Genomic DNA, 52,213 nt, shown 5'->3' on the forward strand with positions numbered 1-52,213 from the left:
ATTAAACAGATGGGTGGAGGTTCAAGATGAAAAAGAGTGAAATGTTTTTGTATATGATATTTTTAACACATGACATAAAAGGACCCCAACGAAAAACAACTTTTGTGGATAGGGTGTTCCATCCCACCAGTGGTGAATAAATTGATTTTAATACATCAATGATTAATTCAAAAGGGTGGACAATAAACGGGAGTAAAAGGGTGGCAAGATAAATCGTCTAAGGAATGACCATACAGCTATTACATACAGTGATAGCTCTATGGAATGACGGTAAGCCCGATGGCGCACGAGAAGCCACACAGTTTGTCATTTGTGCTAGTCTTAATAAAATTATTGGTCCGAATCAGCATGTTATCATCATGCATTAAGAAAAAAGATATTGCCAGTCGGGTTAGATTTAAGAGAGAAGTTGTATACACAGAGGCGTCGATCCGGGGGGGGGGGCGATCACCCCACCAATGAAAATATTTGGGGGGAACATATCGTTTTGCCCCCTCCCAATAATTCCGCATGTGCAACTAAAAAATAAGATTGTAATGCTACACTGGAACCAGCAGCAAGCGAGATTGAGATTCCAACTCGATTTTGATTTAAAATCGTACTCAAAATGTCTGCTTTTCAGATTGGAATATAAAAATTTTCAGCTCGCGCTTCGCGCTCGCATCATTTCTGTACCAAAACCCCATAGAGTGTCCCGTTTTCAGTTCTATACCTCAAAAGAACTCCCGCTTCGATTTGCAATAATTTTTTGTTGGATATATATCTTGTTCTTTATCAAAAGCGTCCATTAAACTGTCTTTTTTTCCAGATCGAAATATCAAAATTTTCAGCTGGCGCTTTGCGCTCGCATCTATTATACCCATCTTAATCATTGGTACCAAAAATGCTTAGAATATCAAGCTTTCACGTCAGAATATAAAGAAATTTTAGCTCGCTCTCTAGTGAGATACATGTATTTATGCTCCTCATGAGTTACTACAAACAAACCTACACAGGTACATTTTTCCTGTTTTCATGTCATACTAAAAAATTTCAGCTCGCGCTTCGCGCTCGCATTGTTGGTGAGGGTGGGGGGGGGGGGGTGTAGGGGTGTGTGGGTGAGTTTGTTCGTTTTGTATGATCGAGCGCCTTTGGAACGTTGATTCATGATTTTGCCCCCCCCCCCAATCTGAAAAATGGATCGACGCCCCTGTGTATACATCATGCTCAATAAACAGATCACTATGCACATGGTCCAGACAATTTTTGTCATTTTTTCTTTCGTATGAGTTTAGAATAGGCGTACTTGTAACACAAATTGAATTTTCAAAAAAAAATTATATAAGTACAGTACACTACAACAATGAAGGAATTTCCAAGAACACCATGCATATCAATTACTCCAAAATGTCCTAACTTGTGATTTTAGTGGGGGTAATGTTGAAAGATCCCCATCCACAAGAACTTTTGTGTCAATCATCCCCCCCAACCAAGAATACCGATCGACACCCATGCATATAACTATTTTGTGAAATTAAGCGAAACTTTAAAATCTCATAACTTTTTTGTTTTACATCCGATTTTGATGAAATTTTCAGTGTTATGTTTGTCGGATTTTTCTCTTTTTATTCAAATCAACTTTTTATTGGGGTGGACTTGTCCTTTAAAGGTGAGATGAGAATTAACACTTAGTTCAATTAGACCAAATGGCATATGGAATAAATGGCAATTGGACCAACTTGGTTATTAGACGAAATGGCAGTTAGACCACGTGGATAGTGGACGAACTGATGGTAGACCAAATGATAGTAGACGAGTTGGCATTAGACCAATTGAAAATAAACCATTGAAACGACAGAACGATGTCCACTGCTATCCATATGCATAGGCGGATCCAGGGGTGTGGGAGGAAGGGGTCGATGGGCCCCCCCCCCCCCCCTATTGGCGAAGCAAAAAAAAGGGGGAAAAGGGAAAAAAGAAATTAAAAAAGGACGGAAAAGAGAGGAGAAAAAAAAGAGTCAATTTCAGCTCTATATTTCAAGCACTTTGTAAAAAAATTGTAAGGTGGGTAAGGATCGCACGTACAGAGCTGATTTTTTTCATTATAATTACTTTGAGTTTTGACATAGGACCGGTACATCCTTAGGACATGTAGGACATGTCATCATATGAAAATGATGACTGTATTCCTATTCCTCTTGCTAAGCGCGAGATGAAACTAAAGGGACAATTCAATTATTAAATTAATATCTTATTCATTAATGCCTAATGAGGGAGCGAAGTTTGATGATATTATGGCCTGAAAACTGGACATTTCAAGCACTTTTGTAACTATAAATAGGATGCATCAGTTAATATATTTTTAACAATTAATGCGAGCGCAAATTGCGAGCCTAAATCTTTGTATACATTGTCATGAAAAGGGGATTGTATAATCAATATTGAGACATACAATCAAAATGTGAGCGTGTAGCGCTAGCTGATACGTTTTGACAATCAGACCTGAAAAGGGATATTTTTTGAAAACTTCATGGAATACACGAAAATAATAGGTACCTGATAAATCGAAATTTGCGAACGCGCAGCGCGAGCGGAAAATGTTAATATTCAGACCATAAAACTGTCATATTTACAGAGCACTTTTTAAAAATCAATTTGTAAATCACGCAAAATAATGAAAGTTTGATTTTCGAGATGAAATATGTTTTGTATATTGACTTCCAAACTTGATATTTAAACTCCATATTGAACAAGATCTGAAAATCACCTAACAGACAATGTGAGCGCGAAGCGCGAGCGAAAATTTTATATAGCGACATAAAAGATTAGTTTTATTTCCATGTCTTCCCCTCATCTTACTTTATTCACTCGTCTCCTCTTCTTTTTTTTTCTACTCTCTTTTCCCTCCTTTTTTTCTTTCTTTCCTTTTTTTTCTCGGCCAATAGGGGGGGGGGCGGGCCCCTCGTTTCAATGGTTTATTTCCAATTGGTCTAATGCCAACACGTCTGCTATCATTTGGTCTACCATCAGTTCGTCCACTATCCACATGGTCTAATTGCCATTTCGTCTAATAACCAAGTTGGTCCAATTGCCATTTATTCCATATGCCATTTGGTCTAATTGAACTAAGTGTTAATTGGGCGAAATTAAGGAAAATAAAATTGATATTAGACCAACTAGTTATGAGACGAAATGGTCATAGACGAACTGGTGATTAGACGAAGTGATGACTGGACCAAATGATTATTGGACCACAATTCTGTCCATTAACTTTTCGCCTAACAACCATATTATGGTTGTTAGGCGAAAAGTTAATGGACAGAATTGCATTAGACTAAATGAATGTAGACCCTGTTGTGAGTGGAGGAATTAGCAGCAGACGAATTGGTTTCAACCCGCATACCGCCCAGGCAAGCAAAACAAATTCACGACGAAATTGGCGACGAAATTCCCGACGTCGTGAATTTCGTCGTATATAATTCGCGACGAAATTCATGATGTCGTGAATTTCGTCGTCAATATTCAAATTGGCGACGAAATTGGCGACGTCGTGAATTTCGTCGTGAATAATTCGCGACGAAATTGGCGACGAAATTCACGACGAAATTGGCGACGTCGTGAATTTCGTCGCCAATTTCGTCGTGAATATTCGCGATTTGGTCTATTTGCGATGTCCCTTCAGGGCCACCATATAAAGAAGGCGTTTACAAAACAACAAGAAGAAGTATACATTGACACATTTCAAAAGTGCATGGAAGGGTTTATTTTCATTTGGTCCAATGTCATTTTGTCCAATTGCTAACTCGTCGACTATCATTTAGTCTACCATCAGTTCGTCTAATATCCACATGGTCTATATATAATTGCCATTTCGTCCACTCACCATTTCGTCTAATAACGAGTTGTTCCAATAGCCATTTGGTCCATATACCATTTGGTCTAATTAGACTAAGTGTTAATTGGGCAAAATGAATGAAAATATACGAATATTATAGACCAATTGGTTATGAGACGAAACGGTCATAGACGAATTGGTGATAAGACAAAGTGATGATTGGACCAAATGGTTGTTAGACGAAATGTTGATTGACGGAATGGCATTAGACTAAATGAAGGTATACCATGTGGTGAGTGGACGAGTTAGCAATTTAATGATGGAAGTGGGCACTGGCGCAAATCCGGTCCGAGTATTGGGAATGAAAGCAATATATTGACCTGAAAATTAAAATTTGGGGGACAACCCTACACTTGTGGGGGTACGGGTTATATAACCCTGTACATAATCTTTCAGTTAAAGGCCTTTTATTTCATTGGCTATAATTGTGGCTATAATTGTAATGAAATAGTTGCGTTATCTAGGCTGACCTACAGTTGATATCCAAATGCGAGCGAGCAAATCTTCAGTAATTGGAAGACATGATGATCAACGTATTCCATGAGGTATGATTACTGGATGCGGCGAGTGAGCATAGCGAGAAATTACCGCATCGCGGGCTATATGTACAAGGGTTTATAACTGCGTGCATCTTTCACTTCAAGGACTCTTACGATGTTTTCGATGGCTATATTGCAATGGATTGTTCTGACGCAAACTACTGGATAACAGTTATTGCGAGCGAGCAAAATTTCCATTGTTGGAAGACAAAATCATTACCGAATCGTCTTTCATGGGAGTGTTATTGTGAATTGAGACGGTGAGCGTAGTAGCGAGTCTTATAAAGGTTCCTCCAATCGTTTGAAATTATGGATTAATTACAGAGGATAGTAATGGTATGTTATCAATAACGTAAACTTTAGAAGACTGTTTACAAGTAGTATATAAAAAGAGCAAATATTGATTAAATAGGAAAATGCTGACTTGATTAAAAAGGAAAATGCTGACTTGAATAAATAGAGAAAAATCAAACTAGCATAGTGCTGAAAATTTCATTAAAATCGGATATAAAATAAGATAGTTATGACATTTTTAAGTTTCGCTTATTTTTCACAAAACAGTGATATGCACAACTAGGTGAGTCAGTCGATGATGTCAATCACTCACTATTTCTTTTGTTTTTTATTGTTTGAATTATACAATTTTTCATTTTTAATAGATTTGACAATAAGGACCAACTTGATTGAACCATATAGTATTAAACAATGCTCATTCCACATGTTCAGAGAGGAATTAATCGTTGTTTCACTTGACAATGGGGAGAAAATTAGAATATTTCATATTTCATATAATAAAATACACAAGAAATAGTGAGTGGATGACGTCATAGTCTCCTCCTTTGCATACCAGCCAGGATGTGCATATAATTACTGTTTTGTGAAATTAAGCGGAACTTTAAAATGTCATAACTTTCTTATTTTACATCCGATTTTGATGAAATTTTCAGTGTTATGTTTGTTGGATTTTTCTCTTTTTATTCAAATCAACTTTTTGTTGGGGGTGGACTTGTCCATTAAAGGTGAGATGAGAATGAAAACAAAAATCGGATCATAATTTATCGGGAATAAGGGTGTGATATAAATTGATTATAGGCCATCGCAGTCCACAATATAGATTTTCAAAAACGTGGTAATAACACAACGATGTATACATATTATGAAAAGGAAAGATTTCGAATAATTCTAAGATTATATTGGGAGATGATGCAACATTCAATTTTTTTAGCAAAATTCATTTTTTAGATATATTTATTACATTGTTGTGTTAATTAATGTAATTTAGATGGATAAATAGTATAAAGATGACTGTTTCATTAACGGAATTGATGTCATCAGTAACTACGTTAGGCCAGATGACCCCCCCCCCCCCCCCATTCCTGAAAGTATATATTTAAAGGATGTTTTGATTCGTTTATGACAAAAGTCATAATCATTGTAAAAGTCATTGCCGGAATCACATATAAGTAGAATCCCAAGATGCAGTGGATATAACCTTTGCTACTAGCTAAACGTAGGGGTTTGTCATGGCCTAATTCTTGTAGGAATCGATTGAGTGCGGGAGCGGAGCGACCGCCCGATAAATTTTGCATTTTTAGAATGCAAAATCAGGTAATTTTAAGCACTTTGATAGCATTTAAAGATGAATCCACACAGTCATTAACAGTAGTATTAATCATTTGATGAGAAAAAAACAATTTCCATCTTGAAATGTGGGGGATGATTGTACGTGCCATCCCCCCTCTCCGAAAAGTGGGGGGGGGGGATGTATTCCCCATCCCCCCGGGATTTACGCCCGTGGAAGGGGATTATATGCCATAGATGTCTTTATGGTATATGCCCACTCATAGTACTGACGTCTCGCAAATAAAAGCGATTTAGATACCAGCTATAAAGGCAAACCAATTTTTGTACACTGATTTGGTAAAGTGCCAAGTTATGACTGTCATCAGCTAAAAAAGGAAAACAATCATATTTTAATTGCGGAAGATGGTACCAAGGACACAAGTATCATATTCTTTTATTCTTCATTGTATTTAATGATGCAGGTGTGTATCTAGACCGTTTCCTGTACAGCTCATAAATAGTAAAACTCTTTTTTCCTACTGGTATTTTTCTGTGTTTTTTAAATGATGTTTACAAAGTAATAGCTGATGAAAATATAAACTTTTCGAAAGGTAAAACACATTCCGAGACTTTTGAGCCATATGAACAGAAGGGAAGATATGGTTTTATAATAAAACTTTTTTTTTAATGTTTGTAATTGATTTTTAGGTGGGGTATCTAAAAAAAAGGTTAGATTTTAAAAGGAGATAGCCTATAATGGGCGGACCCAATACCCCCCGGGACCCAATAACTTAAGTCGTTCATTCCGTTATTTTGTTATCTGAGTATGGAAAGGGTTAAGTCAACTAGTAAAAGGCATTTAAAAAAAAGGAAAAGAAAAGAAAATCGTACCAGGGTTACTCTCTTCACAAACGTTGAAATGGATTGTGCCAGCCACGAGACCCACTTGAGCCTGACACGTCCCGCCGACAGATCGGGCGCGTGTACCGACCTGCCCTGGTAGGTCACGGTGGGGACAAACCTATACACGTCAACTCAAAATCAAAACAAATAACTTCACTTCTCATTTTTCTTAGCCCCCCCCCCCCTTCCCTCTCTCTCTCCCCCTCTCTCTCTATTTCTCCCTTTTACTTCCCTCTAGATTTTAGACCTCCTTTTTTTGCTTGTGGTGGGCAAGGGCGTAGGAGTTTCTAGTCGATCAAAGTCCATGGAGCATGGAGTAGGTCCATGCTTGGAGGCAGATATTGGCTTTGGTGTAAAAGAGTAATTTGATTGTTGCTAGTATTCTGTTTTTCTCATTTTCATCAACTTGCCTCATTTTGTCATAAATAGAAGTGATTTGAAGAGTTAGGACATTGACAGACACGCATATGGTGAAATACGTAACTTGTTTACAATCATAAAACTTGTTTACCGAGGATCCATCGGCCTTCCTCCATGCATTATTTCTTTTTGGGGGCCTAATTTTATTCAAACATTGTTGACATAATGATAAAAGAAACACCGAAAGAGGGAGGAAGAGAGAGGCGGGGGGGGGGGGGGGTCTGTAAGCGACACAGACTGTGATAGACCTAATGATTAAAATGGACCTATTATGAATCAATTAATTGATCTTAATACCAAATAGACAAATAAAGTAATAAATGTTTGAAAACCTAACATAATTTTGAATAACACTGAAATCAGAAATGATAATAGGCTTATTGAATAGGACCAATAAAAAGTAAGGTTCTAATAAACAAATTAAAAAAATGAATGACTGGTTTTTTTTTAGTATAAAATTCTGAAGCTTTACATAAAATATCGTAACAAACATCAGTTTCTCGCCCTTATAGCCTTTGACTTTTCAATCTACTTCGATCCTCGCCCCTCCCTCACTATACCATCTTCACCATGTTTGGCATATCGGCCTTATAGCGCTTCGATCCTGTGTAGACAGCTCGACCCTCTCCCCAGGTCGATTCGATGTGTAAGATTAAAACAAAAACGGTAGAAGGGTGTCTTCCTGTTTACCAGCAAGTCGTTGTCGCCGATTTGTGTTTTTAAAATGTCTAATGATTTGATACCTATCTTTACGGGGTCGAAGGATGAATGCCCACTAAAACCAAGACACAACAAAACTTCTACCTTGAAAGCCAGACAATGATGTTTTATTTACATTACGCAAATAACTTTCTCGTGTTACTACATTATCCAGTACGTGTTGGTATATACGTGTTTATGTTCACCTAGGCATATACACCTGCCGGGAACACGAACAAATAAACATTATTACGTCACACAAATCGACCGGTATCAGTGATCTCAATCACTGACATGAACTGGTGTCGATGTTATATAATTATGTTTTTCCTCCTTATTTTTTTAAATATGAATTATTTTTATGGGGAGGTAGGGTTCTTTTATTGTGTTCAGTAACAATTGCTCATCATTGGAAAAGGAATTGGGGTAATTTTTGAGCCAGTTTGAATAAGCCCAAGGTATTTTCTATTGTTTATTTAAAATCTGGTTTCAAAATTTTCTGAGCGCGTCATATTAAAAAACTTAACCTTAAATGGTTATGTAACCCATTCCCCCATCGACCATCACTTGTGATATCAAATTGTTTATGAAACTTTAATTGTTAAGATTACGATTATTCAAATAACCTTTGACTCAGCAGTAGGTTTCTTTTTCTTCATTATAAATAATGATTAATGGATTTGATCTGCTGATCAACTCTTGTATTGGTATTTTGTTTAATTATTTCTATTTAATTATAGAATCAAAATAAAACCAATTATACACTAAATACCTGACACCCCTTTCCGAAAATTGAATGACGTATTGAACTATATAGTACTACAGATATATATAACACCGATTGATTGATTGGTGGTGATTTTTTACCTGATGGCTAAGAAAGTATAAATGATTGTAAGCAAGCAACCAGATGCAGATGACCGACGGCTTAATCCTCTCCGACGGACCTGGTACTGAGGATTAATGCCTTACCAAATGGCACTAGCGCACCGAGTGGGAATCGAACCCGGGTCGCCGGAATACGAATATCCCGCTCTACCGACTGAGCCATCGCGCCTCCCATTCTTTCTTCAAACTAGTAATGAACGTTCCAATTCCGTTCAAATCGTGAATTCGGCAGTAATCCTCCTTAGTGGATCGTGTTTTCCCCGTCCATAAGGTCGCGGGTTTAAGGTCGAAATTCGGTCCTTTAATGGTGGTAAATATTGTGTAATAGCTCTAGCACAATATCCCTTTACTGCAAATTTTTTTAACTCGCGTCTTGTTTACTGATTACAAATCAGAAAAGTGATCGAAATTAATGTAACATAGAGGATTAGGTTGTCTCATTATATGTCGTGTCCTTCTACATTTCAAACACAAATGCACATTAAACTAGGAAGGCGTGACCCCCGGTGGCAGACTAGGGGAGACAATCATCGTCTGGGGCAATAAGGACGAAGTTGAGACAGGTAATATGGATCATGATGATACATATTAAATACAAAGTGACGGACTGGAATGATTTAAATAACTTTCAGACAAATACTCCAGATGTAAGTCTCAAAGAAAGCGATTACAGGCAGCAATTTTCAAGTCGGAGCAATAGGCCTATATACAGTGGATGATTGTGATGAATTAATTGAGCAGAAGGCATGATGGTATAATGAAATAATGAACAATGTTCGCTTTTTCTTAAAAAAAAGACCGATGCACTTAAGAAAAACTCACACAAGACAATCTAAACCAGAAACAAAATTGTGATATTGACCCCCCCCATGCAATGCTATCTTCCACGTGGATGTCAAGACTCCCCTGCCCCCCCCCCCCCCACGCCCACTCAGCAGCATGAAAGTACCAATACCTTTTAATATTATCGATTTTAAAACATGCATCTTAATGGCCCCTATAATGATTCCGTAGTGATTACTCATAAATTTATGAAACTATCACTATCAACGTGACGTGATGGCGCTTTAGGTTGAGATGTGGATGCGGGGCATATTATTTACAAGCGATCGAAGCGAGCCAACCAGAAAATATTCGCATTTCAAAAGAATGATTGTTTTGTAGACTCGGCATGACAACTTGTTCAAATCGGTCAGATACTTTACAATGTACGGTTTGCTTTCTTTCCGAATAAAAAGGGAATAAAATACAACATATATCAGTCTATTGACTCTGATCACATCCATGGATGTACCAATATAACTGTTCCCTACCCTAAAACGGTGGACGGATTATGTTCCTAGCGATCAACATGGTGGAGGTGGGAGATGTTATGCAGGTATTGAGCGCGGACTTTTTGTTCAATAGAATGAAAAAAACCGCATTTATGCCCTATAGAAGAGGCGTTACCGTTGGGATTCCACAGTGACGTAATGAGCCAAAATTTGTGAAGGGGTGAGGTATGGCGTATCGGGCAAACTTTGGAGATCTTTTATTACCAATATCCAATGTCTTGATAGATTTTGATATAATATTCTGAAAAGAATATAACATGTCACCCTTCTCTATTTCATTTTTCTTGGTCGTGAAAAATTTGGGGGTGCAAGTGCCCCCAAGCCCACCCCTCCTCCCATTTGTACGCCTCTGTGACTCTGTGGTATCACGTCATCAGGGAGAGAAGGGGCGGGTCAAGGGAGGGGGTAGGACAGAATAATAACTTTCTGCATTTAATGTCATTCCATTTATGTCAAAAATATATCTTCCCCTAAAACCACTGCACTTTTCACAAAAATGAGATAAAATATGTTGTTATTGGTTAATTAATCGTTGTCATTGTTGTTGCCGGTGTCTTCGTCGTCTTTTCAATCATCGTCCAGCACCCCAAATACAGGCATGCCCTTCAAAAAAAATAAATAAACGAAATCGACCCGTTTTTCATTAAAATCCATTCAAGCTATAATTTAGGTCGATTGGATTTTATTGAAATTGTTCGGGTAATCGTGCTATGTCGATGTGAAAGTCATCTTCACCTTCTCATCCTGTGTTTTATTTCAGATTATATATAGAGAGATAGGCAGACAGAGTCAGTGAAAGAGACGGAGGGAGAGAGAGAGAGAGAGGGGGGGGGGTATATTTTTGTATTTATTATATTGATAGCAACAGCAGTGTTTATCGACAATCGTAGGACGTAATTCGACTCCTGCACGCGACAAGTCTTGACGTACAGTCCTACCCTGGGCCAAATTTGGCGATTAGCCAATCCCGAAACTTCAATCAAAACTTTTGTTACGCCTCTTTATCTTCTTTTTTTTTCTGCTTGCATTGTTTATGTATATATAGGTTGTTTTCAAACTTGGAGTAAGGCCATTGTTCTGACGCCCTGCGCCAGAGATGTTTTTCAGGAGGGCAAAATAATGTTCTGACAGACTTGAGGGTCAAATCTGAAAGGGGATTGGATTAACCTTTATAAGATTTAGATAACAATGCACTAAAACGATTTGAATTACTATTATCTGCTCTTTTCCAATTCTGTATGTATTCATTATGATAAGTCGATAGGGAGGATGACTGCACTCCCATGGTGAAATAATTTATCATCGTTAGTCCCGTTAGTCCAACCATGGACCTATATGGTCCAACATTGCCGAAAATATGCCTAATATCATGATGAAAGACTGTCCACTTAACACGAAAGGTCAGAAGCAACATGTTGTAGCTATCGATAAGTTTCTAGTCGTAGTTTCTTTATCTCGACAAAATATCCCATCTGATTGGTTTCATAATTAGTTTATTTGATGGAATCTTTGAATCGAAATATATTGACAAAAGCGGTGGTGATGAAGCTCTGATGATGATAACGACGGTGATCTCAATGATGATGATGATGATAATGGTGATGATATTGAGAAAGGTGATTATTAAGATAATGGTAATGATGGTGATACATTAGTGACGATGTTGGTGGTGTTGATGATGATGATGATGATGATCATGATAACTATGATGATTGTGGTATTGAAGATGGTGATTATTGAGATAATGGTGATGTTGGTGGTGGTGGTGTTGTTGTTGTTGGTGGTGATGATGGTTATAAAAGAGATAATGTTGTCATACCCTTGAAACCGACTCCATATCGACCAATGGTTTGACATCCAAAATAGCATTGACCTGATCGCCCGAGGTGTGAGTCGGTTTCCTAGGTGTGATTATGTTGAGGTTTCAACACGTTCATGGTCGCATGTGTTCTGATACGTGACATTTTCCATGTTACTAAATAAATCTACATTTACCTATTTAACAAACGATAGAAAAATCCCCCACGCAAAGGTGATTGCAAATAACGGGACACCGTTACCCCCTTGTCATTGTTCGCAATAACAATAGAGAACCCAATCTTCAGAACCTGTAGATCAAATCTTCTTTGGATGAGATTGATAATCAAATGTTTACAGTACATTGCAACACACGATGAGAACTGATTGATACACCTTTATTTCATCATGGTGGGCCAGGGGGTATAGAAAAGATTCTTGTTATTGACAAATACATCTCTTATTAATGATTCCCATAAATCGAACGTGCACCCCTTTCCCCGTTTAGAATACAATTCTCGATTCAGGAGAGCCTTCGATGACATGGTTAACTGCCCTTGCATGAAGGGCGTTTCCAACTCATGCAATATTATGATAAAAATACTTTATTTATAAGAAAACATGTTTGCCTCCCCTAATATTTCAGAGGAGAAAAAAGAAATCTATATCCCTTCCTTTAGAAGTGTTTTGATCATGTTTTGACGAACATTGTACATGTTGTATTTTGAGTGCAATATTATATCGTCATTTGCCATGTTGACAATGCTGAGATTGTGAATTGCGCAATGGCGAATATTCGTAGGGAAATTGTCATGACCGTTGATACCTCAACGACTTAACCAGGGCCCTGGAAACGATTTTGAAGTGGGGGTGCTGATGTAAATTTGAAAAGAAAAAAACAAACAAAAAATTGAGGTTAATTTGGTCCCTAGAAATTTAAAAAGGAAAAAAAAGAAGGGGTTTCACTGCAAAATGAATGTCATTTTGGTTACATTTTTCCATATCTTCCAGAATACCTGGGGTGCTGTTTATGGAGAATACTACACGCAGCACCCCCATGGAATTTTTGGGAGAAAGAAGTATTAAAAGTTAGGTTTGGTGTCATACAAGTATATCAATTAATTTGGGTAAAATGTCCTCTTGCTCTGCCCCCCATCGAAATCCCCCAGGCCCTGGCGACTCTCCCGTTGACCTACAGTAGGTCTAAATAAAGAAAATTGTTTATATATAGTTATTACAACAAGCAAATCAATATTTAATGATACAATAAGAAATCCAAGGTGACATACTGATACAAGAGTTCAAATTCGGATCATGAACGCCCCCGTGGCAACCTTTATCGTGTTAATTGGCAAGTATCCAAACAAATGATGCAATCAGTGGTATAGATTTATATCGCATTAAAGCATTACCATATTCAGATTAATATCGGGACTTTATTACTAATATTCATGAAAATTACATGATTCGTTTCTACTTAGTTGGATATAAATTTTATACAATTACCATATCTCATTTCCCATTTGTACATTGCCCCTCTGTTGATGCGTCGCTTCTAATTGTTCTGTGGGGTTGCTCTCGTGCTCGTGTGACGCTCGTGCCAAAAAAAAAACGATACCAAGAAACAGCTACACAGGAGGTATATGATCTGCGCAGGAGATCACTGCGATATCTCCTTTCTGAGATCAAATTCCACATTAAAGATTTAAAAAACAAAACAGTTTTAATCCGATATACCTTTTACAGAGGTATGATCTGCGCAGGAGATCACTGCGATATCTCTTTTCTGAGATCAAATTTCACATTAAAGATTTCAAAAACAAACAGTTTTAATCCGATATACCTTCTACAGAAGGGCTACGAAATAATTTCGATTGGCAAATTATTGGTCAGGTTTGTTCTATCAATCCTTGATTCAATAAAATGAATTAAAATGGTGAAATATAAAGAGACAAAAAAGAAACATGTATACAATCATATAGAAGACGATTTTTGTGTTGCTACAATGAAGGAGAAATGATTCAAGTCAATATACAAGAATTCTGAATCGTATAGGGTGGCGAAATAAATGTGTTTGGAATGTGTCCAGGAGAGGAAATTATGAAATAACGAAACGAAATCGATACGGTGACAATGTCAATGCGTGGGCAATCACATCAACATGAAGCCGTTTAACTTCCAATTGTTCTAGTCAGGTAAAATAGATTACGTTTCAACAAAGTAAAAATAGAAATTCTATCTCTTAAACTTTTCGATGACATATAAACACGGATGATATATAAAACAAATAAAAAGAAAACGAGTGTAAACTACCAAAAACATAATGATAATGATTTCACGTCAATGAACTTTATCAATATCAACTGCTTGGTTCTGAAAAAATTATTCAGCTAACGTTAATGGCGGAATCACTCAATGACATAAATTAACACATTTATAACATTCTCGTCATCGATCGTGTCCATAGGAACATAATCATCATCAGACATCGGGACATCGCCACCCCAAGCCATGATAAATGGAACGATCCTCTGAATAAGCTTACTTAATTCATCATTCAGGCTAAAACTAAAATATATAAAAACATTCAAACTAAAAGTCTTTACCATAAACAAATATATATACAGTATATATAAATCTTTGTAAAAGGCAGTATCCGGGTCAGAGCCTACTCTAATTTCAACGAAAGTGACAAGATGGGAAACACCCTAGAACCTACCCATCAAACGGAGAGACACGCATCCAGGTGATTCCTAAATTACTTCTCATTAGTGTGATGGGAAAACGAGCTGTACAGCTTTATATAATAATGGATTTGATTCGCGCAATCAAGTTGAATTATCTAGCTCTTTGAAGCCCCCCACACTCTGTCACCGAATCATGTCCGCCTTAACAAGTTTTTTTTTCAAAAGGATCGGGTTGATTTTCCGACTAAATCGAATTTAAAGCCATTTTCTAAAAAAGGCTTTGTGTTTTATTATAATGCTATCAAGTTTTGGTGATCAGATGATAGAAAATGCAGGATTTTTAAAATATTGGTGATGTATAAGGCAATAAGTTAAAATTTTGTCGCTGAAAACATAATGGACCAGCAAGCAGTTGCTCACAATGAAATGTAAAGTGTAATAAATATTACTCAAATAATGAGCCTTGGTTTGAACTCGACCCAATTTAGGTCAAAGTACATTATAATGAATCAGTCTGTTTTCACAACTACAAACAGTCAACAAGAGACGGAAAAAATAAAATCTCCCTGCCATTATGAGACGACAGTGACTCGAAATGGATCACCAAATATAGTTAACGATGCTCACAATAGGGGAATTTAAGTTTTGGAAATGTTATAATAAATAAAGTGAATATTGAGATCTAATTTTGTCAAATCGCTTGTCAAAAAGCTCAGGGAGTGTAAAAAAAAAATTATGGTTGTTGGAAAAATATGAGACATTTATCATTAAGAATTTTTTTATTAGACAATGTTGTTAAAACTCGGTCCCCGGGTATGTAGTTCTAAAAAGAAGGGGAAAGTTTCGGCAACAAATAATACAGTTTTCTGTAGGTCCCTCCATGGAAAATCAGGGGCCGCAGAATCGTTTTGAAATTATGGAGGGGGGGGGGGCTGACCATGTAATAAAAAACAACAACACAATCAGATGATAATTTGTATATGTTGTAATTGTTTCATTAAAAATATGTTTGTGAGTGTGTGTGTGTGTGGGAGGGGGGGGGGGTAATCTCCCCCCTCAGTTTCGCGACTCCTTAATAATATAATTATTACAAGAACAATAATAATGTTACGATTGTATGATAAAATATATGTATTCTTTAAAAATTCTTGTTGATATTAATGACTGATTTTAACTCCATTTTTTGATATATTCGCAATGCAAACATGCACGTTCAAAGAGAAACATCGTAACAACATAATAGACATGTTCTTAAATCAGTTATTGTGCTTTTACTATCTATACAATTTACTCTTAAACATGTGTGTTCTTATGTATAGTCAGTTTATTATTCATTAGTGCATAAGGTTTTTGTTGTTGTTATAACATGTATGTAGGCAGTTCTGTAAACATGTTGTGTTTGTATATTAACTTGTAAATATGTTAATAAATATATAAAGAAAAAAAAAACATAATAGAATTGTGATTGTTATTAGGAATTAATGATTTATATGATTATGATTATTTTCCAGTGAATGTACAATATTTGTTTACTTTTGTTTGGATTTCTACCGAAGGAAAATCGTGTGGGTTCATACTTATTTAGATTATAAAAACACAGTTTGACACCAATCTTTCATCAGGGGATGAAGTGCAGCTGACCTCTAAAATCTCGATGCAAATGACAACCTCCTTTCTCCCTAGGAGCGAAAATAATATAAAATGAATCAATTTTGGAAAGCCTATATAGATGATATTTTCCACACATGTCAGAGGCAGGACCATCAGACACAATCAGACGGTCACAGATGTTGTTTTCGTTCCATGATGAACCTTGATGACTGATTTCGCGCGCTTTTTCACTTAGTCATTCCCGCCAAAACTAGCCTACTGATCCAGACCTGACGAACTTTTTAATTACACGATCACATTGATTACGAGTATAATCATTTATACCCATAACGTTCTTTCGCGACCATATTAAATTTTGATAAAAGAAACGAAAAAATGCAACAGCTTCCCTCTCTCCCCCCCCCCAAATGAAATCAGGGTCCACAAAATTGTTGATGAGAGATTGTAATGTGTGTCAATATTTTGAAGTTACAGAAACACCCAGACTATAAATCTCAATTAGTTGGTTGCCATAAAAGGATGCTGCTATCTCTTAACATCTCGCAACTCACAAAATTTGTATAATAAAGAAGGCGCGATAACTATGACAGTTTTAAAGGGATGGTCCGGGCTGAAAATATTTATATCTAAATAGATAGAGTAAAATTCACGGAGCAAAATGCTGAAAATGAAATCGGATAACAAATAACGAAGTTAATGAATCTTTAAGTTTATGGATATTTTGTGAAAACAGTTATATGCACATCGTCATGAATATTCATTAGGTGGGCTGATGATGTCACATCCCCACTTTCCTTTTTCTTATGTTATTTCATGAAATCATGTTTCATTTTTTTTATACATTGTGTAAATGATGTGTCCCCATTATGATTAAATAAGTTGTGGCAATAGATAACTAATGCACTTAATCAGTTGTCAATCCAATTGTTTTAGTTCTTGGAAGACAATTTTTGAATAAACCTAATAATGAAATACAAAAGAACAAGTGGGGATATGACATCATCAGCCCACCTAATGAATATTCAAAAGACATGCCTAGAACTGTTTCACCGGAATAATGCAAATCTTTAAAATTCAATAACTTTGTTATTTTTTATCCGATTTTGCTGTGTGAAATTTACTCTATTTATTGAAATATAAATATTTTCAGCCTAGACCATCCCTGATTTGTTGTTGTTTTTTAATATAGGAATAGAGTAGAATCGAAGGGGCACCCCAAATAATATCATTTTAATGGAGGAGCCCACCCCCAAAAGAAATGGGAAAAATGAATAAAGAAACATGTTAAAAATTCATTGAAATCGGATGCAAAATATGCAAGATATTTTTTAATTTTGCTTATTTTTTCACGTAACCGGCAGCATATCGATTTATACAAATGGGAGAGTGGATGTCACTTACTTTTTCTCTTATATTCTATAATTTTGATGATACACTATTTCATCTTTTGCAGATTTTACAATGAAACTTCTCATCAAATCACAATTAATTACAATGGCAGGGAGGAATCAAAGTTTGTTTCGCAGTATGAGAAAAGTAATCAGTTCATACTGAAATAGAAAGTGCTATTGGTCCCCACATTTGCTTATAATAGATCAGAATATGAACATAATTGTTTTGTAAAACTACGCAAAACTGAAAATGCCATATTTTTGTTGGTTTTATTCTATATCTGATTTTGATGACATTTTAAGTTATTCTTGTCTTTTTATTCGAATCAACTTTTTGTTGAGGTATACTTCCCCTTTAATTTTTGTCATGAAATTAAATTCATATAATTTCAGCATGAAATATTCCTTTGAAATATCCTAAAAATCAATCAATCACTCAACACTTCACCCACAATAACCCTTCTTTATGTAACATGTCACATGGGAGTATAATTATGTCACAAGCTTATTTTTAAAAAGACAATCTTAAATATCAAATATTTCACCGCTCTCGCAATAAGGACATAACTACGTTTGAATCTCTTATGGACATATACAATCATCATCACTATAATTTGGTAGAGCTAGTTTGTCATAAAATTTTGTTTTTAATTTTCAATATTTGATATTTCATAAGATAAAAGATGTCGTTGAATGTGTGACATCATGGACTCCTCATTTGCATACTACCCGGATGTGAATATAAATGTTTGTTGAAAATAAGCGGATTTTCAATGCCATATCTTTAGATCTGTCTTTGCTGAAGTCTTCACTAATAGGTTTATTTGTTTTATTTCAATATCTACTAACTGTTGGGGTGCACCGGGTCTTTAATGTAAAAAAAGAATGAAAATCAATTCACACATCATCCATTCATATATCATTTCATATCATTCAGTCATTCAATAATGAACTACTAACTTACACTTCTTTATAATGATAAAAATAGAACAAACTGAAGACCATTAAATATAGTTTTAAATTTGATGATTTTTATTATTTCGTGTCATTTTCACAAAAGCTTCATTTTTGTATTTTTTCCTCAAAATTTTTCAGTATTTATTTCATTATTTACAAAGACGTAACACGTAAGCATATTTTAATATCTACAAACATTCTTCTCCGAGTAATAAATCAAATAGTGAATACCACCAAGTATCCTGTCAGAATAAGATAATCCATTGTTTTTACTAAAGCATATTATAAGGTTTCGTTTCATTCAACCTGCGTCACTTTTACGAAGAAAAGAGAAAGTTACACTACGAATGACATTAGGAATTATCTAAAGCAACATACCTTGATAATACACTATGATGATGTAATACTGGGGCACCTATCTGATCCTGATCCTTACAATCTAGTGGGTGTGACCCCCTAATAAATAACATTGCACTTTAGTCAATTGTGTCTTACACTAAGGTAAGTCCTTGCACCATTTACGACTCAAAATCATCCACCTGTTAGAGTTTTCGTCTTAAAGTTTAAATACTTTATATCCAAACAAGCACATCTTGCATTTGAATAAGAAACATAAGAGCTATCCCTGAAAGCCATCTCATACAGGTGTCTGCACATTAATGCCCCCTTTCAGAATTAACATCAGAAGAAAACATTTTATGCTATATTATTTACAGTGTCAATGTAGTTTCTTAACATGTTCCACTTACATAAATTATTATTATTCCATACTTCTATTATGGGACCAAAAGTATACTTTATAAATACTAGTGTAGGACAAATGATTATAGAAATAAACATAACAGACATTTACAACTAAGGGAAGAAATAAAATTGAAAATAACATATATGAAGCAACTCCATTCTAAGTTATAGCAAGAAAGACAATGGTGCAAAAATAAAAATAAATGAAAATATCTGAATTTGAAATTGTACTTCATTTGCAGATTTTCAAAATTTATAATGATTGTACACATATGACTAACACACATTGCAGCATACAATGGGAAAGTGTTCAGTAATAAAAATGTGTGAATTATTGTACGGTAGCAAAATAACTTCTGCAGGCTCTGTGCAGATCATAAACAGAATTGGAAATTGATAATATGTGTGTTTGATTTCATCAAGCAAGTATAAAATTATTCAAAAAGTTTTTTTTATGTGAAGTTGCAAATACTGCAGCATCTGTCACAATGTAAAATGGATGACATTTTCATAATACTCTGAATAAGTGATTTACAGCATTTTCCTCACAACACCAAAGAGTGACATAGACAGAAGTGGAATTGTCATCTTGTAAAGATAAATATTTGCAGCAAAATATGGTATATCATAGCTTTTACATGTATAATGCATGGATAAGAAGAGCAATAACAATCCCCAAATATTCTGATCTTTAGGCCTTGTTCCATTAGTCCCACAAATCAAATTTATACATGTATATGGATTTAGAAAATTCGAAAAAAAACCTACAAAATCATTATGAGAGTAGTGACTGTCCCTGAACACCTGGTTAGCATCAAAAGAATGTTGCAGTTAACGGTACTCCATTACATAGATTGCTCCTTCCTTCTTCTAAATACCAATGTATTCCACAACCAAGAGGTACAAAGTAAGGAGATAGCTTTGTTGTGATGAATACAATGTTATCTATAATTTTTTTCACACAGAACCAATCAACCATGGCCTACATTTCAGGTACCTTACAATATGGCAAAAGGTGATGATCTTTCTTTAAGAAGAAAATTCAAGGATAAATCACTAGTACTTGCTTAATTTTTTTCTGAATGATTTTGTGTTAAATACACTAGTACTAGCGTTCTGGAAATAAATTAAATTGTAGAAAATAGATAGTACCAAGGACTAAAGCTGGAACTATACTCCAGTTTCACAGCCAGAATTCATTTTTTTTATCTTGTAAATTTAAAAGTCTCATACAAGATCTTGTTTCCAATGACCACACTGAAAATGAGAGCCACTACTAACAAAATTGAGATTGATAACTCGATTGATGTAACCTGTTCCCTCATTGTAAAAACATTTCCTTAAACATATCCACTGGTCAGTATATGCATGAAAATAATGATTTTCCTTTCATTCAACTTAATTGAATTTCAACTGAAATAGACTTTTATCTCAAGAAAATAAAAGAAACCCATCCATTCATCCGAACCTTTGAGGTTCTGACACAATATAATTTATATACACCTTTCAATTTGTATTATTTTTTCTGTTGCTCAATTTCTTTAAAATAGTTTAATTATATTTCAAAATAAAGAAAATTTCTCTGTTAAATATTTTCTTTTCCATTGATATATTAAACAACAAATGCAATTATGTATCAACCATTGAGTTTCCTTTGTTTTCATTATGTATGGATACCAAAAGAATACCTATTACATTTTAGCGTAAAGTGTATGAGACAAATCAAGTTAAAAGTATATGACAACATCATCATTTAGATACATTCATCTCAAAGTATTGATGAGAAAAATTGAAAAATGATTGTAAACCAAGATTTTTGCAGATTATTTTCCATTTTTCTTTAAAAAAGAGAAAACCAAGGCAGCATTATTCGGAACATAAAAGAATCCCAAAGGACACTTGAAAAAATAATTAAAAAAAACCTCAAATATGTCTTAAAACTTTGTAGAAAAAAGAAAGAGAAATCCAAACAAAACACTTTTTGCCTTCAACTGCTATACTTTGGTTCTTCAACAATAATTGAAGGAAAAACAAAACAAAACACTTTGGTTTATCGTTTAACATGCGCTTTACTTCAGTATGATTCATCTTGCTTCTTGCACCGGACATATATTTTTGGTTGCTCAGAAAGCTTTCTGTGAGGCACGAAAAGTACACAACGATATAAATGATCTATGGGTGAAGTATTAAGACAGAAAAAAAAGTTAATTACGGGAAGGGGGGGGGCACTTTAGTCTAAAAAATTGACAGAAAAAAATGTTAATTACGGGAAGGGGGGGGGGGGCACTTTAGTCTACAAAAATTGACAGAAAAAAATGTTAATTAGGGGAAGGGGGGGGGGGCACTTTAGTCTACAAAAATTGAATCGTCCATCAAGGTAATAGTAGTAAGTACTCCAATCTAGACATAAATCATTATTCTAGTCTTCAATCCATACAAGAAATCATACAGATTTCAAGTGCAGTAACCATTTAGAAATTAAAAAATGGAATTGCCAGATTAGCTACATAATATCAGGGAACAGCATGCTATAAGGGTATTATGATATAAAAAATCCTATATTTAATTTCTACATTCCCCCTTGAAGACTCTCATAGTAATGTCTAGGCCTATATGATTAAGTATGTGTAATTAAGCAGCACCATCAGTTTAACTGATTTTCAATGGAATGTAATTTATATTTGATGGCAGAAAAAAAGAATACAGGAAATTAACTATGCTGGTCTAAGGGAAACAATCCTTTTCGTATACAGTTACTATGGCAACCTTACAAACATTTTATTTCTCCTCGAAACACGAGAACACACACTTTTAGCACCATCTTCTTTCTCCTCAATCAAAATTGCAAGATATCATGGCATTTGCACAAAATGTTGAGACAAACTCTCTAAAGATTTCAAAAAAATTAGTGAGTATTAGTGAACTGAGGACCATTGCCTCAAAACGGCAACCCAGATATAATGGAAAGATGTACTTATCTGTGCAGTATCTAACATTAACATGTATTTCACACATTCAAGCTTATTTATTGCAAAATTGGAATTAAGTATCCTTTATGGCAAGTATCTGTTAAAAATGAAAGTAACCTTCAGTATTATTGTCAAAAAGTCACTGATATCATAATTGAAATAAAACAAAATGCAGAGCAGCATTTACTTGTAACAAATAAAATAAAGAGATTTGGATTAAAAAAAGTTTTTAAGGAATTTACTGAAACCAAATGGTCATTCATTTCAGAACTACAATCTACCAAAATGGATGGATTTCATTATGAAGTAGAGTATGCAAACAATTAATCTCAAAATTTAAGAATAAAACATATTATTGACTGTTATTCAGCAAAAATAATAGTCTATTCTATATCGTCATTTGATATCAATAATTCTGAAGTTGATTTTTTTTAAATATATCAACATTGGAATAGATAAGCTACCTATAATATCCTACTTCAAGTAAAGTATTGTCATACGTTCTCTGCACAGGAATAGCTAAGAGTTGTGTGATGAATAACATTAAATAAAACTGTTGCAAATATTTAATCAAAACTTTGCTATTAAGGAGTCAAAGAACTTGTGTCTAAGAAATTCTATGTGAGGTGACTCTTTTCTTCTAATGTATCAAACAATCATCTGATCATGAATGTTAGGTCCCGTCAAACCTGATAACACTTGGCAATAATGGTAATAAAATCTGCTTTCAGTTTAACACTCTTCTCTTCATCGGGTTCAATAAATAATGGAAGACTTAAAAACTTCATTGGTTCATTTTTCTCTCTTGGTAATACGTCATGCCCTATCTGATTCTTTCTTTCCCTCAAATAAACTGATACATTATTCTAATTCAGTCCATGCATCTACATGTATACTTGCCACTTCAAGTGTGCAAAGTTTTGATGAAAAAGGTACTTAAATGTATACATGTAGTAGCAATTATTCAATGCTTCCTTTGTATTGTTCTCTTTTTGGAATCCATAAATAATGGCTCTATCCCATAGCAACCACACTGACCAGGCACAGTCTTCTTCTAGCCATGAGATAAATCTCTATCCACATCACAGTTTAAATGTTTTATCCATCTCAGCTCTGATACATACTTCTCCATGATAGGGTTAGTTCTACAAAAATTTGCGACATTGAGTCAAGAAAAAAACATAAACAAAAACAAGAGGAACCTCCAACTCTGTTCTTTGTCAAAAGTCCTGATACATCAATTGCAAATATATTTTTCACAGCGTGACTCGGCAGTTGTTTTCGCGATAAAAAAAGTTTGACGAAATCAAATGAGCGAGTTCACAATCACACTTCAAGACGGCATTGCCTCGCACACACTGACCCACAGGAATGACGGTTTTCTTGTGTCGAACAAAAAAAGGAGAAGGGGCAAAGTTGGGGCTTTTCCCTCAAGATCAAAATGGCACAAATGCTGAGTATGTTTTAATCTCCCCTCCTTGATTTTCTCCTTTTCTTTCCATTTTCTGTCTCTTCAACAAATGAAAAAAAGTCTGGCACTTTGGTTTAAACCGAACTTCCATCCCTGATGACTGAGGTACGGGCAGGGGATGATTCTGAAATGGGCGATTTGGACGACCAGCTTTCAAAAAGACGTCGTATGAATGATCTTCGATGTGGGTCATTTCTTTTGAGACTCTAAAAGAGAAAAGAAAAGGAAAAAAATTAAAGTGAATTTCAATGTATCTTTTGACAGAGGTTATCCTTTGGTAACATTACTGTTCATTCCACAGATCTAAATGACACCCTCAGGCTATATCATGGTAATATATTTCAATAAGTGTGAAACATATAAATTCAAATGATTGATAAGTTTCAATGATTTTAGATTTACCAGAATCAATCAGATTTCTCATTGCAGATTAACCTGGTTTTGATCAATACTCCAAAAGAATTACATGATTACCATAGAAACAGACAAAGCCTTGATAATAAACAGAACCCAGGTTTTCAATTAAACAACCTTGTTACCACCCTTCAACCATCATTTAACACATTATCATTGCAGTCTATTCAAATTGCCTTTTCATTTCATGGGCAAGGGCAGTCAATCTTACACAATAGAATCAAATACAATATATTCAACGGACCAAAACAAGTTTGAGTAGGAACAAATCTTTTGGTTTCATAACATGATTTGTGCCAGATCAATTTAAGCGTGAATTCTTTGTTTGCAGTTTTATCTCTTTTTTTTAACAGGTACATATAAGTGCTATACATAGAACATAACTGTCTCTTTCTCCTTGAAATGATATTTTTAAAGTTTTTGTTGTGTTTCATTTCACTATAACCCCCTAGAAACTAACTGATAACAAACATAAACTACATGTATAAGATACACTGGAATATATTTTGAAATTTGAATAAATTTGTTTGCTTTATGTACACAATAGAACCCCAGGTGTAATTAAAATAAAACTAACGGTATAAATCAAGTTGAGGATGATTGATCCATGAAAAAGTGCTATGAACATAATTACATCCGTTTCTTTCTAGAATCTGACCTTTCTGACATGTACTATGGATTCATATACTGTTTGATTGACAATTGATACAGGTTTGGATTTGCATGATACAAAGAATAAACAGTGATTTATCTTTTGTTTGTTCTTCTCTCAATGTAATATGTTTGTATTTACTCAGAAGTGTTACAAAGACAGGAAAGATATACCGAAAATACATGTAATGTTCAAGTATCATTCACAATAAACTATCAGACAATTATGTGCTTTGTTCTTTTTTATCTTTTACAGTGCACATGATAAAATTCAATACATTTCAGTTTCATGAAAAGAACAAGTGGATAAACGATCTGCTTATTAATTGTAAAACCATACAGCATGATGATGATCAGTTACAGTTAAGTACATATATATGCTTTTCACACTGCACTTTTTTCCCTTAACCCCGGGAAATTGGTGGGGCTAAGGGGGGGCCTTAGCCCCACCAATAGCAAAGTGGGCTAGCACGGTAAATAGTACGGTACTATCTGGCCCTGCAAAAAAGCAGGGTTAGCCGGCCTATTGTGGTGCTAGCACCACAATTACGGTGCTAATATGCTTTTCACACTGCATTTCCTTAACCCCATACTATCCTTAACTCCGGACTATACTTAACCCCATACTATCTTTTTTTCGATTCACACTGTGTTTCTTAACCCCATACTATTTGCTTAGCCAGGGTTAATGCCTTAACCTCGGGCAATCACACAGTTCATTAATGTTGATGATTTTACCATACAGAGCGCGATTAACGTGCAATTTCGACTTCTGTGATTGGCTAATGCTTAGCCCCACTTTTCCTTAGCCCTGTTTCGTTTCACACTCTTCGCACCGCAATTGTGGTGCTAGCACCACAATAAGCCGGCTAACCCTGCTTTTTTGCAGGGCCAGATAGTACCGTACTATTTACCGTGCTAGCCCACTTTGCTGAAACGTAGTGTGAAAACGAAGTGGGCTAAGCTTAAAGGGGAATCCAGCCTTGGCCATAAAATGTTGTGTTGGGAAGGAGAAAAATAAATTAAACAGAATGGTGAAAGTTTGAAAGAAATCGGACGAGCAATAAGAAAGTTATAGCTGCTTTAAAATTGAGATCACTAATATTATGTAGATTTCAAATTGGCAACTGAGTAAGTAAATTATGACAAGGGGCAAGGACAACTTTCCCATAGGCCATGTACTTTATTATCAGGGATTTGTGGTTTTCTCCTAAGTACCCATTCCCCTGGGGCAGTAATCTAAATATAACCCAGGTAGTATATCGTTTTATGTCCTCATGAAAGAAAAATATAATTTGAAATAAAACTTTTGGGAAAAAATGACATTTTAGCCATAATATGTATTGGAGTACATGGAAGAGAAGTCCTTGCCTTACATCACTATGACATCCCATATGCGGCCGATTTGAAGTCTCCATGGGTATAGTGATTACCAATATTTACAACTTTTTAAAATTCATAACTTTCTATTTGTTTGTCCAATATTGTTCAAACTTTCACCTATCAACTTGTCTGATTTTTCTTTTCCTTATAAAAACAAGTTTTTATTTGGGTTGGATTCCCCTTTAACCCCGAGAAATTGGTGGGGCTAAGACCCCCCCTTAGCCCCACCAATTTCCTGGGGTTAAGGGGAAAAAGTGCAGTGTGAAAAGCATATAAGAGATGCAGTGTGAAACGAAACAGGGCTAAGGAAAAGTGGGGCTAAGCATTAGCCAATCACAGAAGTCAAAATTGCACGTTAATCGCGCTCTGTATGGTAAAATCATCAATATTCATGAGCTGTGTGATAGTCCGGGGTTAAGGCGTTAACCCTGGCTAAGCAAATAGTATGGGGAAAGAAAGACAGTGTGATTGATTGATTGATAAAAAAATTAACGACACTATCAACACATGCGTGTCATATAAGTGTCGGACAGTTAATCTGGAAAGGTTACTATAATACAGTACAAATTACCCTAATGCAACTTTACAAAGGATCAGGATTATAATCGAAAAGAAGATAGTATGGGGTTAAGGATGGTCCGGGGTTAAGGATAGTATGGGGTTAAGGAAATACAGTGTGAAAAGCATAATACCTTCCCCCATCTTCATTATCGATTTGTGGTTACCAATACTGCAATTGATGATCATTGTTCAACTATCTGATATTCATCTGGGATTTATACCAAATCTATATAATGAAAATAAACTTACTCTTTGGCCTTCAAACAATGCCACAAATTCATCTCCAATCCGTCTCAGTTCTCGTCCAGTAGCGATCTCGGGGGCAACGGGTCTCGCTGGAGCAGAATTGGCTCTACTCCGACGGATAGTTATGAGGTCTGGTAGGGGTTCGGCAAAAGAATTGTCTCCTGCTGGCTCATTAGGAGGGACTGACTCTGGCTCAACGCTTCCCTCAGAGAAGAACCGTGTTCTTCTAGATTCTGAAAGATACAATTCAAATACAAACATATGATCAAGGAATATACACAAATTATATGTATCAATCCAGTATTATAGTTCTCTTAAACAGTTGGTCCCTTTACCAGCAATTTTGATGATGTAAAGAGTTGAGTATGAAACAACCAATTCTCATCTTTTCTCTATTTACACATTACAAATAAATCAATGCACTTCTACTAAAGTGTATGAACATAATGCAAGCGCACACTGACCCATCAATACTATATCTCAATGTCAGCAGAAGATACATACTTCCTGGCGATGCCATATCTGATCGACCATCCACTGATATACAGGCACAAATAGGTGGTCTTAACTTCATAGTGCAGCACATCAAAAGAACTATTACCTTATCCAAGTACTCTTGTATAGTAAACTGACTATTCTATGCTCTAGCCAACAGTTTTTCACTGCCCACTCAACTGTTTGCCTATTGTTCACACCCCCACACCCTTTCGACTAACGATGACTAATCACTGGAACAGAAATAGCCCTATTACAAGGAAGCTAATAAACTTGGCTTGTGCACCTTGCAACTCTGTGCCCATTGTTTGGTTATGATGACTTGGATCCAGTGGCATCACCACCACTGGGTCCCCCTTCCTTGTCCAAATTATCTTCAAGCCTTTGAGCCACGATAAAGTTCAACAATCCTGTCTGGTTATGAATCCACATGAAGTCTACTGAAACATCTCATCTGGACTTCATTTCTCATAAAAGGAAGTTGTGGTCAGGGTTTTATTACAAGTAATCAAAGTCACTGAAGATGTGATCATGTGGGTCGCTATCCGAGAGATCACTGTTCTTTTCACAGCCACTGTTCCAAGTCCAACTGAGGTGACTCACCATGTGTAGGTCTTCTAGTATTGTTTTGGTCCTGCAGTCATAACAAAGAAGACCTTGGGTCTTATGTCATTACCCAGGGACCAGGGGAATCCCTATGATGCAACTCTATAAATCCCACTAAAACGTATGGTATACCAGGGAGAATTCCCTGGGTATACATATGCAGTATGCAAATGAAGAATAGAATCTGATGCCTGTCCAAACCTGCCCTGATTTTCTTGCACAAAGGCTATGCAATAATTGTTCAAATATTGTGAACTAAATTAGGAGGGACAGAGAGAGAGAGACTGAAAGAAAGAGAGAGAAATAAAAGAAAGAGTTACAATGACCAATATGATTGACGAACAAAAACATTGATCCTAGCATTATCATGCTAATCAACCTGAAGACTCTACCATCTATTACACCTTTTGCCTCTAAACAAAGCAAATCAATCTACATGTAATCAACCTTCTATTTTCCTTCTCACTTGTTGTTTGTTCCTCTCTTCCCATTGGCCAATACTTTCCAGTAGGCTCTGTACATATTCCCTATGTGTTTACATGTGTTGCGTACTCTCCTGTCAATCAATAACAATGGTCTAGTCTTCGTACCATCCATATGTATGTATTTCTTTTTTTCAATCATAAAGTAAACCCGAGGTTTACCATGCTTATAGGGAAGACGAGTGGAACAGGTGGAAAGACAATTTTTATTTTCTAGTAATAAACATGTTTCGACATGTATATCTCAGCTTTAATCAATCATTAAAAAAAAAACTTTTCTTCTCTTTGGGGTATATTCACACAGACTATCAGGACCAGTGTGTACAGTAGTAGACAATGCAAAGAGAATACGGTTGTTGTGTATGTTTGTGACTGGATGATTGGTTAGTTATCATGCTTTGGCTGGCTGACTCATTAGCATACAATGATGTAGAGAGGTAGATTGGGCGTGGTTCCAGTACCCCAGCCTTTCCAGCTCAGAGGAAGGCCAGGGGTGCTAGCTTCTACCAAACTACCAGTCAACTGTGACCTGCTTTAAGAGGACAAAAACATCCCCTCCTCTCTTTTCAACTTTCCATCTCTCCTCTTCATTCCTTCCATCCTTCATATTTCTCTTTGAATTTCCCGCTTCAAACATCATTGATGTACTGTTATTTCACATTGAGCAAATGATAGGGACGGGAATCAGAGTCAATATTACTGTCATGCTAAAATCAAGGGAGTGGGTGGGGGTTACTACTGTTTATTATTAATGCTCCTTCAAAATCATTTAGGAATTTCTTTCCACCTCTAAAGAACTGATGTTTCACTATAGATTTAATAACAGGTTTATTTTATTTTCAAGCTTCTTCGATGTTCATTAAATATTTTCATCGCTAATTCAACATGTCTTGACAACCATGGACATTTCTATCTACATGTAGGTCTCAGTTGAGGTATCATTCCCCACCAATCACCCCCCCCCCCCCCCCTCTCGCACAAAAATTACAAGGTCTATAATTGGGTTAAGATGATGCAATTGATGAGTTGGTCTTAGTGAAGTAAAAGTTCCAAAGTAAGAATATCATTGATATTTCTGGTGATGTTAAGAATTAAACCTTCAGACCTTACATTTCAAAGATCAAGTTGAATAACATACAACCAGACTCGCTTATGTTTATGTACATAGTCCTGAAACAACACACTTTTCACAGATTCAATTACAAAAAAACATCAAAGTTGAGTGTTTATAAATGCACACCACCTGGTTATCTCTCTACCACCATCTATATTTCCTAATTTGGTTATTTTACAATGCTGATGTAACCTATTTACTGTTGATATTGCACAACATCTGAGCATTGAGGGCCCTGGGAATCCCGATTGACCTTCAGGTTTTAGACTCTCTTCTGTCAGATGTACCAGAAAGGCTATCATTTGTATCAGGCTACAGATCTATTTATATTCCACCTCTCACATCCCAACACGTGGCTAATCATATGAACATGTCCAGATACTTGACATAGCTTATGTTGCCAAATACAGGATCAAAAATTGTTATTTCTGCGGTCACATGCTGTTCAAGTACTTCTGTGTAACGTATTGCTTGCGTCTGCAGGAGGCATGCATAGACCTATCAGATTCATATGAAATTACTTTTGTATACAGTTTGCTTTGTTTTGATGGAAGCCAGTTTGCAAAAAGTTTAGGCCTTTAGACTGTGAAGAGGATATTAGAATGGCACTACTGTCTGATCAAGCAATTAAACTTAATGCAAATACATAACTCTACAGGCCTACACATTGTGTGTAAGCCTACCTGTATAACTAACACCAGTATCGCTCTGATGATCAATTCAAACAAATACATGTAACCTTGATGAAAGAGTTTTGTTTATAAATTTCTTTAAAAGGAAGGTGCTTTTCACCTCAGGCACTGAGCTCATGATCATGAAGTCAATTGAATTATTTGCTGGAGTAATCATCTCTTGAAGACCATGTTCATTAATAATTGATAATACTTCTTGTACTACATGTAGTACTTCTGAATACAAAATGTATGACAAAACATATTTGGCTATCAAAAGCTGTGGAGCTAGTACTGTATTGATCAATAGTAAACAATACCCACCTATCCTCAACAAGGGAGTCCCAACTTCACAGTGCTATTGATTACTTAGTTTGTCATAAAGCTCATTATGTTCTATCTCCGCATTTCAAAGGACTTTGCTGGCGATGGGAGTCCCCTCTTCGCATTGCTCGTAAAGGCGTTACCCCATACCATGATTAGTAAAGAGTTCTCAAACATTCAAGTTTCTGTTTTTAAAACTCAAAGCAAATCACTAACATATTATGCAGGTAGAAAATTGATTTTTTTTCCTTCTGACTGATGCATTCCAAAGATAACTGTCATAGCTTACCTGCATATTTCAACAATTAATTTCTTACTCATGACTAATGTATTCTATAAACTGTTAATGAACTAAATTCCCTAAACCCGAGTGTGTATTCAACAGTGACTTGTTTGTTTAGGCATACATAAAAATGATGTAATATGCCCATTTCCGAAAAGTGTCGCATAGATTTTTAGTAATTAATAATAGAGGAAATATACATTTTCCTTTTTGGCATGCAACTGATTAACTGATTAGATGCAAATAAGCTTGTTCCTCTTTATAAACTTAATCTTTCCCTATAAAACTAAATAAAAAATAATTGTTGGTAACTGATAAGTGATCCCCATTCAAATTAGGCCCGTTTTGGGTACACGTGTACACACCCGGTCAAGTCAGTGCACGTATACTGAATTCCATGACCGTGTAAAGGTAGCATCTGAATAAAACTTGCGTGGGAGTTGTAAACAAGTGAACAATTATTTAATTGAACACATTTCTATTACAATGCTCACAGCCTCACATTAATTCTAGATTGTCAGATGCTGCACAAGTTTTAATCACTAAAATTCCACTTTCATACCCACCCTTGAACCCACAGTACTCACTCACATTTCTTTTATGAATGAAATCTGTCTTGGGCCGGCGTGCACGAAGTTTACATATGATGCAGTGACTATTTAGCCATAATCACATTTCTTGGCAATGTGTCAGACCCAACCAAACATGGCCACATCATTCCTTCATCAGTCACATACATAGTTTAGAAATTCATACTGAGCTGCACTCAATATTAAGGCATATGAAACAAACAGATTGCAAAGAGGCACAATAATTTATGAAAATAATCCCTTTTGGATAAGGGCCAAATATAATCAACCTTTGGAGTAGATGAGGTACAGTAGCTTGCTTAATATACAGTATTACTCTTTACAGTTTTCTGTGTAATAGTTTCTATAACCCTGACCTTTTCAAAAAGTAAACCTCTCCAACAATCTTTGAAAGAAACTTGAATAAAAATACCTAACTTTGGAAATAATCTGTATCATTTCATTATGGTTATCCATTGCAGAGTGGCTGATAGCTATAGTATGCATTTTCCATAGTAACAAATAAGACCCTTTTTGCATTTTTGGATGGCAAGAGAGCAATGTAGAAAACCTGTATTGATCAAATTAATACTGTCACTCTAAAATGACCCTAACAGTTAACAAATGTTGATAAAAGGCTTGCAAAAGTCTCACTCATCAGAGCTATCAAGTTCTTATACTATTTAATGTAAGACTGTTGCAGTGAACAATATCTCCAAAGTGCATTGACATTTGTACAAGAAGATATAGAAACAAATACTTTAATTATACAATAGATGTGGGGAGGGGTGTTCATGCTTTTTGTTTCATACAAGTAGGCCCTACATGTCTTTAAAAAGCTCTAGATGTTTGTTTGTGTGGGGGTGTGAAGAGAATAAGGGACTAATCATCTCTTCCCAACAAGAGTTCATTTCTATAAGCTGGAGATGTAATCAGTCTCTTGTAATAAATTATTCATCTGAAGGCAGGCATAGAAGCATCCCATGAGGACCGATGAAAATCCATTGCACTTTTCAAATTCAATTTGATAAGCCCATGTTGTAGTAGGTCCATGATTAGCCATAGGAGCGATTTGCATGATAACATTACTTCAAATCAGAGGCAATAAAGCTGAAATCCATCCATCCATCCCTGGTATCAAGGTTTAAATTCATCCACTCAAAATTTAGCCTTTGAGAAACAATCTCTATTCTTAATCTCATCTTTATATTCTAAACTGTTTTTTTTCCCCTTTCATTTTTGCGATGAAACAATAAAATGACAAACTCGCAGGTAAACTATGATGGAAAATCAATTGAAAGTCATCAGAAGATGAATACTAAGTGATACATTATTGTTATCTTTATTATTATTTGTTTGTGATCACCTGTGCCTGGGAGGAGAAAAGTGAACCGAATCACTGTACCCATAGGTCTCTCCTGATATGGGGGTGGGGTGGGATGCAGGTGGACCACTATACCAGGGTATCCCCCTACTCATGAATAGTGAAATGGGTTCTTCATGTACAAAGGTGATGACTCTCCTCTACAAGGGGCCTCCATTTAACATCCTATCCGAGGGACGGAGTGTTTTCCACTTTAACATAGCCTGCATTTATGGAATATGGAACAGGGGAGGGACATGTTTACACACAACTAGGGCTACGGTCATCTGTCCGGGGTGGACTTGAACCCATGACCTTTGGTTTGACAGGCAGACAATTTACCAACTGAGCCCACTCGCTCCCTCAAATCGTTTAAACTCATACCATAAACATATGTAAACATACATTACTCATACATTTGTTTAAACCCCTACCATATACAAAACCATTTCCTGAAGAAGTCATTTCATGAAGGGACAGAAAGGAGAAGTGTAACTAGAAAAAAATTTACTGGTATGATAAAAGCTATAAAAAGAAAGAAGAAAAACCCCATAATTTTGACTTATATACAGTATATATATATGTATATATATATATATACTGTATTTCAGAAGATGCAATGGTTCTAAAACACGTTTGACGTACCAGTAATTGTGAAGACCAGAAGTAGGTCATATATCTTGACCTTACAACTAATGGTAATATCCTCTTAAGTGGTTATGATTATGCACTGTATGGGTTCAATGTAAAACACACATCAATCATTCCTATTCAGCAACAGGCCTGGTCAGTGGCACTAAGGTGTAAAGTTTTGAAATCCTGAACAGCTTGGGCAAAAATAGAGTTGAAAACATCCTTTGAATTTTCATAAAATATTTTTTTTGGTGATTATTGACATGTTTTTAGAATTTATAATTAATAAATCAAATCACCTTACGAAATGCAGATGATTAATGGGTGATGAAATCTTACCTTGTCTTCTGATCCTCATTAGTTCCTGAGGTGATGGCGTCAAGTCCTGATCACTTGAATCAAACAATCGTAAGCTGATTGATGTCTCCAGCAAGACTGGTGAGAGGGGCGGAGTCTGGGTTGAGGTACTTTGGAAGAAACGCGGTGCTGACCCATATCCTGATGAGAGCGGGGAAGTTTCTTCCGGAGGTGAGGAAAAGCGGAATAAATACCCGAAGGAGCTACTACGGGTCGGGGTCCCTATAAAGCTTCCTGTTCCTATTGGACTGAGGAGTGGAATAGGGATGGGCGGAGAGGTTCCCATTGTTACTGGAGTCTCTGGTCTGGAGGCAGATATGTCCGAAGTCATGTTCTCTGAGAAAACATCCAGCTCCTCATCAATTACCTCATCAACACCACTCTCGTCTTCCGATGCTAGTTTCATTTTCATACTCGCTTGGTCCATCTGCATGTTACCCGGCTGAATGAAGCGGGCAGAAGGCGCCCCAGGGCCGTTACATACATCAACGATCAGTTTCCTGGACGACCTATCACCACTGCTACCTATACTACACACAGACACCTCCACGCTGTTGATACCACGCAGTGGGGTGCTCACATGGATTTCAAGTTCACTCATAATACAGCAACAGATCTCTGCAGAAGATAACACACAAGAAAAAAAATAAATCATATGTTAACACTGAATGAGTTCACTTCTATCATTTAAAACTAAGTTATTGTTTGCAATCCTTCATATCCTAGAGGTGCTGAGATTGGTAAACAAACAGGCTATGTTTGCATGTTCTCTTCCAAGCCCACTATTAAAGAACTGAGGTCACTCCCTGTACTTTGGTCTCTCTCTTCTACAACACAGGGGATAGATACTACTGGTACACCAGAGAAAATGAAATTGTTTAAACCTTCAAAACAAATTCATCATAAGATGTCATCGCAATCACAAGATGGGATGAGCCATTGGGATCAAATATCATAAAGCAATATCACTTCAGTGTTATTAGATCTTTGCATGTGCACATCCAAATCGAAATGACATAATCTGACACAATAGAAGGTAAGTGTTACATAATCCTCTATTTTCCTCCCTCAGCTCAACACACATGGCCGATTTACAGCTCTTCATGGCTCCATATTGTTCATTCCAGTAAACTCTACATTAATGTTACCAATCTGCACCTCCTACCTATGACGTAAATGGTATACTCCATCACTATTATTTTCTTTCTGGCCCAGCCTTGGAATTCATGTCTGGACTTGTCCATGTTGGGCACGAGCCATCATTGTTCTGAGAGTGTGACTACCAGATCATGAACTTAAAGGATATGGTGTGTTTCCAACAATGAACTCACCAGAATAATTTATTTACATAATAAAGCCACAAAGGGTGTTTTTATAATTTCTATTTTTACACTGAACTTACATACATGGAAATTCTACTCTCATGTAGTATCTCAGGATGTTCTTTACTCTTTGGGGGGCTTAGAGTAGGAAAAGGTATCACTAAAAACCTGCCTTTACTTAATTTACAAACGTAATGCAGGGATAAGCATATCCCTCTAAACACAACCATAACAAATTAACAATAGACTTTTAAACTGTATCTTCTCCTTGCTCCTTTAAAGAAACCAGAAACTGTCAACAGATGAGTCCTAAATATATGGTTGTGTTCCTCCAATGCCCAGTTTATGTCATGAAAACATAAATTGCCTAGTGATTGAAAAGCAACTGGATTGTCCATCCATCCCTGGCACCTACTTCCCAAGTTTACTTGCTTCCCTCCTTGAACCCAACCCGGTTGGAGCCATGCCAAAAATCTTTTGCAGTTCAGAAACAAAGTTTAGAAGTTTGGAAAGGGAGTGCGCAGAAGATTGATCAGGTGGATCTCCACTTTATCAGCCTTACCAGAAGCCTGGATTCTTGATGTTACATTTATTTTGCATCTCTTGCATATAACTATAAAGAACAATATGCTACACAAATATACTCATGGATTCTATATGTAGGCCGAGATATTGGAAGTACACTGCTGAAAATTGTTGATATATCCAATACGAAATTTGCAAGAGTGCAGTATTGGTTTAATAATTAAATACATGTAGCCAAAACAAAATGCTCAACAGTAAAGTCTGAAACTGACATGACAGATAATTTGTTATGATCCTCATCAGTACCCAACTCCCAAATTAACTAGAAAATTTATAAAATTAATTTATATCTCCTTAGTTAGGTCAAAAAGTTGTATGTCCCTTTTCTAATCTTCTTCTGACAATAAAACAGCATCAATCACGAATTACTATCTAATAGAAGAAAATTGCATGTTTTCTTGCATTGATCATACTGTATTACAGATCAGGTGAAAAGGTTATGTCAGTGTATCTCAGCTGATGATAAAACAGCTTGTTGAAGCGATAAGAATGGTGTTAATTTACACATTATGAGTGCCATCAACCTTTCCAACCCTCTGACAGCCTATTATCACTTGACAGCTGAAGATGATATATAACTGTAGATGTGAAACCAGGAATATGACAGAATACATCATTTTTAAATATGTAGGTCCTATGTGTTGCATGAAAGAGATGACTCCAATTCAATGACTAACATTTTCAAACATTTTCTCACAAAAGAAATAAAAAAAGTTAGTTATTTTAATGAAAACGACCCTCTGACTTCAATATGACAGAGATTATTACCATTATGAAACTCAATGCCTTTTGTTGATTGCCACAATTCTTATACCAAAGGGCGTGAAAACTTTGGCATCAGTACCCAAGGGTAATTAAGATGTCATTATACGTCTCCTCATATCATATTACAATTGGTGGAGGTAATACAACATCCAATTGGCAATGCAAAACATGTCGTTATTGATTCATGAAGCTCCCTGATCTGTTGCTCTACTCAACATACCAATCACAATGATCATACCTTCTACCTATGTTTGAAAGCATTTCAATTTCACAATCATCATGATGTCAAAATATTATTAGCAACTTGAAGTGTAAACAGTTTCAGATGGACTGTGGGAAAGAACTAGCAATTCCGATATTGCACCTCCAATATCAAATTGATTTGATGTATCATCTATTGCTAATGTCAATGTGAAAATATTGAAACAAATAAGATATGTAGGGCATTTTATCATCAAGTTAATTCTGGAGATTCCAAGTATTGTCTATCATTACGTGCTTAAAATGTTCATAATTATTTTGTCTCATTATGACATACATGTATGACCTATATATTGTTTCTGAAACAACAGAGATACCAAAAAAAGTACATATAAGCCAATGATACTGTTTCTAGATAGAAAAAATGCAAAACCACAAATCAGTGTATTCATCCACAGAAAAAAATAGCAATCAACCCTTAGATGAAAGTTAACATTTGGTTTTGACTATCAGCATCACACACTTTTCATCCTCTGCTCTTTACAGCATCCCTCCTTGCTGGAAGACTCAAATCAAGATGACAAGTGCAACTCACTGTCACATTGCCAAATCTCCAAAGATAGACAGGTGAAGCAAGAAAGAGGGTCAGTGTCTCGTCTGGTCAAAATTTTGAACACCTCACGCTCCTCACACTCTGTAGTATTATGTATTTTGAATGTTTTTTTTTTATGGTGTTTTTCAGTGACAGACAATAACACCCCAGGAGCAGTAGGGGGCATCAGTGGGGTTTCCCTGTCAACAACTTGACCTGACAGCTGGGTGAAAACTTCCCAGGGTAACACTAAAGTATGAGCAATAAGTTCAACTTGTCCTGTTTCAACGAATACAAATTGAGATTAATTTGATTGTGAAATCAATGGCTTTTAAATTAAAGCGAGTACATGTATTGTGGCTCATTGAGACATTTTTTTTTTTAAATTTCAGTTGGTAATCTGAAGGGCCTATTTTAATTTTCAATGGCTTCTTTTTTAGGAGCGATAAAAAAGAAAAGTTGGGCAGAACTTAAAAAAGTTGTATGACACAAACACACACACCCTCACAAAACCCCAAACAAACAAGGTTGGTGTTACAATTGAAAAACATCATAACACAGCTGTGAAACCAGGGTCCTTTTAAAGCATCCAGGGTAAAGAAAGGAAGGAGTAACTAAAGAAGACTCAATCCCAGTTTTCTCTTTGTCTGGAACTTCTTGCGGTCAGACAAACGAGACTGGAGTCCACAAGCAACCCACAAAAACAGTTTTTACACAGATCGACATCTAACCTCGGAGTTGCAAGCTCACAAGGAAGTAGATCCCTCCAATCTTTAGCCTGTCTGCTTTCATGATGAAAAACAAATCCGTTGAAAGAGAGAGGTGAAAAACAAGTCATGAAAAGGTTCAGAGCAAAATAAGCTTATCTCCATTCTCCCAAATTGAGCTGATCAGAATTCAACGGATCAATAAGTTAATGGATATTCGCAAATTAAAAACATTGTACATGTACTTAAAAATATGACACTAATGACAGGAAAATGAACAAGAATCAACTTCCTGACATCCCTCAAGCAGATAATTGATTTTCTTTTTCTTTTTTTTGGAGGGGGGGGGTTAGAGGGTACTTAATAGTACAAAAACACAGTGTGGTGCAAGCTACACATCGGCCTAACACCGTGGCAAATCATATTTCCTACAAGTTTGAAGTTCATATGAACCTAAAAAAAAGGCCATGCTTTTGAAGACTCACTTGATCATTAAATGATATTTAGTCCCCTTTTCCAGACAATGAACAGAAAAGAATTTGGGAGGGGAGATCTTGATATGTCTAAAGGGATAAATTACCTGTCCTTGTCAGGAAGTAAATGAGGTTATAAACAGGTTACAATGCCACAGGAGTTCAAAAATCAATTAGCACATTTTCCTGTTGTTCATATTAGAGTACAGAAGTTCTCTACAGGTGTAGAATGAATGTTTAATACTTTACAGAGAAAACAATTTATAAAAATAATACAAAGACTTACAAAACAATAAATCTCTTTATCATTGAGAATAATTACTTTATTTGTTAGGATTGCACAAAGAAATAAAATGAAACAATCTATATTTCAGAGGATGGTGACAAAGGAACAAACTTTGAGGTTAATTCTCATATCAGAGTCTATCAAAGTTCTTTATATGACACTCATATGTCATCAAAATGACAGAAGGGATAATCAATACAAACCACAATATTAATGACTTCTTTATTAAGATGTGAACAAAAATAAACACCACAGATCAACAATAGTTCAACAGAAAACTTGCCAAATAGTTTATTGTGGTTTCACCTGAACTGAAGCACTGGGTGAATCAATTATGCCAAAGACAGACAATATGACTCTGATCTAGACAATAAAAAAGGTTTTTGTTATGGGCTAGGATTAATGGGACAAAGAAAGCAAGAAAGAAACACCTAACCCCCCCCCCCCGAACAGTCAAACACATGCTTCAAATCATTCCTCCCCTAACTTATGAAAATGTAGGTTCTACAAGTATACCCCCCCCCCCGGGGGGGGGGGGGCACACACATATATTGGTGGTACAGGGACTTTCGCTAATTTTCAGTTCTCTAGATACTCCGATTGACAAAAGTTCAGTTCAGATGCCGCCCAGCCCCGCTCCCAAAACCCCGTTACGAGACATCTCAGTTCCCTAGCCCATGCAAAAATTGTCAAGCACGAGCACCACATGCAAGAGATGCACGCATGGCTTCGCAACTCCCTCCATATACCGGTAACTAGTATAGCTGCTCCATGCATGGCTAGTGCATGCACAGCGCTATCATAGAGCTATTATAGCTCTATGGCACTATCATGCACCGTACACCTACAGTGCCGCGATCCTGTTCCGTAGACCGTTTTTCACACCGCGCAGTATATATTTTATAGTTTGCAGGAACCTGTACTTTGCCATTGTAGTCATTTCCTTAGACCCCCATTTCAGAGTTTCGTGAGGCACATCCCCATCAAAATTTAATTTGAGTGCCACCCCCCCCCCGGGTATTTCCCCCCCTCCCCTTCGTTTGACGAACAACCCAACCAACCACCAATGCCGCAGCCTCTCTGTTGAAATCTTTGTCAGTTTAGATCTAAAGATCTATTTTTAAATGTATCATTTGTATTGGAAGGTTGCTTGGTGTGTGGTTTTAGAATGTCAACAAAAGGCGTTTAATTACTAACTACACCAATATTAGCAGCCAGATAGTCCCCAGACCTTGGAACACCCACAATTTCAGGAGCCAAAGAAAGCAGACAAAGTGGTCTTTGTGCAAAATCACATCATCAAAAGTATAAATGAGCCCTAAGGGTGGCAATGATGAACTTTTCTGACAAATTAATTGTTCTGTAAATTTCACCTCACATTTCCTCAAAAAAGTGATAAATCCTTTCCAGGTTAAAGCATTGGCAATGTCTCATCACTTGTAAAATAAAAGAGATCCATCAATGTCATTCTGTAAATCTTTCCTTTAGGTTACGACCACAATAACCCTTTTTATGACGGATGGATCCTACTGCAATCCATGCTATAACTTAAGAGAAAGAAGAAAAAAAACACAAAAAAGAGAAACTACTTCACCTAAAACTAAACAAATAATCTCTCTCTCAAATTGTCAAATCCACAACATACCTTTTTATGTTTTTATCACAAAGAAGAAGAAATATTGACCCCTGCATCTCGAACAATATACAATAATGTGTTGCCCATTCTGCATAAAGAAGTTCCATTAGTTTCCATTTAGAAAGATATATGATTGACAGATTGAACATCATTGCTACGTGATGTACATGTATCATTATTGCAACCAGCCCTACACCTGAGAACAAGGGCTGATAGGCCTACATCTTGCTTTGGTAGGTCCCTGATCCTGTATGGTAGATACTCCATGCTGTATCCAACACCATGCATGATTTGTACTCCCCAGTTTATCCAAACAATATCCTCAGTAGTAAGTGCCCCCTAATTAATCCCTTGGATTAAGGTTGACCTGAGGTGAGGACAAGGTTATACCCCTCCAACAACTTCCCTGGCAGGAAAAGAAAGGTCATGGAGAGGTCTACTTGCTGTATTCTGTTTATCAATGATTTAGCTAAATCTTCCCTTAGCCTCAGGCTTTACCTGCTACTCTGTCTAGACTCCTTGGTCTAGTCATGGAGATATTTTGTATCCAGGGAATTGTGAATGAGATGGTCTAGCCAAGGACCATGATGGAAACCTCAAGTCTACCTTGCTATTCTACAGTAAAAAGTACTAAAACGGTGCAACCAGTACATGTAATAATTAAAAAAAGCTTCTGATGGCCCATGTGCAGCTCTTTACTTTACAGCTATTTGAAGTATGAAACATTTGTAATCTAAAAATAGAATCATAGAAACTGACAAAAATATGGTGTAAATGCATAGGCCTATATTCTAATAAAAAAATGATACCACACAGAAAATGACTTAAGTAGTTTTTCCATTTGAAGCGTATCTTTATATACATTTTTTCCTAATTCAGACAAAATTTGTCTACTGGGAGTGCTTAGTCCATGACACACAATATACCAGTCAAATGAGGTAATCAAACTGCTGTTGGACTGGTTATTATGGGTATTTCCCCAAGGAGAGAGCATTTACACCTACTCTAAAGGTTGCATGCTGGCCTGGTTAAAGGGACCACAATTGTCATCAAAAATTGATTGGGATAGCGGCCATTCTACACTGCAGTATTAAGGCCTACATGTAATCAAATTGGTTCAATATTAGCTGCAAAAGCCACGTGGAAAACAAAAATAATGAGAACCCCATTTTTCTTTGTTCCATCTGTGGATGCCCTGAAAAAAAAGTGGCACTTCCCTTAAAACATAGCAAACAGCAATGTACATGTAGACTTACATTCAAACTCTTTATATTTAGTTCACAAACCTATTCTAGCCGTGGAAATGCACTTTTCCATCTCAAACTATACATGACATGTATTTATTTTCGAGAACATGAAGACATATATGATCTAATACATGTAGGGATAACACAAGATCTTGTACACTTGTGAATTATGAATGATTTTGGACTTTTCCCCAAAGTGCTTGAAAATGACAAAGATATGAGGAACCCTCCCCACTCTTCAGTATATCAATACAATTCCCAATGATTCGTTAGTCGAAGTCTACTGAAGCGTAGTGTTAATATCATGGTCAAGAGGTCACACTAATGGAATGAAACCAATGACTTGACCGTATGTCTGACACGAGAGCAATGCATCAAGAACCATAAGCTTTAGCCAATTTTATATCAAATCTAAAAGTAGCTGATTGGGAGAATCCAAATAGGAACTGATCGCACTCTGAATAACCCAGACTCGCTACCCTGGGAATTTCTAGGTTCATGAGTATATATCATGCTGTTTACTGGAGTTAGAATCAGAGAGGCCTACATTAAAACATTTTTTCTACTCAGATTTCCAAATATGGTTTGTGTCAATGACACGCTGGTTTGCTACCGGTAATCAGTTAGCAATTTAACACAAACAGCACAATACATGTTAATATTGATCTCATAATTACATGTAAATGTAGGACAGGGTTAGAAAGGCCAGTGATTTACTCACCAAATGACTTGATTGATGTGTAAGAAACACAATCAACAATTCTTGTTCTCAATTCTCCTTCACTTTCTTTTTAGTATGATTGAGGCTACACTGGAGCAAGGATAATGACCTTCAATCTAAAAATAGAAATTATGTTTCTATTCACCAGGTTTGCCTTTATTTCAATGCTACCCATCCACATTTGATAAGATTATCTAATCAAGCTTTGTCTTCAACACATCAAAAACTTGTTTTGATATGAGGGTATTGCCCTGTGATCTATCTAGCTTCTGTGTCGTTTGTTTTTCTTTCAGGAGGTTTCAAAACTAAAAAAAAAGGGCCTCACACTATACAGCTGGTAAGAAGTGAAGCTGGTTATTATGGTCAAGTATATTTTTACAACTTATTGTACAAGTTGAGACACGTTGGTATATTTATCACTCATTCAAGAGTTATCACTTGTTGTTGATGGTCTAAGAATAGATAGAGACCTTATAGTCTACATACTAATTACCCATAAATTGAAAGTGAAAATAAGAAACTTCTGAATGTATACACCCGAATAAAATATTCACTGACTGTTATCTTCACTCAATCAAAAGTATTTATTTCTAACATTATATGACCTAACCAAATAATACTTATTGTAAAGTTAGGATATATTTTGTGTTTTTATGTTTTCTTTTTCTGAACAATTTGGTCTCATGTGAACAAAATCAACTTGTTGGCAATTATTCTAGCGATTATTGGCTAAAGGATGTGACCTCAATATCTTAATTCTAAATTCACTACAATCATTTTCGCACACATACCACCCCCCCCCCCCTTCAATAACATGTGAATAATCTGGGCTGATGGAAAAAAAATGTTGCTGTCTCCACTTTTACATGTACACAAAAAATACCGGTACAGGCAAGACATTAAAAAAAAGCCAACTGACCCTTACAAATTTCAGACTTTTTTGGAAAAGTCAACTTGTACTTTCCATCTTTCACAATCATATTCTATCGAAAGCATATATAAACATTTTTTTATTCAGGGACAAAGGAGCAAGCAATATTCAATTTTTCCAGGTAAAATTTGAAAATCAATACTAGCTTGCCTGTTAGCACTAAAATTTGTTCACTTAAAATCTTTTGTCCCTGCTCGAACTCTAAGCCATAATCTTAGAAATTACAAGCATACACACTACAGAGAAATGGAGTGATTAACCTGACGTCCAGTGCCCTAACCCAGCCAGCTTGCCACGCTTCTATCTACTCCTTAGAGCAGTCAAGAAAACGGAGGTCACTAATAATTCTTAGAATAGTTGTGAATGCACTAAGGCGTTATGAGAAAAACACAACAAGGGCAACAATAATTACCACATCAATATATTTAGCATTACATCAGTTGAAAGAGAGGTTATGACAATAGGTACTATAAAGACCATATGTACCTAGACAACGACTAAGAGGTTGGCACGTATCCCAAATTTGACCTTAAGTTTATTGATCAGGTATTGCATGTACCCATCTTTGTTTATTGTAAACATCCAAATCTGGGTACTTAACTACCATATCTAATGAACCTCACTGATTGATTACACATGCAGATCATAATGAAAACTGAAAATCAGACAAACAAAAACACTCCTGAAAGTACAAAATTGTCTGTATTTATTTTTTCGTTACAGGCCCTAAATTGTTTTTTATAAGACGGCACTTGCTTGAATACCAGATTCCACTCGGAAATATATTTAGGTACCTGGGGCTGAGCCATCCAGACTTTACAGATCAGGTCAGTCTGGCCTGGGAGTCCTGTACCTCAAGCTACATTTTATACCTCAAACACTGCAGAACAATAAAGGCACATCTTCAGGTGTTTCCATTTTAAACAGCTCAAATGCAACTTTTGTCTTGCCTGTCTGGATGAAAGTTTCAACATCCTCATTACTTTCATAAATTTCTTTGTTTTCAACCACTTACCAAGTGAATATTTTAGTTCCTTGCACAGGATACAACTCTTGTCTCTGTCCTTAGTTTTACGAAATATGTTTAGCTCCTTGAAAGTCGACACCAGGATATTTATCTCCCAGAACATGCCAACAGACTCTCTCACGAGGCGGCATCAAAGTCAAACAGATACCGGTACTTGATGTGAATGAGTTTTCGATACAAGTTTTTATATCTAGCTTCAGTTTACAAATGTAGCTTGCATGAGAAAAATTTTTCACAATGCTTATACCTTGGTTCATACAGTTCAGAGCCTTCAGTTTGTAAATCCTGGCACAATGAATGAATGGAACCCATAGATCAGCTGAGTACAGGTCAATAATAATAATATCCACAGACTGTCAGGAGGCAGCTTGTTAAATGCTGCAGAGCTGATAATGACAGGTTACTACTATACTACTATGATTCACTCAACCAGATTTTTTTTTTCTTTTCTATCTGCCTGATTACTACAATGGTGTGTGCAGTCAAAACACAGTCATCAAGGGCACTGCCTAGGTAAACAGACTGATCCATTCTGAAGCAGGGAAGCTGAGGTGGTTGTGTTTTTGTATTCCCCTCATCCAGTCTCCATATAATACATGCTGTCTCGCTCGGCTGCACATGGTCACGTTCTGTGAGTCACCCCTCTACAGGAATGTTTACAACACAGTCGGCAAGGCTGGGCAGCCAGCCAATCAGAATGAAGCTCATTTGCATGATTGAGGCCCTTCCCACTTACTACTTCATGAATAATTCATGTGACAACAGTGAGGAGCACAGTCCCACCAATCATGATAAACTCATGTGATATGTCATCGGCCAATAATAGTCCAGATCTGATTGTCTACGTCATAAGGCGGGAGACAAGCTAAGCTAGGCAAGTCAATTCTACAAACACTTATTATCATGTTAATTATGTAAATCCTACTGCCCATGAGGATTAGAAAGAATAGCAACTCTTTATCTCCTACTGTATGTATTTCTTTGGTTAGTTACCAGCAACTCTGCAAAACATTGATCTGCAGATGTTTTGTCTTACTGAAATAATCCTCTGAGATTAATGATAACATTAGGCAAACAATAATCCTAGAAAAGACAATGAAACGAAAGTTGAAATTAATGTCAGCAGAATCACTTTCGCTTTCTAAACTGCCCTGTCAATTCATCTTTCATCAGTAGGTATGACTCACAAAGAAATAAGTTTTGTAATTACACACCTGCAAAGGGGGCAATCTTTCTCTCATCAGGGTTAACCCCTATAATTTACAATGCAACCACAAACCTGATGAAAAAGAAGACTTTTTTATTCTATCTTTTTTTCCCTGGAAATATCAGAGGGTAGATGTAGTATACCATTGTTCTTTAACTTTATTTTTGTTACCTGCTTCGTTTTATAGTTGCAGGCATATATAATATCATGGTTCATCAAAACACATGAAAGAGGTTTGAATAATAGACTAAAAGAGGTCAATGTAGCTCATGCACTGAAACTGTCTAACCAGTCTTCTCTCAAGAAGAAAATTAGTCTATCCCTGCAGACTTTCATTTGATTCACTTATTATGCGTGTGAACCCTACAGTACAATCAATTGTAATACATGTAATTCACCCATCTTTTTCTTAAACAAAATCACACACTTCCAACTATACAGATTGATAAGATCATGAACACTGTATAACATTCCTAGCACCTTTTCTATGATTTGCAATTAACCTCATTGATGTGAGATAGGCTTTACATTTTGACCTAATTCCTGCAAAGTGCATAAAGTTCAAATTAAAATCATGATGAATAACAAAAAAGAGGTTGTCTTGAGATCAATACCTAACCCTTTCTTGAATTCAAAGAATAAACATGCCATAGATGTTTCACTTATCTATATTTACTGATCTATATTGTACCCATAGATTTGATACACACCCATGAACAAAAAGTGCAGGAACTTCTTTAAATTTCACAAATATCTATTTAAAAAGAGAATATGCTCACGTTCAGTTCAAAGAAAAAGAAAAGCCACATGAATTAAACACATGCTGCTGTTGGTAAGCTCATGAATCATGAATTATAAAATTTATTAAAAAATAATAGTTTCACTGCAATGTAGATGACACCAAGCAGGGGGGGGGGGCAGACCATAAGATGCCATAAACTTTCAGGGGGCATTTCATAAAATCAGGGAAATGTTCCTGTTATTTTAGGCTGTAATTTAATGGATACATCCAATATTTACATTATAAATAACAAAGGGGGTAATTTTCAGTTATACCTGTAATAATCATTTTGGGAAAAGTGATAATGATGAGGTCTAAATGCCAATATATACACACCAATCAATCATGCTTTTAAGACAGCCTAAGTTAAAGCAATGCAAGATAGCAAATTGGGATGACAATGGGGGGGGGGGGTCTGCTAGTATACCTGTCCTGGCTTGCAGCCAAAAAGCTTTACCTGTGTACTGTACTGTGCTGTTTACAAAAATAACTGGAGAGAACAAAGAGATTCAGTGTGTTTATCATTCACCTGACAGCAGACAAAAGCTGCCAATCTTTCATGGTTTACACTCATGCTATCTAGAACATTGTATCCCCACTTCAACAGTGTAGAGAAAGGATCAAAGGAGTCCAGACATTTCTTTTTTTGTGTATGTGTGTGGGTGTGTGTGTGTGTGGGGGGGGGGTGGCGCTGGTAATTCCAATGGGGAGGGAGGGGTAGAAATCATTTTTCCCCTCAATTTTAAAAGACAGTTCACCTCAATACATTTTCCCCTTTCATTTAATGTTTATCACTGGGGGTAACATTCAGGCCTGCTCCCTTTCCCCTCTCCCATAACTTTTACCAATGTGGTATGATTCACTCTAGGAAAGGTGGTCACCAACTTCATGTTTAATACCCCCATTGGGATTTCAAGCAGGGTTGATATATGTTTGTAACAGGGTTAGGTGCAAACACATGTCATCGGGTGAGAAGTATTAATTCAATACATTGGAATTACTTTTCCAGCTGTTTGCATCAATCATATTGCCATTTACCAGTTAAGTACAGTATGCCTAACAACCAAGTGCTGATCGTTTTAAGAGTAATTATGGACATGACATCAAGTGGTGAAAGCCATATCCCTTCTTCAAGTGTATATTGTTGATTCCAACTTTTCCACCAAATACATACCATCAAATGAATTTGATATCAATCACACTGGTAGTCAAAAGGTGCTTAATCAAAACAAATTACTGTGTGAAAACGTCTGATATAAACTTGGAGGTCATCAAATTATTTTTTTTTTAAAGCTTGACTGTTCTACAGAATAATTTTTCAAGTTCCTCTGAAGCATTAACAGAACAAGAGCTGATATGGTCTACAAGGTATGAATGGCACCTGGATGCAACATAACCCTGATCAGATCAATATTATTACATCAGCTTAGAAAATCACTTTCATTTTGAGAAGAAAGATAGAGAGAAAGAGGATCGAGAAAGGAGAGAGAAATGGGGATGAAAATGAGGGAAAGATAATAAAATGAGATGGAAGAGGATGAGTTAAATTTAAGAGGGTAGGTTGCACATCTAAGTCTGCTGGTACTTTCAATACCAATATGCAATTACAGCTCTGATTAATTGTGTCAATCCCATTAGAATACCCATGATAAAAAATATGTTAAATCCCTTTTTAATTAAAATAAAAACCTTTTATATTGTATATACCCAGCAGATCCCTTTTTTGAAACACCTGTGAGCATTAATATAAAACAGACAGAATGAATACAGAAATACATTAAATAATCAAGCAATACAAATTGCATAGATTTAAACAACTAAAATCCATGTTTTCTTTGACTGACAAATTCAATTAACTAAATTGGCATATTCAGCAACCTCTCTTGGTTTATTATTTGTGCATTAATTTTTTATCTGTAGATTTTATTTACACTTTTTTCTTCAGAAATTACCATTTCCATCCTTCACTAAATTTTCACATAATTTCACCAAAAAATATGAGAAGCAAAATCATTTTCGCTTTTCCTTTTGATTTCCTTTTGAGACGTCTTGATTATAAGCAACATTAATTAATTTGTGGGCATTTTCTAACACGTTCTTTTAACACCTGTTTATTGCCCATAACTTTTATAGCAACTGAACTTGTTAAAAGGTGAGGCAAAGCATGAAAAAAAGGAGCTGATGAAGGTAATCTAATCCTCCATACTGTGCGACCTAAATACATATCATTAACCCTCAAGTGCACTTTCATTATCACAGCAGTAGACTGAACTCTTTCCTTTATGCATTTCATGCAACAATAGACCATTATTCAAAAAGTACAAAGAGGTTCAACTTTTAATCTAAAAATGACAAGGAATTCTTTTAATCTGAATTAACTTCAGTCTATTGAATCAGTTTGTATACATCACTTGCTTACAATGCATTAAAAGAAAGTCATGATTGCAATGTGCATTCTTCCGATTGTTAACAGGTGGATGTAACACCTTCTTACAGAGATAGATCACTTTGAATCATCAAAAATATATACACAACCCAGGTGAGATAACTGGGGCATGTACTGGTATGTAGGAATAGATTGAGCTATAAACACAAGTGTGCAACAAAAGCTACTCTATTTACTCTAGGGCTATTACAAATACATACACACAACCCAGGCGAGATAACTGGGACATGCATGCAGGAATAGATCTATTGAGCTAAAAACACAGGTGTGCAACAAAAGCTGCTCTATTTACTCTAGGGCTATTACAATTCAAAAGCACAGATTCTTGATAGAGAAGCTTTATATTTAGATATGTAATCAAAATTTTGCGCATTCCTCCTTTCCAATATTTTGGGACATTCATAAAAGCATGTTTTAAATAGAGAAACAAGAAATATATGAAGACTTGATTCAAAGCATTATAATGTTGTTCCTACATCAACAGGCGAAGGAATACCAGGTCATGCCTCCAGAAATGAAATAATTTCAACATGAAAAGTCAATGGGACTTCACATTCATATAAAAAATATTGGAACATAGGCCCAGTCTCCCTGAATGCTGCGACTATCACTTGGAAAAAAATACACTGAGGTAAGTCTTTATTAAAGGCAAAATCTTTTGCTTACTAATATGACCCCTAACCCTGACAGAGATTACAATAAACCTAATTGTGACCTAGATAATTTTAGAATCTTGAACCCCAAGGTACCTATATTTGACCACAGTGTGTCCATGAATGGCACTTCTTGCTTTATTATTGCTTGTTTCAAATTAGATTACTAGTAACCTTGAATCCCAACAAAATGTTGTCAGCACCAGAAAGAAAGCGGTGCCCTCCAATGTTTTTTTCTTCAAATGAGGAAATGATGATTAGCAAGCATCTAATACCTCATAATCTAATTGATTCAGCCAATAATCATGGATTGTACCCCCTTGAGAGTAATATGTTGGATACTAGAAGGAAACCAAGGATGTTAATGGTAGGTGGTTATCTGTTTTGTCATCACCACAAAGCATTCTCAGGATTAATCTTTAGTCTTTTACAAGGACAGTGTTGTGATAATATCTAATAATTAGCTCCTATCACTGCCTAATTATTGATTTGATTAGAAAAGAAATTCAATTGGGATGGATGTGAACAAGGTCAAACAATTGTTTGCACTGTTAACATACAATTTTGTGGAAACAAAAGAAGACAAAAACTCTTGGCTTTAGTCCAGATAGAACTCAAACTTTTCTTTAAATCATAAAACTGCCATAATGGCCATCAATTGTAATGGACCTAGAAACAATGCACTCCCATTAGGTGGTTTCAGACCGCCTCGAAGTTCGTCAGTTCCAGGTATTCTCTGATCGGGAAATTTACCCCGATCAGAAAATACCAGGTATTTTGGTAATGTGAAAGCAAACTACGCGTAATTTCCCCGAAAGAAAATACCCGCTAAATAGTAGGTACTTCGCGAAATTACGAGAACTTTCGCAGGGATTTTTCCAAGGTCGCAGGTATTTTGGTAATGTGAAAGCAATTTACGGGAACTTTTAGCCCAGTGTGTCATTGGGCGCGGGCGCCGTGGGTGGCTGCTGGGCTAGTGGTTTTGAATCTCGCGCCTTGCCTGCTTATTAGACCATACTGCGCATGCTCCTAACTTCAGGAATTTATCCCGAAGGGTATGTTTCGGGGCGGTGTGAATGCAGGAATAATTAATGGGTATTTTTTAGCCTAAAAAAGTTCTCGTAATTTAACGGGGATTCTTATGATCGAGGCGGTTTGGAACCACCTATTAAAACGAATATGTGTGCACAGAAATTGAGATGTATTCAATGAAATCCAAGTTTATATTTATTACATGGTCTGCCTAAATCATCAAGTAAAATAAAACTTCAAAATGAGTGAAACTGTGTGAGAGAGAGAGAGAGAGAGAGAGAGAGAGGGGTTGGGTGGAGCATGTTCCAATCAAGATTTGCATATCATGCATATATACATAATAGTATATGGTAGTAAAATACGAGCTGTGATTGGATAGATTGGTGCCACGTGACCTCCCTTCAAAAAGTTATATTTTACATATGTTCAATATAACTTTCGATTTTTAGAGGGTAAAACCCATGTTAAAGGGGAATCCAACCCAAATAAAAACTTGTTTTTATAAGGAAAAGAAAAATCAGACAAGTTGATAGGTGAAAGTTTGAACAATATTGGACAAACAACAAGAAAGTTATGAATTTTTAAAAGTTGTATATATTGGTAATCACTATACCCATGGAGACTTAAAATTGGCCGCATATGGGATGTCATAGTGAAGTAAGGCAAGGACTACTCTTCCATGTACTCCAATACATATTATGGCTAAAATTTCATTTTTCCTAAAAGTTTTATTTCAAATTATATTTTGCTTTCATGAGGACATAAAACAATATACTACCTGGGTTAAATTTAGATTACTGCCCCAGGGGAATGGGTACTTAGGATAAAACCACAAATCCCTGATAATAAAATACATGGCCTATGGGAAAGTTGTCCTTGCCCCTTGTCATAATTTACTTACCCAGTTGCCAATTTGAAATCTACATAGTATTAGTGATCTCAATTTTAAAGCAGCTATAACTTTCTTATTGCTTGTCCGATTTCTTTCAAACTTTCACCATTCTGTTTGATTCATTTTTCTCCTTCCCAACACAACATTTTATAGCCAAGGCTGGATTCCCCTTTAAATGAATGAGGAGAATATCGATTAATGGCAATGCACATTTAGCCAGTAAGTCTGCATTTACTAAAGCGCATGCAATGCGTTGAATCTTCATTTTTATAGTGACGTCACCTTTATCTAACCCGCACTAGGGATAATTTCTTACTTGTCGTACATATAACCCAGTATACAATAGATTGTACACTATTTATATAATATTGTTCATTTAAAGCATACATGATTTTTAGTTCCTGAAAGTATGTAAACCATCATCTCAAAATCCCTAAAAATTTGAATCTGAAAAAAAAAGTCAGTGAGGACCCCTCGGTAGACCAGCAGCACCATGATTGATGCTGCTGAGTAGGGCCATCCTCCCGTTATTTTTCATTTATCAATTTTGCATCATCGTTATTTGTTTTTTTAACGGAAATAAATTCAATCAGTCAATCAATCAATCAATTAAGCATTATCTTCCAGTCATAATGCAAAATTTTATGTTACTAGTATTTGCTCTTGCATCAGTATGTGTGTTTTACAGTATATACAGCTGTATAAAAGAT

The 52,213-nt window shown here is 36.0% G+C and overlaps 1 protein-coding gene across 1 annotated transcript; it reads right to left on the minus strand.

Annotated features, from left to right (window-relative positions):
• Nucleotides 1-18,715: 18,715 nt before the first annotated feature.
• LOC129265098 (uncharacterized) lies at nucleotides 18,716-45,031 on the minus strand. Its single transcript, XM_064101744.1, has 4 exons — nucleotides 44,481-45,031; nucleotides 33,982-34,617; nucleotides 27,106-27,335; nucleotides 18,716-24,053 (listed from the first exon to the last, which is right to left on the minus strand). Exons 1-4 carry the CDS (start codon nucleotides 44,593-44,595, stop codon nucleotides 23,922-23,924), a joined length of 1,113 nt encoding a protein of 370 aa, XP_063957814.1. The 5' UTR covers nucleotides 44,596-45,031; the 3' UTR covers nucleotides 18,716-23,921.
• Nucleotides 45,032-52,213: the final 7,182 nt, after the last annotated feature.

Source organism: Lytechinus pictus, chromosome 7 (genome assembly GCF_037042905.1).
Source record: "Lytechinus pictus isolate F3 Inbred chromosome 7, Lp3.0, whole genome shotgun sequence".
NCBI classification, from domain to species: Eukaryota; Metazoa; Echinodermata; class Echinoidea; order Temnopleuroida; family Toxopneustidae; genus Lytechinus; species Lytechinus pictus.

What these genes read in the sequence shown, in the direction of transcription:
- LOC129265098 (XM_064101744.1), bottom strand. Translation starts at nt 44,595, where the DNA reads ATGTTCTGGGAGATAAATATCCTGGTGTCGACTTTCAAGGAGCTAAAC. An exon ending in AATGAGGATCAGAAGACAAG is followed by an intron (nt 27,336 to 33,981) that starts GTAAGATTTCAT and finishes TGTATCTTTCAG; the next exon opens with AATCTAGAAGAACACGGTTC. An exon ending in CATTGTTTGAAGGCCAAAGA is followed by an intron (nt 24,054 to 27,105) that starts GTAAGTTTATTT and finishes TTTCTCTTTTAG; the next exon opens with AGTCTCAAAAGAAATGACCC.